Here is a 72089-nt window from a genome sequence, read left to right as displayed (position 1 = left end):
CATATATAAAGAGTCAATGGGTTTCATATAAATTTACTTTATGTTAAATTTAAAAAACGGAATTATAATAAAAGAGTGTTTTAGTTATAAAGAAAAGTAATGCATAAAACACTATGAGTTGATACTCATAAACATGACCAAATTAAATTTTTAATTTGGTTGTTATTAGAAGGTTTAAATACTACTTTGCTTTTTGTTTTTTTCAATTTTTTAATATGATTCTAATTTTTATTTTTATTTTTCAATTATGTTATAATTTTTATTAATTTTGTTCAATTAGATCCCTTTTGCTAATGACATTTAAATCGTTAATAAAAGTGAACAATTTATGTCATGTGTCAATTCGTTACTTTTTTATTTTTATTTTTTAAAATAATTTATAAGTAATTCACCTGTCAAGTTAATACCATATCACATGTTAATGTCGGTGTCATGTGTTCAGCGTTTTATATTCAATTTAGTATCAATTTTGGTTAATTTTATTTAATTTAGTCTCATTTTTCTAAAATAGAACAATTTTGTTTTTCTTTGAAATCAAATTTCATTTTTATATAAATTTTATACTTAAAGTTTTATTAAAAATCACATTTTTATTAAATGTTTTTTTCAATATTTTTAAACCAACTCTAATTATATTATTAGAATATAATTATTAGATTTATATTTGGTTTTTTTCTAAATGTAAAAAATAGATTATAAATAATTTAAAAATAATGAAGAATTTAGAAATATATCATTATATTATATTTGTAAGAAGTGAGATTTATCTTAATTTGGAAAGGGAAATAATTGTTTCATTTGAAAAAAAAAATGTAATGAAATTAAACAAAATTAATAAATATTGGACTAAATTGAATATAAAACATTGACATTTAATACAAACATTGACATGTAACATTGACACATTAATACGTGACATCGCTACTCTGATGTGTGATATGATGCTGATTTGACACATAGACTACATTTTTAAAATTAAAAATAAGTTAAAAAATAAAATGACACATGGTATAGTGATCATTTATGTTAACTACTTAAACATTTCATTTATGTTAACTACTTAAACATTTCACTTATGTTAACTACCTAAACATTTCACTTATGTTAACTATTTAAACATTATTAACAAAAATTGATCAAATTAAAAATATTAACGAAAATTAAAACTCAATTAAAAATAAATAAAATTTAGTATCACATTGAAAAAAATGAATCAAACATAAACTAAAATTATATTTAAACCTTATAAATAAACTAAATGGGTATTCAATCAGTTTATTTGGACCCTCTTTTTATAATACTTTTTAATAAAGTAAATATTTTTTTGACTTTTAATTTACATTTTCGTTTAAAATAGACAAATTCTAATTTTTAATAAATAAATCTTGTATATCCAAACTAACTGTAACATTCCAAAAATATAGTGTAAAGCCATATAGTAGGAACATCACATTCATAATATTACAGATCAGTTCTTACAAAAGATAGAACGTACAGTTATGGCCAAACGACCTTACAAAATAGCAAGGGGTTAAAACTGTACAAATATACAACCTAGATCGAACGGTTTACAAAATACTTATATCGAACGGTCCTCCAAAACAATAAAACAGCAGATGACCGAACGGTCCTACTCTTCGACCTTAACGTCTACCTCTACCAATTTTTCTTCTTCCAGCGCCTCTTCCAGCAAAGTTTTTCCTTCTGCTCACATCCACACGGATGATCATTGCAACAGAAGGACAACCACCGAACGTACAAAACGGACAAGACATGAAGTAGGGCAAGCTTATGTAACTCAATTCAAGCATCAACATAGATTTCACACAATTCAAATAAACGAGATAATTCATTCACTTTTACATGCAAAGCCTAATACTAGACTCTGACTGTCCGGACTGTATGAATTCTGTGTAGCTACGACGTTCGTGCATCCGGGTGATGTAGTAACTGGGATACCCTCAACAGTTGTCACCCGAGGTTAGTCCGTTCCGTCCAAATTAACCATAAGGACGAGGACCTCCTGCCATTCCCACACATGACTTACCCTTCTCTACGTGAGAAACGAGTAATCACGAATATCAGGATGAACCGCCAGCTTAGCATGCCCACATTCATACTTTACCAATTCCAATATACATTCATGAATTATTCCTCCCCAGAATACTCGTTCATAACCAAAATCATTTCATCTATATCATATTCCATCATCTTTCATTATTAAAACCTCAACTGAACCAATTTCAATAAAGATCCCTTAGGATACCAAATACCGAACATTAATCTTCAACCCCAAACGAGACCGAACACTTGGAGTGAGACCGAGAGGTCTCCAGTTCCAAAACAGATCAAAACCAAGAGAGTTACTATCGGGGTGGAGAAAGAGACCGATTACAATGATATTTCTTAAAGACTAATAGGATCGAACGTTATTTACAAGGTGAGCCAATTTAATGAACTGACTCATGAGAGTTTAGACCGAACGCCAATAAGCCTAGGCCGAGTACTAAGACTCTAGGCCGAACACCATAGAAACTGACACTGTAGGACATCAAATAATAATAAGTGATGGAATTATATGAAGAAATCGAACGCTATAAATACTTAGCTTATTTATGAATTTAACATCAAGGAGAATGAGTGTTGGTCGAAGACCGAGCACTGTAGAGACCGAACGCTATTGGTTTTGGCCGAATGCTCTTATTTAAAAATTAAATTACGAAAATGAGAACAAGCGCCTGGTGTAAGACCGAGCACCACTTAATACGAGTGCTTGGTGTAAGACCGAGCACTACTTAGTACGAGCGCTTGATGTAAGACCGAACACTACTAAACTTGTAGAAGAAAGACTTGCTAAATATAATAAGATACCATTTAACTAGTGTTCAAGAATGAACGAAATATACAAATACATATAGATATACTTAAGTTTATAACAGAATACCAAGGAACGGATATCCTTGGTTGAACGCTTATATACAAATATTACTAAACGAAGACGCTCGGTCCTCAACTGGAATTCCATCCAAATGAAAGAATCCAGTCCCAACCGAGTCCACAAGAAAACCGAACGGTCAAAGACCTTCAGTGACGAACACCAATTTTCATATGGAATTACATACTTAGAATTCTTTATATCGATTCATTTCTCAACATCTATCTTCATAATTTCATACATCCATATCATGATAAATATTCATACTTCATACAGTCAAAACATAGCAACAATCATTTTTCATACTCATTCAGCAAATCAACGAACATGCATCCATTCAAAACGAACATAAAATCAAATTATATTAGCTTCCCTTACCTCTAACGTGACCGAACGCTTCCAGATATGGTTATTGGTTCACCTCTATAAGTTCTTCTACCTCAACGCTCAACAATTTCCAAAACTAAACCAAGTAAAAACCAAAACACTATCAGAATCACTCATTTTAAAAGAGTGATCAACACATGAAACCAGAACTTGGTTTGCACGTCCAGGAAAACGCACGGCTGAGTGAAGAGAAGAACTTACCAGCTCAGCTTCACAAACTGATCGGTTCAATTGAAAGTCCTTGACACCGAAAGAGTAGAAATGGTGTCTGAGTGGTGATCGGATAAGAGACAATGAGTGTTTCTTAGAGAGAAGATGAAGAAATCTAGAGAGAAGGAGGAAAAAATGGAAACTCAAAATGTTGAAGAAGATGGTTGCATGCAGAGAGTGGCGTAGATTTTTGAAAACTAAGTTTTACTTCTACCGTCAAAACCGAACGTCCAATCTCTTGCAGCAACCTGTTTTCCACTTTCTGAAATTCTAAACTCTCTTCTTAACACTTGGCTTCCACTCAAATGGGGTTTCGGGTGTATTTTAATGAGTTTTGACACTAACTCATTGTATAATAATTTTCTCTTATGATGTTTGGATTATAGAATGAGGAAAAAAAGAAACAAATAACAGAAAAGATAAAAAATTAAAGTTATTTAATTATAAAAAAAGGAAGTAAGATAAAAAAAATATTTTTTATAGTATTATTTTATTTTTATTATATATATATTATTTTTTATTACATTAAACTAAAATTTGAAAATAAAAAAAATTGACATCATCGTAAATTATTTAGCTATAAACTTTAAATCTATAATTAATTATGGGATGCTAATTCAATGCCCTTTGAAAAAAAAATGAAACTCTTGTGAATTCATTTAGAGTGTGCCATTTATAATTATTTTACACTTTATTTTATTTATTTACTTTTTATTAATAAGGACCTAATGTTACTTTAAGATAGTCTTTCTTCTCCAGCAGAGTAATGCTCACCTTTTATATTTTCTTCTGTATGTTCATCTTTTCAATTTTTTTTCCTGCAAAACTGTCATCTTTTATTGTTGAATAATATTAACAATTAAAAACGATACATTGTACTATCTAATCATAAGTCATCGTGTATAATAAGATGAATGGGTTTTAAAGTTTAAAAAGGGAAAAACTTACTTTCACATATTCTACGCTTAGTACATCACTTTTCACTTTCGCGATACAAAAAATATGGCTGGTTGTCAACCTATCATTGTTCTTTAGAGAAGTATACTTAAAATCAATTCTAATTATCTTTATTAAATATATATTTACTGTATTAAAATTAAAATAAAATTATTCATGGAATTCTTAATAAAATTCAAAATTAGAAAGATTAAACACCTCGAAGGTTATGTTACTTTTTCGTATTCTCATATCGAAATATATACAATAACATATAGAAAAAGATATTTTAATATAAATTAATCATAATAAATACTTTATATAAATACGATGAGTAAAGTAAATTATTTTACAAAATGCAAGCAGTAAAAGTGCTTCAATGGAATAAATTGATGAAATGAGTAAAATCAATTTCTCTTCCAAAAGTACAAGTGGCAAAAGGTGATTGAATGCAATAAATTTATTAAGTAGTGAGAAGCAAATTGGTTTTCGTGTTTTTAATTGGATTAAAAGTTCATTTTTAGGAATAAAAGTATAAGCTAGAGAGTTAAGAAAAATAATATACAAAAAATATTCATAATTATATTATTTTAAATTTTAAAATAATATCATAATTATTTTTGTATGATTTGTTGATTGTTTATTAGTGTTAAATCTTAGTAAAAGTAAAAGTGATGGTGAGTAGTAACTGTGTGACAGTTGAATAAATGCATGATTACATATAATTGCAAAACAAGAAGGTGAAAGAAAAAGAATGAAGACACGAGATAGATAAGAGAATATGGTATTCTCAAACTCTATTCCCAAACTCTATTCCCAATAGTTACTAGTGGTAATAATCATATGCCAACGCCATCCACTGGAAGGACACTTCCTACCACCACGTAACATGTCCTGTGCGTATAATCTTACGATAATGAGAGATAAAGAAACATTTATCACATAAACTATTGATGGATATAATTCGTGATAGTAGCAAAAATTGGTTGATAAATTATGTTTATAGACTAACTAGGCGAGAAAAATTTGTTGGTAAACTTTATATATGAATGTAAAAATTTGTTGATAATTATCGATAATCATAAACCTTTTGATAATTGTTTGACGGTTATATCTGTTAGTAATTTTCGATAAATTTTAATCATTGTATTATTATTAAAACAAGTTTTGACGTCTGTTATTTAAATGTTTGATATCAGTCTAAATTTCGATGTCGTTCTAAGAGATGTTATTTTAACGTTGAAAGTAAGAAACAAACATCAATTGACATCAGTCTTCATCCCAACATACGTCAATTTTCACTGAGCGAGAGAGACCTAACGCTGAGTGAAGTTTTTGGAAATCGGACCACTAGGTGACAAATAATAAAAACACATGTGTTAGGATATTGTTTTCTCCCATATGTCTCCATTGCGATCACTTCAAACTGCATGGATGTCATTGGCTACGTCATTCACTTTGTCTTCAATTATTCTTGATGAGAAAGACATTGTCTCAAATATATCTAGAGAGTTTTCATCATTATTTGCGTGCATCCTTCCACCTTCTAATACAATTGACCATTTCGAATTCCTTGGATCAGTGACATAAAATATTTCACTTTTTTTACCAGCCATAATAAATGGTTCATTTATATAACTCATCTTGCTAAGGTTCAGCAAAGTGAGCCCGAGGTCATTTGTCACCCCACTTGAATTGCTATAACACATTTACACTTAAACATATTGTAAGAACTCGGAAACTCCTTTTTCATACTCTTCATGATCCGATGTTTATTCATCCAGCTGCGATCCATACTCTGTTCGTAACAAATAATATCAATATCAAAATTTAAACTCTCACAAGGTTAGGCCTCTATCTATTCAGAAAAATTATTTTTCATAATTGCTAACACGCATACAAAGAAATCTAACATGACGATAAATTTGATAAAATTTCAGCAGCATTTTGTATTAGTATCCGAAATACATGAAATGAAAGTGATCAGGGATGACCACAATCAAATATGCATTCGAAGAACCATACGAAATGAATTCAATCGAAATTTTATCAAATTTATCTATAAACTTCAACGTACACAATATAGCAAATTATCTCGAAATGTTCGTCGAAATTGTTCACACTCATGGAAGAAGGGTTTGTGCAGAGAAAGTGAAAGAAATGAAGTCCTAGACACTCATAATAATTTAATTAAATTAAATTTTATTCTCAAACATAAAGTTACAATTAATTTAATATAGATTTATTAGTTTTAAAAAAAGGTTTTTTCTTAAACATAATTTAATAAAAGTATATTAGTACTAAAACATAATTTTTGAAACCATTTTAAACATAATTTTATAATTAATTTAATAGAGAAATATTAATACTAAAAATATGTCTGTGAGATTTATTTTACAACCTAAAGCAAATGCTTTACATATTTCACCCTTGAAGTGATGGTCAAGATATCTATATAAATTTGATATATAGTTTACATATTTTTTCTAAGTGAATTTATAGCTGCATCTAAAATGATATATTTTAGTAGATTGATTTTATCAAGAGTTGTATGAAAAGATATATGTAAAAGCATTATGACCCTTAAGCTAACAAAATATAAGAGTATAATAAATGTAATAATAAAAATAATATTTATTTCGTAAATGATTATAATATTTTGCTAGGTTTTTACCTTAATAAACCTATATTAACATTTCTCATTATTTTGTTAGGATAATCTTATTTCTATATCATCTATGTTCATGCAATACACTCATATATATATATATATATATATATATATATATATATATATATATATATATATATATATATATATATATATATATATATTGTTTAATGTGTATTAAAACTTAAAATACATATTTAATGCATTTGTATATAAAAAATCATTCATAAATGAGTACTCGTATTCATAAAAGAGGTGTGAAAGTAATATTATATTAAACCTTATGTTACAAGATTGAATTTTAGTTAGGATTAAAGAATTTTGTTCAAAGTCTTTTTTATATTAATTTATCCTTTCAATTATTGTATGTTTTATTATTTATTTTTGAATCATAAAATGATAAATTTAATGGGTATTTATTAAAAAAATCTCTGATTTTTTAAGCAGTATAAGGAGAGGCTTTTAGAAATAAAAGGAAGTGATATAGCTTTGTCCTTTTGTGGTATGAGGTGCTTGAATAGATGCTTTCCCCAGTGAAGAAATGAATTGAAGAGAAGTGAGGGGCAGATGAAGAGTGGAAAAGTTGTTGATCTTTTACAAGTTTAGGCTCAAAATTATAGGGCAGTGTAGGCTGTGGGATGGTGAAAGAATGAGAGAGAGAAATAGGCATAAAGTTATCACTGTTAAAGTGCTCAAAAAGTGAAGCCTTGTTCAGTGCCAATGGGCCACCATGCATCATCATCATGTCAAATGAAATATGTCAAACATAGTGCCATCCATTTTCACATAACCCCTCTCATAACAAACAAATCTCCCTAAATCCCACACCTATAATCATTTCTACCTTACTTTCTATAACTATTTCAAAATCATCCTTCTAATTTTAAACCCAAAGGAGATAAAGATCATGAGAAAAAAGATTTTTAGCTTTTAGAGTGGACATTGCATGCAAAAGACAAACCACTTTCATACATTAAATAATAACCCTTCCACCTATGTCCTTTCCTCCTTTTTCTTATCACATTTTTATTTCCTATCTCAATAAATAATCAATTTCAATCCAACAATCTTCACAAATCAGGTAAATTCATTTTATGGGCTATTTAACTTAATCCAACCTTCATTTGTCATAATTCGATGTTTTCGATATTTGCTTTAGACTAACAAAGGCCACTAGAGAGTAGTTTAATGATTAAGTAGAATACAACCGCACAATTGGATATTCAACCTTACTTCATTAAGGCATCATCAATATGTTCTTTTATTTTGAGTCTTTTTCAAAGTGGACTTAACATGTTATTTTGTTTAACTTTATTAAGTGTTTTTAAATGTCATTTAGTTGTTGAAATGTTTAAATACGATCATAATTCTGCCTCTTCATACGTCATAAGCCTTTTTGGTTGCTTCATAGATTTAAGATTTAAATAAAATAATTAATATAGAGTACGATATTGTGATATAGAGAATTATAGTAATTAAATTATTGTTTTTTAAAAGAATAAAGAAATTACTGTTACTATGTTCAAATAAAATCAAATGGCATCAACCGTCCAACTTACTTAATGGCAATTCAATTACTTTTAATCCTAAATAATTTTTATCGATTCATTAATTGAAACATGTGATATTATTGTAAATACATATCACACGTGTGAGAACTTTCATGATTTAGACATTTGTAGGCATATAATCCATAGCTGTTATTTAATTGTATTATAGATAGTATTTCATAGGTTAAATAAAGTGAAACAACAGCTAAATAATTGTGGGAAATTTTTAAATTAAGCTACCATATAAAAGCTTTAGATTTCATAGTAGGACTGATAATTTTTATTTTGATCCTTTTAAAAACAAGTTCTTTTTAAAAAAAGTAAAAAATGATTTTTTTTTTCATAAACAAAAATAAAATTATATAAGTTAATTTATACAAATTCTCATATTTATCTAAATTTAACTTACAAACAAAATTCATTTCAATTTTTTAAATATTAGAATTTTTTAAATATTAGAATTTTTTTAACGTAACCTGTGACTCAAGATTAAAGAATGATGGTAATGTCACACATGGTGATTGGGGCACTTCTCTCATCTATCAAGTGTAACAACACTGTTCCTAAGTGATCATAATTCTTAACCCTTTCTCTCTTTTCCTTTTTCCCGCGTTTCCTTCACCAGCTACATGTAAAAGCAACAAATTTTGCTGTCTACGAGAAACACTGAGTTATTCTATCATATAGATTCAACAATAACAAATACACTGTTATATATATAAAAAAATCAGATCATTCGTACGGGCACAGGAGAACCATATATTAATCCATACACCAGGACATTTAGCCGCAATGTGTTCCTTCAGATTTACGTACCAGGTTTGCATTATTTTAATTTTTCAGAAAAATTCTTATACTATTGTTTATCAGTACGGAGTTGTTATTCACGCCAACAAAACTCACAGCAAAGTGCAATGAACCATAAAGACTTGCAAATAATTTAGGTATCGTTGTCGGACACTCCAAACCATTTCATCCAGTGGTTTTTCTTCTTCCATTAACACTTCTCAACCACATCACCGACTTTCAAGACCCCACCTTTCTAATATCCATCAAGACGACTCTCATTTAAGGGCTCCTTCATTTTTCTCATGGCAGGAACGATATCGTCGTGCCAAATTGAAATAAACAGTAGTGGGGAGATAATTCCATGATGCAAATTACACAGACGCTTTTTGCTTTTCCAATTTTTCAGTGTATAATGATTTTTATATATACACACGCCTGCCATTGTAATTGGCTCAACAGGTCACTATTGAAATCTTATTATTGCATATCATGGCTACATATTCGCCATTGTAAAACTATGTGAGCCAATTTTGGAGTGATGACGTAGGTACACACACACACATATATATATATATGCTATATCACTATGAGTGACTATTTCCTAAACTCTGAAGAAAAGAAAAATGGACAGAAGGAAAATGATTTAGCCGTTAAAATGCACAGGCGTGAATTGTTTGCGTCAATTATTGTATTCTGTTAACAACAAGTGGAAGACGGTATGGACCCATGGATACATGGCCATGTGTAACGTGTTTTATATCTCATTGTCATAATCTTGAAAAGTTGGAAACATATGAAAATGTCTTTGATTTCGATAAAACAAGGATGCGGCGGCTAAGAATTCCCCAAATGTCGCCACCAATTACTCCTAGAACCCACAACTTTATAATCGGCGTTAAATTAAAGACTGATAAAGAAAGAGAGAAAGATCTTTCTTTGCAGAACGTACATTAGATGCCAAATGAATTGAAGGCATACAAAACCAAGAGAGAGAGAAAGAGAGAGAGGCATTCATGCTTACACATTCTTTTTTTCTTTTAATCGTGTTCAATCAACACAGCAGATTATACATACAATTTCTCTCTTAAACTCAGCAAGTCAAAACCAGTATCATATATTATAATCTCACACCCATTGACATAGTAAAGACACAAAATACATAAAGGGAGTAACACTTTGAAACTAGCAGGATCCTTTTGTAACAACCAGGGTCCTTTGGTGTATATATATGATTAAAAGCACAACTCAAGATTTGAGGGGAAAACAATAATTGAGAGAGAAGTTAATTAGCTGCTACTTATTTACACATTATTTGAGGGGAAGCAAAGCACAATGAAAAGAAAAAGAAAAATATTGTTTAATTAATAATTAATTTGATGGTCATAGTTAAGATGAGGATACCAAGATTCTGTCTTCCATGCATTAGAATTATACTAGCATATAGTACCATTAGTTGCTTTAAACTTTATGAAATCACAAACATCAATCCTTTTTTCTTCTTCTTATTCTGTTTGGTGGCCCATGCTTTAATCAGAAGAACAATTAATCCAGGATTCCACCATACCTTGGCTTCTGGCAGTTACACTGAACTCTGGTCCTTTATCTCCATGAAAATCCGATGAAGAAGCTGAGTAGTGTACTTTACCATTGGTGACTCGCTCTGCAATGTCACTGTAGCTGACAGTGCCACTGAGACCTCCTCCTCCTCCTCTTCCTCCGTGATCGCAATCATTGTTGGTAATGGTGCCCGTTCTCTGGGCCCATTCCGTTGAAGGATTAGCATTACTCAAGTTATTGTTGTTGTTGTTTCCACTTGACAATGCTCCCACTCCAACCGATGTTGACGAAACCATGTTCTGATGAAGACACCCGAGGTCGGTGTTAACATGGCCTTCGTGTCTCAGTCCCAGCTCCTCAAACACCCCCATTTTGAGACTCGGCGGAATTTCCAAGGAGGGTTGTTGTTGTGGTCTTGAGACAAGGACAGAAGAGTTGCCAAGAGGGTACCTGGGATGGTGATATGCTTCGAGAGTAGGAGCGTTGTTATAGTTGAGAGGCTGTTTCATAAGTCCAAAATGTTCGGACAGGTTTTGCTGATGCTGTTGGTAGTTAATGGAAGTTGAATTAGTAGTAGAGTTAGTTGAAGGTGATAAGGTGTTGTTGGAAAGGGAAGGAGGAAATGGGTGAAGGCTTCGGAATTGCAGTTTTTGTGCAAAGGGGCGAAGAAGATAATGAGGTGGCGTCGGAGGGTCCAAAGGGTTAACATTAACGTTAAGGTTGGATCTCAAAGTTGGTGTTGCGGCTGAAGCAAAGAGATCCAGCCTGGTTCTCGGGAAAGGCGAGGATGTGAAGGGTGGTGCGGGGATGCCTGTGAATTCCTGAACCATGGCTCGGAAATTGGTGGTGTCTGTGGTTAGCACAGTGGTGGGTGCACGCCTCGAAGCTCTTGACCGTTTCTTTGGGTTTCGAACCACGTTGCTGTTGTTGTTGGTACTGTTGGTGGTGCTGTGGGTTTGAATTTGATCATTATTGGCGGCTGACACCGAAAGCATTAGTCCTCGGGAACCACCATCTGGAGGCAAGGTAGGAAAAGCACTACTATTGCTGCCCCTTGTTTGACTGGAGACAAAAGCTTGGTTATGCGGCGAGGGTGACGATGAGGAGCAAGGTATCAAGTTAGCAAGATTGGTTTGGTTTGGTTCGGATCTGCCCGGTTTGGACCACATAACGTCAAGGTTTAGAAGTGATGTTGAGGTTTGGGTAAGCGGATCCAGGTAAGTTGGTAAAGGGTCGAACATGTGGGTATTTTGGTGGTGGTGTGGTGGGATAAGTGGGAGGAGGTTATTGGCAGTGGCGGTGGCAGTGTTGAAGGAAGCAACTTGGGTGGGGGGTTGTTGGTTGTTTAAGAAGGCAGAGAGTGAGGATGATTGGGCGCGTGAATCGTACTCTTCATCGGCACCGCTTGAAGATTGCAAACTGCCGCTAGTGTTGGCCGAATCCATGAAAGCGGAAAATGGAAAGACGTGAGGGAGGGAAGTGGGGAGAGATTTTGATTAGTTGCAGAAACAAGAGTTCATTTAAGAGGTATGCTGCAGAATGAATGAGGTATGGGAGCGAGAGAAGAGGAAAACAAAAAGTGAGAGAGATATTTCTGGTTGTGGAAAGACAAGCTAGTTGTGTTGAGAAAGTGGTTCCTCCTACCAACGTCTTTAAGGCTCTGCAACACTGCAACTAGCACACAGTGCTCGGTTCGCTTTTACTTAATCTGTGTTTGTGCAAAAGGGTGTTACGTAAACAAAGGAATAAACAGCCCACGGATGATCATGCATTTAATACTTGGCGCAGAGAGGTTGGGAATACAAGTTTGCTCTGTTTTCCTATCTATGCTTCTTTCTTTGTACTGGGTTTTTGATCACTACTACCACTACAGATTGCAAAAAGGATCGATCAAGTATTAGGGTTTGAAGTGAAAGAGAAGAGGAAGAGAGAGAGAGAGGAAAAGGAAAAGGATAGTTCTCTAGCCTTTTTCTCCTATAAAAAGAGAGCCTCTTCTGGTAGATATGTGGTTTCACCAGCAAAATATCGGAGTGGGGTAGCTATAGGAATGAAGAAAGAGAAAGAGATGGCAGCCTCCCAATGGTCAAAGTACGAGAGATTTGTGGTTTTGATTTAGAGACTCAAATGGAGGAAGAAGAAGCAAAATGGTTTATTTATTGACAACCTTATTTACTTACTCTCACTGTTCATCTTATATGTTGCGGAATAATCAGCTGTGCAAGCAACCAGATCAGAGTCATGGTTGTTGAATTGCATAAAGCCAAGATATCAACCATATATAGCTTTCCAACTTGCGTCAATAAACCATAAAAAATACGTACATATATAATTATTCTATAATATTATTTTTCTCCATAATATTAACTAAACATTGCTTCCGCTGTAAACCCAATAAACAAAATGTATACCTTCCATGTATACGAAGAAATGTGACTTATTTGTTTCCAATAGCTTTGACCCAGTCAGAAACCTTATATTTTAAAATTATAAATAGGTGAAAAATCTCACATAAAATCTAAGAGAATCTTCCACAGTGTTTTTCTGATATCTTATATTTTATACCATTTTAATTTTTTTTTTCTTATGAGTGGTCATGTTAATTGTTAATTGCTGATACTAAGCACGGGTAAAAAAAATCCAATTTTATTACCAGGTGCCCAAAGTATATACAGATGGATAAATCAGTTCAACAACATTCATGTTCGCTCCAACCAACGACACTTGGAACCAAGAATCAACAGAAACATTCCCTCTTTAGTGTGTGTTCTTGGGAAGGGGAAGCTGTTCAACAATCAAATGATCATCAAATAATCCTAAAAAATAATTAATTTGGTTCCTATACATAGTCCATACAATATCTACGTGTAATATATTTATACCTTTTTTCCCCTTTGCATAACTACGATATAACAAGAATATATTTGATTAAAGTTAGAAGAGCAAGAACAAAAGTAACAATTTTCCCACTTTCATTTTAGCAAAACTATATTTCAATTGTTAGTGCAAATATAATATATCGTGCAATCAATTTGTCAACTTTTCAATGTCTATACATATAATATATTTCTGATTGCTTCCTTGCCTACAACGACTTTAATTTTTTGCTAATTGTTTACATATCATCTAAAACTTAGGTTGAAATTTCGTGTTATCGAGCTATTTTGTCCATGTTTTTACAGTGAAAACTTGTAGTAGTTTTGATCTACGTACGCAGTAATGTAAATAAGGTGGAATATGTGGGACAGGTGTGTATGTGTATGTGTTAGTATATAGTATATGGTTAGTTTTCCTTAACAGGGACAAGATGGGCCCACTAGTAGTCCTTTTATATCTAAATTTCAAATTTCGTGCTTTTAAAAAAGTTTTGTAAATAAATGCAATGTTATGGAATTTAATGTGATGAATGGGATGATGTTATATTGTAGGAGTATGATTAGTGGAATATTAGAGAAGTAAGAAGCGTAAGTATATAAAGGAGATGCCATACGGTCATACTACGCTATGTTGTTCTTTATTCTTGTGTTTGGTTATATTTATTAAGATACCGTGGGAGTGAAGGTTTGTTTGAAGAACAAAAATGATAGAGTAGAGATGGGTTTTAAGAATAAAAAAAGCAAACGTGGGTTTCCGCTAATCTGGCGAAACTGTTGAACTAATCGTGTCTGTCTGGAGTATGTTGCTTGAAGATGTAAAAGTAGTTTAATTTGTATTACTGGATATGGTGAGCGTCCCCTGCATCTACAAGGATAAGCGATTAATGAAAGAAAGGTTGAGAAATAATATTGATGGGACCTCTAATCTAATCTACATTATTGTCAAATGGCAGTAATTGGAGTTGCGGACATACCCATTCTTGTCTCATCATGATGTTCGCCTCTCCATTCGTTTTTTCATCTAATCCATCCACATTTTTTTTACGTATGAAATTCTATGTTCAGAAAATTTAAATTCATATCACTTTTAAAATTTTAAGACAATAAATTTATATAATTTTTTATTTTTTTATTTTTTTCAATTGAAATTTAAATTCATATTTAAATTCATAATCAAAATTAAATCTTATATTTGATAGAAATGATTTTTTTTTATCATCATACAAAAATACTTATAAACCTATTATCTTAAAATTTTAAATCGTAGAAAATATCAATTTCTCATACAAAACTTATGTTCAACGGATATTATTTTTAGGAGCGGACCTTAGAAAGAAGGGAGGTGCCATGACCTTTCCAAAATATTTAAATTACATGTGATATATTAGAAAAAAAATTAAATTATATATAATATAGTGGTAATTGATAGAAATTAAACTGAGTACTTGTTTATTTTTTTGATAGAAATAATATTAAATATTAATAAATAATAAAAGAGTCTGCTAACTTATATAACCGCTTAAAGTTTACCAAATTTTAGTTGATAAAAAACACAAAAATATTTTAATAATTTTTATTTTAATTTAAAATCAAAAATTAAAAAAAATAAAAAATTATTCAAATACTTTTAACTTTAAAACTTAGAATTCATAATATATAAAAATATTTTTGTCAACTAAAATTTGGTACAGAAATTACGTAAATTAACAAACCCCAATAATAAAATATAAAATTAAATATAATAAGTAAAAAAAGTTATTAAGATATATTTATTTTTTCTTTTATTGTTTTTAAAGTTTCTGAAATATTGTCCTTATCTTCTCTCATTTATTTTCTTTTGTTTCTAAAGAGAAAGATATTTATTAATTTTGTTTTTATTTTTCATATGTTCTATTTTATTTTTAAAGAAGAAAAATACATTTCTTTCTTATCTCACTTAATATTTGATAATAAAATATCAGTTTAATAATTTATCATAATTTTTTATATTATAAATCTTTCGTATATTCACTTTTTATGAATATAGAAGATAACACATTATGGCAATTTTTGAAAAAAATAGAAAAGTTAATTATATTTTACTGGAATGATAGTTTAATTCATCTTATTTTAATTCTTCTTGTTTATATCATTATGAAAAAAAATATTTTATGTAATAAAAGATGAATTTCTTATTGATAATATGATTATTTACATTAAAAAAATAAATAACTAAACATTTTAGTTTTGATTCAAGTATTGATGGTTCAAGAATTTGAATCCACAAAAGACAATTATTTATATACGTGTGATTTTTTTTATAGTTATAATTATATTAAATGATATATTCAATTTTAATATATTAAATATACAAATTTTAAGTTAATTATAATGGTTCCTAAAAAATATTGGTCAAAATCCTGATTGTTTCTCTCCTATAAATCATATTCCTAAAAAATAAGTTAGATGAACAAAGAATAAATATTCAAATAAAAGATTTTGAATTTGAGTTGCATCATATCAGTGAAAAAATTGTAATAGTGAATAGAAGAGTTGGAGATGTCATAATGAATCTGCTGTGCTGAAACTCTAAACATTCTTGAGCCTTTCTTTTCTCAAAGTGTTCCCTTTCTTCAGAATACATTAACGGACAAAAGTTACAATTTTCTTTTTTGCAAAAAAACACTTTCTAGAACCCAAGCAAAAGCGTGGGCATGGTTAGATCAATTTCTCCATAAATAATTCTCAAAGATAAAAGTAAGAAAACAAGAATGAACTTTTTTAAATCAAACCTAATCTGCGTATAAGTTGAAATAGAATTTGAATAAACTAATACAGAAAAGTTTCTGCAAATTAATTAATAGATAAGGTAATTTTAATTTGTGAAAATTTTGTTTCCCTGGTTTACTTTCCCTAAATTTCCTTATACGTAAAAGTTCTCCTAAATATAGATATTTTTTGTTGTAAATAAATAAAATTGATTATATATTAATAATCAAGAGTATTAAATATGAAAGAAGATAATTTAATTTCTTTATATAATGTATTGAAATCAATGTCAAATAGTTCGAGCATGGCTTGAGTTTGTCTTTTTGATGAAAACTATTATTGATTAAAATTTATTTATTTCTCAATTAAATCAGACTAGATTAAGATAAAGTCTTAGAATATTGATATACAATATTTCAAAAAAAAATGTCATTTATATAAAGTTTAACACTCAAAATTAACTCATAAATTATCTGATTTTTCCTTTGATCATGCTCTTTATATCTTTTACGTTTGAAGTGATTTTTTAGGTTATCTGAAGTTTGAGCTACACAACTGATGAATTATTCTATTTTTGTTGATCCTGTGATTGAAGGAATGGTTAAATATCTGCAAAATGAACTTGAGCACATTAAAGTAGTAATATAGCATAAATGACAACGTGTGATAAATGCAAACAAAAATTGTTGGCTTTGGTCAATATCTAACAAGTAGGTTAATCCTTAATTTATTTTAACATGTCTTTAACCAGATTAGAATAATACAATTGTTGTAAAAGAAGGAAAAGAGAGATATTAATTAATAGAGATTAATTACTTTCATAGTTAAAACTTATTGGTAATTAATGTTATTATTATTATCACATCCATTATTCATATCGTTTGAGAGTTGAGACCAAAGATAGTTTAAATATTATTTCCTTTTTCTACTCTTCAAGGTATCTTTTAAGAAAAAAAAATGACAGAGTTTCACGTTTCAAAATGGACAATACCTCGAAAATACGATGGTTAACCATAATAATGTCACTCGGCGGACTTGGAATCGAAACATTGATGCCATCGTGGGACTAATAATAAGGTTTCATCGGTCACTTAAACCCTCCAGATAAATAATCTTCAAGTAGTACGAATTTGAGGATAAATTCTCTTCAAAAAGGAGGATATGATAGAAGATTATCTCCTTAAACATATGTGAGAAAAACTTAAGAAAGAACATTTGCAATTCAAAGGATCTATGACTAGGTCTAAGATCAAAACGCGTCTCCTTAAATCTTATAATGTTCTATGAATGAGGGAACTTAATAGAATATGAAGATAGTGAGCACAATTGAAGAATAATTCAAAAAATTTAAATACATTTTATTTTAATTTTACATAACGTTAGTAGGCGAGCCAATTTGTGTTCCTTGGACGAGCAGACCTCGCTACAGAAAAATTTAAATCTATAATTTTTATTTTCTTTTAGTTTTATGTGTTTTGGGATTTAGACTTTATTTTAGGGTTTCTAAGTATTCTTAAATTTATGTGCCTATATATAGAGGTGATAACTTTTTGGCAAGTATACCAAATCGTTACAAGTAATACAGTGATAAGTGATAAGTAAAAATGTATCGTTCTCCCAAGGGAATTTGAGTTACGTATTTCAATGAAAATTATTTATCAAGATCAATTACTGATGATATTTGTGATTTCAACTTGGATTTAAACATGAAATTTACAACGTAAACAATTAAGATTTAAAGAATGCAATAAAAGATCACTGGAATTGGTCTTTGACTAACATTACAGTAAGATCCTGAACAACATATATTCTCTGTTCAAGCATTCACATGAGAGTATCTTGATTTAATTCCTTAAAACAAGTTCTAAAATTATCCATTGAATTATTAATTCCTTAAATAATTCATCAGATAATTTTGCATTAAGTTCAGATGTTAAGAATGACCAGAAGCACATAACTATTCCTAGCGTAGTTACTTGTAGTTTCTTTTCTTACGTTTCTAGTTCTAAAAATACTTCCCAGTACAAAAGAACTTTTAAAGAGATCAATACTTCCGTATAATCAAAAGCAAGTCAAGAAAAGAACAAGAACAGAAACATATATTGCACAGGAAATTTACATTAACGTTTCGTCATACAACCAATTCCAATGAACAGAAAATTTAGCCTATCCTAGACATCTCAAACGTACTCTTTACAGCAATTCCTTGCAGAAAGTGAAGTCTTGATGTCTTGAAAGGTCTCCTGATCGTCTCCTGAATTCTCCAGTATTTTTCTGGCTATTTTCGTGTGTCAGAAGATAGTTTCTGCCTTTCTGTCACGTCTTTTAAAGCCACTTAACTTCCTTAATTCGCTTAGCGCACAGGTGTGTGTGCGCTGTGCGAATTTCCTTTAACTGCTGACTTTAACTGAACTTATTCGCTCAGCGCACAGGTACTGGTGCGCTATGCGAATTTTCTTTTTCTGGCAGTGCGAATTTTGGCTTTCGCTTTGCGAAAATTGGTTGACAAACTCCAAATTATACACCCTTTCCTGTACAATAATTTACATAACAATCTACTTCCTATTACAACTTTTCACTGAGTAATAACATGAATAATTATAAGATTGCGATCATTTATAAGTGTAAAAACAACTCTTTTTCACACTTATCAAGAGGTACCAAAAGTTAATGTAAACACTTTTGAACATATTAAATCAAGTTGCATTCTTTGAGAGAGGATTCTCTTGACTATTGGATTATAACTCTGATACTATCAAAGATTAATGTCTTTGTGACGGATCTTCACTTGACTTATCAATCTGCTAGATTGTGCCATTCCCATCTTTGTCTTGTTTCACATTCTTCTCTGATGTTTTTTGTTGTCTCTTAAGGATTCAAATTTAGAAAAGTTCATACTCTTTTCTATACAAGATCGTATCACCTCCACTGGGGATGAATTCTAATTTCCAATAAATCTCGATTGGGGGGTTTATGTTCCTACCACACTCAATAGTCTCACATCGCTTAGAAGTCGAGACCTAATTAAGGCAGTTTAAATACTCATTCCTCCTTCCACCCTCTGAGACACCCTTTAAGGATAAACCCGTGCCCAATTCTACTTTCCAAAGTGGACAATACTCCAAAAACAAGGGTGATTGACCCTAATGATGTCACTCGGTGGACTTGAGATCAAAATAGTTACTAACCAATTCACAAATCAATTATAATTTTTTATTCATAATATAGATTATCTTAGTCATTAATAATTTTTAGTTTATAAATTGGCATCTAAGTTGGTCATTATGACTAATTATTTAAAGACATTCTTATAGTGATTTGAGTAACTCATTAAAGAAAATTGTTGGACTTCAACTTTGATTTTCTATTATTTTTAGTCCTTCACATCAATTGTCATCTTTAGGTATTTTTGCTTCTGTTAAATTTAAAAGTTATATAACTAAATGTTTTACATTTACGATTTTTTTTGCAATATGAGAAAGTGGAAATTTCTTAATGATGCCAAAGTTATTCACATTAGAAAAACAAAAAAAAATACAATATAGGACTTCTCATTAAGCAACCTAAACAAAAACAAAACTAAAACAATTATCATAACCAGTGTATCTAAGAACTAGAAACAATGAACATTTATATATATCATTGATTATGCATTGAAGGATAATTACAATTGTTAAGAACGTGTATGTAATTAACAAACAAAAATTTACAAAGTCATCCAACCTAATGTGTTAAACTACTATACAGAATAAGATATCCAAGTATTCCCAATGTAGTTCATTGATTCAAAATTCAATAGTTGAGCATAGTTGAAATACTAAAAGAAAAAAAACAATAACTTCAATTACTACTTAAGATACACAAAAGTTTTTTTGAACACATTAAAATAGTTAAAGAGATAAATGAAAACCGGGAAACATTCCTGAATGAGAATGTGAGTGACAACAATGTGGGTATGTAGAAGGGTATGAATAATGTGGGTGGTCACATACGAACAAAGAGAGATGAGAAAAATAAATGGAGAGGGAAGAAGATAAATCGGGACGAAGGGCAATGGGGTGTTACCAAGCCAAAGCAAAAAGAAGAAGAAAGGAAGTGTTTCTCTTTCGTGGATAAGGAGGAAAAATTTGTGTTCAACAACAACGCAAACAATAATGGCTTTCGCAAGCAAAGTAATAATGAAGAAATTTAAACTAATCATGGCAATATGAACTACGGTTCAGTTAAAATCGTAATTTATCTCATTATAGACTACATTTCAGTAAAAATTGTTGTCTATCTCATTATAGATTATGATTCCTTCAAGAAATCATAGTCTATCATGAAATAGACTACATTTTTAATTGAACCATAGTCCATTCTTTATTTGTATATTTCAAAAAGGTCACTGCTTAAATATAGACTACATTTTTTACATTAGTGCAAAAAAAAAAAATTATAGTGACTTTTTTATACCGGTTATAATCTACCCAGTATAATAAGTGATGAGGTGACAATATAGTAAAAAAGTATAACACTTTCTATACCGGTTGGACACAAAACTGATATAGAAAGTGAAGTAATGTCAATCTAGTAATTAAATATAAGACTTTCTATACTGGTAAGACCAAGAACCTATATAGAAAGTTGACACTATGACATTCTGGTAATGAATGATAATTTAGTTGAAGACTTTTTATACCAATTAAAATCGATATAGAATGTGGAATTGAGTAAGGGAGTAAACCCTAACCCCTTTTTCCACAAATCATTACATTTTTTTTTTCTTAATCACCAATTATCCATCTTCACTTAACTCCCCATTACAAAATTGGAAGGGAAGAAAAGAACGAAATTAGTGTCAATGATGTCCCTGATTATGGTGGCAGCTACGATTGACAACTGTGATAACAAGACTAAGCAACATTGCTCTCAACATAGCAGTGAAGAGGACTATGATTTTGGTAAGGAAGAAGGAGTCCACTCATATGAAGAGAAAGGAGTAGAAAGGTTGAACCAACGCGAAAAACGACTCTAATGGTGGTGGTGAAGCAACATAGTGCAACAAATTAAATTTCACAAATATGAATATATTATTTAGAATTAAATTAATAATTATATTTAATTACAAATTCACTCAAATAATTAATTTAAATTCTTAATTTTTATTATCAAAACCCTAAAATTAAAATACAGATTTTGAATTCCGACCCATTTTTCTACGTTAGTGGATCATCCGTAATTAGAATTAGGTTCTTAATAATGAAATTCTAAACCTACATAGTAAAAAAGTTGAATTGAATAAATAGACAGAGAAGGGGTATGTTTTTGTAATTTTTTTAGAAAAGAATTATTTTTGAAAAAAAATTAGAGCACGTACGCGAATATTTTGAAGCCTCTCGTTCCGATTTAGGTGGTTTTCCTCTCTCGTACTATTTTCCACCATCTGTCGATAATCAATCAAAACGAGTAAATAGATGGATACCAGAATAGCTGAAAAAGATATCTCCATCACCACATAATCAACGGTTAAGAAATTTTCAAAAATAACTCCATATTTGGTCAATATATTATGTTGTTTTCTGAAGTGCGATCAAGCTGTACGTAAACTACTACAGCCAAATTGGACGAATTTAGAAAGGTACGTAGAACAACCACACACGAAGGCGATGATTATGCAAATAAAAATAAATAAATAATAAATTATCATATCATCATGCGTGGTGTAGTTATTCAATTTCTTCTCTTTTATTTCTTCCTTTATTTATGTTCAATTTTGTTTTCGCTTTGTTCCCGAGAAGGAAACTTTGTAACACTACAGATGTTTAGAGGTAGAATCAACCCTAATTTCCTTATTAATGATGCTTTTACCTAACCTAACCACGCCAACAATTTCAAATTTAAGATACTTCAAACACGTGATTAGACAGCACTAACTGTAGCTTCTTCTTTTTTGTATTTAATTAATACCACTCATTAATCACATTTAAAATTAACACCAATAATCAACATACCTGTTATAAGTCATCGGAACATGGAAAAACAAAATTACGGTGCCCATGCAAAAGTGTCAACTTATTAGGTTTTTAATTATGTCTTAAAAAAACCGTACGAGAGGAAATTATATATATAATTAGGATGTGAAATATATATATGTGTTGCATGCATTGAGTAATCATGAAGAGATATATTTGTTGGAAATTCCGAGACAAATTTATAATTTTCAAAATTGATTTTGTAACTTTAAATTATACTTTATTTTTTTAAAATTAATGTGAGATTAACCTCAAGATTTTAATAAAAAACATATAAATTTATTATCTTAAAGTGTTTTAAATTTTTTAATAATTTTATTTATTGATTTTCTTGATAAATCTTTTGAAAAGATAAAAAAACAATGGAACAAATTAAAATTGTCGACGATTAAAAATAAGATTAATTTAAAGTATATATATCTTACAAACCTTATTAATTTAAAGTATATATATCTTACAAACCTATTTTATAAGGTTAAATTTAAGTTTAAAGTATACCTCTTGATGAAAGTTTGTAATATTCGTTTTAGGTCGTTTTATCCCTAAGCAAATTCGTTTAAAAGTGTTGGAATATTCGTTTTGGTAAGGTCGTAAAATTTGAAAGCAGAATAAGAGAAAGAAGAGGTATAAGAGAGAGGCTCTCCATGTAGCTTATTGTGCTGGGGATGATGAAAAAGATACCTTAATGATGATGCAGGAGAGGTAACAGCTATTTTCTTGATTTGGTCTTCGTCTATGGAATTGATATGAAGACAGTGATATGAATAGATAAACATGATTTTCTATTCGAGAATGCGACTCAAATTTTAAGCACTTCATACCAGTCGCCATTTTGATAAGTCCAATGCCACCTAACGTTTTTTCTTACTTTCCCCCTTCCCTTTAACTATATTATCCTTTTCTTTTGCGTTACGTTAATTAAACTATTCTGATTTATATTTTTTAAATACTTGCTATATTAAGGAGGTTAATTATGTTGCTTTTTCTTTTCTTTAGAGATACATTGAAAAAGAATCACATACCAATAGATCATAACGAAAAAATCATAACACCATTTTCAACTCATTCTTCTTAAATTATATATTATTTGTTTTCCTATTTATGTATTATTATATAAATCCTAAATTGTAGTTAAATTCCTAACAAATTGTAATGTTGAAACAATGAAGAAAAGTGAAGTGGTGGAAAGTGAGAGAGCAAAAGGGTTGGAGGTAGGACTGCGTCAAAGGCACATTACAAGTCTACGTAGTGGGTGTGGTGGGGGATGTTTCGGTCCAAGCGTTTGGGTATGGTCGTGGTAGTGTTTTTTTTTTCAAAAATGAATATAACAAAAGTAGACTAGTTTGGGTCTGGTACAAAATAAACATATTATTAATCGGTTGGAGAGGAATCAATGTAATATAAAATACGGCTGATAATTATATTAGATTGGTTGTAACGAGAAATAACCATTTAATAAACCTTTTTTCTTTTCTAGGTCTCTTTTTTATTTTTTTATCAAGTTTCTTCTCTTCTTACCACTCACAACACAACCATCACTTTTTCTTTACTTTGCAACTCTTTTTCTCTCTCATTTTAGAAGCTCCATTTTTGAAGCTCCAAAACTTTCTCTTTCAATGTCACTATTTATCATTCGTCACCAATGTTGGTTCACCAATTTTCTACCATTGTAATGTCGGAACACCACGCTTCATCATCAACAACATCGAAAAACGTAACTTGCTAACTAGATGCAATGAACTACTACAATACCATTCGAACATCATCTCGTCAATAACGAACCTGGAGCCAAAATGCAACAAACAAGTGTCGCGTCACCGTCAGCTTTGGCCGAAATAGACGCAAACATCATTGTCAGTCACTACAAACCATTGCAGCAAATTCATCAACGATGAAACAAGTAGAGAGAAACCATTTTCAAAAATATTTTTTTTTCAGTCAAAGATATTAGATCGGTTGTTTCATAATTGATCTAATATGTCTTCGACATATATGAGATCAGTTGTAAAGTCAATCTAATATGTACTTCATAACTGATCTAATATACCTATTTTGTATCAGTGGATACTCAATTTCTTAAGAAAAATGTTTAAATTAACAGACTATACTTTTTATTGATAAAATATTATACAAACTTGTAACAATACAAAGTAAACCAATATAAAAGCTTATTTAGGGACAATACTATGAAAACATAACCTAAATTATTTTATTCTTCATACATTATACTGATAATAAGATTGCTTGAGTAAGTTTTCAAATATATACAAGATTGCTTGAGTAAGTTTTCAAATATATACATGTTGGTGAAAATTATATTAACGAATATGGCTAATAATTAATTTAGAATTCGTTCAGATGATTTTTTTCTGTTGAATACATTTAGGATGCATGCAAAAAAAAATTAATTTACGCACAATTTAAAAATATTTTAAGAAAAAAATTGATGTGAAATTTTCGCATATAAAAGATGTTGATTTTGATTTTGAGAGAAGTGTTTGTGATTTTTTTTCAAGACATTGACTTTTTTTTTATTCTTCTGTGAATAAGAGGTTTTTAGCTGTATGGGAACCTGGTGAAGAAGCACTAGCTATGAAACGAGTCAGAATTTGGCATTTGACTTGTCTTCATTAGTAACTGAAAGTTTTGTTCAGTGGATTCAACAGTCTACGTTATTGTTCATTAATTAGGGTTCAACAATCTACACTTCATTCCAAACTTTGACGAGTAATAATTTGTGATTGTGAGAAAACCGACCAAACAAACTGTCAATGTGGTCCTTTTGCTTCTTTTGAATACAATGGGAAATGAGACGAAATAAAAAATACAAGAAGATCTATTTCTTATTATTTCAAAGGGAAAAGAAAACTGACGAAAACTAATTTTATAATTATGATTTTGTAAATTAATTTTAATAAATTATTAAATATATCAAATATGGACTTTTACTTTAATAATAACACTTAATTGATTGATGAAATGGTAGTTATATTTATCAAAGTTTTTCTCGTAATTTTTTAAGAAAAATCATTTACTTATCAGTTAAATAATTTAATTTTTATTCATAAATAATCATATAAATGGTTTAATATTTTATATCTGTGTATTATTTTTTTTAAAATAGAAATATTATTTTTTTTAAAATAGAAATATTATTTTTTTATCATGCATTTGATGTAAATCCTTCATATTTTTTGTATTTTTTTAATTTTAAATTTTTTATATGATAATAAATGATAAATAAATTTTGAGTAGTAATACCTGCATATGAATTTCTCTATTCTAATAAGATCTTATCTTAGTATGAAATCATTTATATAAAAAATTCACGAAATAAATAAAAAAACAATCAATTTTTCATAATTAAAATTAATTTATAAAGCCTATTTCATATTAGTTTTTTTTTAATATACTTTTTCAACTTACGCAGAAACCGAATTTAATTTATAAAGAATATTTTTCTATCTAAAATTACTTTTGAAATTTCCTTGAACACCTATAACATATCTTCTTGTTGCATTGAGATAACTCTTTTTTAATAAATACTGTGTTTAACATTTATATTAGCTAAATCAGTTAAGATATCACTAGTGGAAAATAGGTGTATTAAATTGGTTTTAGAGCACAATTTATATCGATTTCACAATTTATCTAAATGTATTGATGTAATATGTAAAAAATATATGAGATTGGTTATCCAATTGATTTAATATATATTCATATTAGATTAAATTTGGAACAATCGATCTAATATATTTAACTGAAAATGAAAAAAAAAATAGTACTCCAGCGATTTATTACAAATTTGGTTTATGAGTTGTGTTTTTACATGTTGTTGGTGATGACGTGTGAAGCTTTGAAAACGTTTGCGATGGTGAGGCACATTGGCGGACAATGGCAATAGCGTTGAGGACAAAGCTAATGTTGTCGCGGTCGTGGAGATATAGCGGTCCAACATTGTTGACGTACAAGAAAGAGTTGCATTGAAAGAAAAGGTTTTGGGTCATGAAAAATGTTGGAAGTTTCACATCGACTAGAGATAAGGTCAAATTATAATATATATAAGTAAGGTGCAAACCTCATCTTACAAGCCGGTTTTGTGGGGTTGAGTTAGGCTTAAAGTCCACTTCTAACATGGTATCATTGTCATGGTTAGAGCCTATCCTAACGACATTTGTTGGTTGGTAGGCATATTGTTCCACCCGCTATCGGACTACCCGTTAAAAATGTCTAATCTCACGCTCGAGATGTATATACCTCGGCGTGAGGGGTGTGTTGAAAGTCCCACATTGACTAGAGATAAGGCCAATTCTTAGTTTATAAGTGGGTGCAAACTTCACCCTACAAGCCGGTTTTGTGGGGTTGAGTTAGGCTCAAAACTCACTTACTAACATGGTATTGCTGCATTACATTGATACCTTAACAACTGACTTAATAGTTTGTTTTAATATATCTATTTTGCACTAATGTATATAAACCAATATCAAATAAAATATAGTTCAAAATCAAATACACATACCAATTGTTCTTCAAAAATATAACATCTTAAAAGGAAAAATGAGGATTTTAAATAAATTATATATACATATATCATATTATATCTTCAATTGCTCTCGCTCTCTAACAGATTAAATATTGTCCATATTATTCTTGCTCACACATAATATACAATCATAACAAATGGGAAAATAATAGACCAATAACCAAAAACTAGATAAGCTAATCTAATTAAAACAATTCATATTGCTCAAACTAAAACAAACTATAGTAACATTATTATTATTCAACTCAATTATAAACTATCGTACAATCAACTATATGTCAAGGTCGAACAATCTTCCTTTCATAGAGCATGACAAGGTAAATTCAATGTTTGTAATTTTGATCAACCACCAAAATATCAAATATAGAACCTCATTCAACTCTCACAACTGGACATCTTCGTTACATGAGAATTATATGGAGTTAGGATAATTGCTTTACAAAATTAAAATCTAAATACATTAACACAAGAACAAAATAGTATTTCCTCCTTGTAAATTTATACAATATCGACATCCATACAATCAATCATAACAAAATTCTCGACATTTCAATTACATAGAGTTCATACAAGATGTTTATCTTTTCAATCATCACTTAAATTCAATTTAAAACATTTCATACTCAAATCCTTTTCAAAACTAAAATAAACATTCTACTTGAAAATCTTTTTTCTCAGCCACGCCATGACTCACTTAGCAAGCAGATACTGAAAGAAATTCCTCTAAATATTTCCTCAACGAGCATATCTCTCTCAACGAATAAGACCATTAGACGAAATTTGGAAATTTCACCCAATGTGTCTTATCTTACCTGTTGAGATGACACACCCCTACTTCTTGACTTTCATAAAATACCTCTCGCTTAACGAGGACATCACTCGCCCAAGAGACTTTTCCTACCTCTCTTAGTGCACTCGCTCAGTGAGGGAAACACTTGCCCATTAAAGTGAAACACCTGTGAGTTTGCATAATTTAGATATTTGATATGGTCCATCTAGACCTCTAGCCACAATTTTTACCCTAGAAAAACATCAACAAAGTTGTAAAATGTCACATAAGAGACTAAATCAATTAAATTATATCTCTATAAGATCTCTCAAATAACCACATATAACCAACACAAAATAGTTTTAACCATCTCTAATATACATACTTCAGGAAATTAACCAAACAAAATTAATCAAAGGCAAATATCACGAAATTAACTCATAATCATCAAGTCACCTTATATATTCATCTCATGTTTCAATTGATACTAGAATTTCATAAAACAAAAGCGTCCATTACCTTAGATGAAGAGTCTTTACTCATAGAGACTCCACACAAGCTTAAACTCTCGGGTTGCTCGAACTATACAAAAATAGTTTAGATTAATGATCTGAACACATTTTCAAGATCACAAAAGAATAAAGATCAAATAAAATTTTCTAAAACCACGTGTAATGCCTTAACAAGATAATGCAACAAAAAATGAACTAAAAAAAATAAAAATAAGATAATGCAACAAAAATTATAATGAACTAAAAAAATAAAAAGATAACTTATTTTATGTATAAATTTAATCGAGGAATTTATTGTTCTTGATCTTAGAAGTGTTAAGATGTGTTGAATCTTTAAATAGATGAAAGAAAGGATCATAATCTTTAAAAAAATGTAGAAGAGTTTTAAAAAGAATGTTTTAGAGGGATAATTATTTTTGTAAAATAAAGCTTGTTTAAATAAAATTTTATTTAAAATTTTAACTTTTTAATAATTAAAAAATACGAATATCATTTGTAATTTTTTTATATTCTTAACCTATTTTCTAAAACTTCACACTATGTTTTTTAACACTAGCCAAATTACTTATCAAGATGCAATATATTATGCAATATATCATCTTACTTTTATTATTTTTGTATGAATCAACGCGTTACAATGTATTGCCTGGTTAAATTAATCATCCAGTCATTTTTTTAATTAGTTGTTTATCATAATTTTGTCCGATTGAAGGGTAATTACTGTTTTTTTTAAAAGAGATATATAGTCTCAAAAAAATTGACAAAACACATGGAATACAGTTAAGTTTTATATGCTTTCTAATTGAATTTTTCCAATTTTTATTAACCATAAATATGAAATTGAAACTTAATTGTTCGTTTGAATACATATAATTCACTCAGAACGTTCACAAAACACACACAAACAAATAACTTCTTTTGATTAAAGTTTTTAGGGTTAAATATGTTTTTAGACCCTGAACTATCAAGCGATTTTGGTTTTAGTCCCTACTCAGAACTTTGATGGTTTTTAGTCCTTATTGTTTTGAAACTCTGAGTAATAGTCCTTAAAATTGGACGGTGTTAAGTTTCAGTGGATGTGGCAAACAGCGTTGCCACGTGATCACTGATCTGCTCTATTCTCTGTTTGCCACGTTGGATGTTTAAGTGTTTGAACTGAGATTAAGTTAGTTAACCACTTCGTGATTTTTTATAAATCAGATTTGAAGAAGTTGGGTTCTTCTTCGTGGCTGCAGCTGGTTGCTGTTACAATAAACTCGACCAGACATAAATCAGTTTGAACATTTTTCAAACGCAAACTCAAGCACAAATACAGAGGCACTCAGTCTCACCAAAATCTAAAAGAGAGGAATGAGAAAGACAAAAATTAGATCTTACATCAAACTTACTATTACAGTAAACTCGACCAGGCATAAATCAGTTTTCACAGTAAATTTTTCAAACGCAAACTCAAGCACAAATACAGAGGCACTCGGTCTCACCAAAATCTAAAAGACGGGAATGAGTAACACATCAGATACAACCTACCAATCCATTATCTCGTTACTGTTGTTGGTTTGGAGGGTTTGGGGGAGGAGGCATGCCAGGTCGAGGAGGACCAAACACCGGAACACCGCTGCCAGGTGGTGGGGGCATGCCGGGGCGAGGTGGAGGAGGCGCAGGCATACCAGGGCGCGGAGGAGCCGGAGGTCCTCTCACCATCTGTCTCGGAGGAGGAGGTCCCATGGGGCGCTGTCCAAACTGCGGGGGAGGAACGGAGAACTGAGGTGGACCGCCACCAGGTCTTGGAGGAACAAATTGTCCGGGTGGCATCGGAGGAGGCGGACCCCTGGCCATGGGGGAGGAGCGAATTGCCCTGGCATCTGCCCCGGTGGACACATAACCGGCGGACCGCCAGGATACGGCGGCGCATTGAGCTGCGGTGGACGCGAGATCTGCGGCTGCATCATGCCCGGGGCAGGGCCGCCAACACCGCGAACTGGGCCGGCGAGACCAGGCTGGGCCTGGACAACGGGAGCGGGAGGAATGCCTCTTCCGGCGGCACGACCGATGTCGGGGCCAGCGAGTGCGGCGGCACTGACGACCTTTGAGCGGGACTCTTCCGGCGGAGGTGGTCCCTCGACGGTCATGGAGATGACCTCCTCGCCGCGGAGGAGTACAAGACCGAGCGTGCGGCGGTCCTCACGGTCACGGAGAAGAACCCAACTTCTTCAAATCTGATTTATAAAAGATCACGAAGTGGTTAACTAACTTAATCTCAGTTCAAACACTTAAACATCCAACGTGGCAGACAGAGAATAGAGCAGATCAGTGATCACGTGGCAACGCCGTTTGCCACATTCACTGAAACTTAACACCGTCCAATTTTAAGGACTATTACTCAGAGTTTCAAAACAATAAAAACTAAAAACCATCAAAGTTCTGAATAGGGACTAAAACCAAAATCGCTTGATAGTTCAGGAACTAAAAACATATTTAACTCAAGTTTTTATTCCCCTTTAAATTCCTTTATATTTGTTGAAATTCCACTATGTTAGGAACATAGAAGAAATGCATGTTTATTTGAAAACAGATGTTAGGAGTACAATCATACAAATTTTATAGACAACATAAAAGGTTTTATATGATACATACAGGACCCTACAACGGTAATTTAAACTTTTCTCAAGTCTGAGGATGCACGAAGAAAATACGAAGGTAATAAAAAAAATACCTTGTATTTTTCTTTTGGGCCTCATCAACCCCATAAGCCCACATAATAATGATATATCCCAAAGGGACTTTCTTCCTGTATCTCCAATTTTTCTTTTTACACATCTAAATTTTACTATGTCAAATATGTCCCATCCAAATATATCTATAATATATTAAATTAATTAGGTAAATACTAATTGCTCCTTATCAAACATATTTATTCAAATCCTCACACCCCTAAATTATTTTCACATTTAGAAAAAAACACGTTTTCTCTCTCCTTCAACTTCAACTTGTGCTTTATTATTATTTTTTAACAGCTCAGTTTTTTCCTTCATTTTCGTTCATTTTTATTTTAAACTTTTTCTATTTTTATTCATCTTCGTTTGAAATAAGTACACATGTTCGTTTTATTCTTCTTCATTTCTATATTTTGTTATATGAATGGAATTTGATATTTATTTTTATTATATTTTACATGTACTGGAATTTGAAATCCAGTTTGTAAAAATATTCATCAAATTTTGAAAATTGTGAAATGAATAGTTTCAGTAATTCCAAATTTAGAAATCCGATTCAGAGAAACACCTAATTTTGAAATGAACCATTTAGTAAAGCACCAAATTTTCAAATTCAATTAAATAACTTACATAATTTCAAAATCTAGTTAAAGATACTATGGATTTCAAAATCATGAAAGAATTCTTTCCAAATTTTGAAAATTTAACTTTATTATGTGACAAAGTAATTATAAATCATAAAAGGATAAATTTAAAAACGAGAAAAATAGTGTAAAAGAAAACTAATACTTTAAAAATAAGTTAATTATTAATATCTTATTAAATCACCAAATAATTTGAAATTATGAAAAAGAAAAATTAAGAATGACAAAAAAATATTGAAAAAAGAATTAACACCTTAAATATAAGTTATTCTATAATAATAAATATATTAAAACTACATTAGACAAAAAATTTAATTATGACTAAAATGTATCTAATGACATATACTAAAAGAAATAATTAATTTTTTATTTAAAAATAAGCTAATTTTAAAATAATTTTTAGCGATGACCATCGTGGCTTAAATTGGTTAAAAAATCATATGGGAGAGAATTTTTAATAGAACATTATAAAAAATTTATATTGTTAATAAATATATATATTATTTTTAAATAATATTAATCTAAAAATAAAAGTAAAATATATTTTTCGAATTTAATTTTATTATATGACAAAGTAATTACAAATTATAAAAATGATAAAATTAAAAATGAAAAAATAGTAAAAAATAATACTTTACATATAAGTATTATTAATGACTTATTAAATCATCAAATAATTAATATTTTAAATAAAAATTATTCTTTAATAATAAATATTCTAAAAATGTATTAGACAAAAACTATAATTATGATCAAAATTTATCTAAAAACATATATTAAAATAAGTAATTATGTTTTTATTTTAAAAATAAATTAATTTTTAAAATAATTTTTTTATGTATGATGGTTTAAGTTGATAAAAAAAAATCATACGGAGAAAATTGTGTTAGAGGACCGTAAAACAATTTGTATATATTATTTTAAAAAATTAAAGTAAAATACATTTTTCTAAATTTAATTTTATTAAATAACCCAGTAAATAAAAAATATAAAAAGATAAAATTAAAAGTGAAAAGTGTAGAAAATAATTAATACTTTCATATAAAAGTTATTCTTTAATACTTTATTAAATACCAAGTAATTAAAATTATAAAAAGATAAAATTAAGATGGAAAAAAATAGTATAGTGCAAAGAAATTAATATTTTAAATATAATTTATTTTTTAATAATAAATATAATTAAAATACGTTTGGAATTATTTTTAATGATGATTAAAATGTGTCTAATGACACACATTAAAGAAATAATTATTTATTTATTTTAAAAATGAAAAAAAAATATTAAAATAATTTTTAAAAATGCATATTATGGATTAAATTGATTAACAAAATTATTCCAACTTTATAGATAATTGTCATTTTAGAGATTAATATAAAAATTTTAAATTTGAGAAACTAATAATTTTATTTAAGAGCAAAAATAATAATTTATTATTATTTAATCTTAGAGTTGAAATATATTGGTATTTTTACGGTAAACCATATTAAAAATAAATTAAATGGATAAAAGAGGAAAATAACTTTTTAGGAAAAAAATTTAAATAATAGTATAAATCATAAAAAGATAAAATTAAAAATGAAAAAATATTATAAAAAATTTATAATTTAAATATAAGGTATTATTTAATTTTTTATTAAAATAACAATTAATTAGAAGTTATAAAAGGGTAAAATTAATAATAAGATAGGAAAATTAATTTAAAAATAAAAAGGATAAAAAAGTAAAATAAATTTTATGCATAGAAAAAAATATAAATAAAAATATAACAATTTCCATACACATATGTCAACAAAATAAAAATAAAATTAAAAATATCAAATGACTAAAACTATTAAATTTTAGAACCAACAAAAAAAATATTTAATAAAGTAAATTTCTTAATATATTCTTTTCTTATATATAGTATCTTATTTTCTTATATTATAATATATTTCATGTTACTCTCACTTTTTTAATTGGGATTATATCTCATAATATACTTACATTTGTTTATAATATTTTAATTTTAATTTCGTTTTTTTCTCATTCCATATAATATCTCTATCGTTTAAACAGTTTATATTAGTTTTATTTACAAATTTTAATATCAACTTCAACTTCATGTTCTTTTTAGAGTCTACTAAATAGAAAGATAGTAAGTCTAAAATTATTATAATACCAATTACATTTATTATATTTAAAACTAAAATCATTGTTATATCATTAACATTTATTTCTTCATTAATTTAATAGTAATATTTATAACAATATAGTGTAATTCAAACCTTAGCCATGAAATAAAATGTGAATAAACAGTCACTTACTTCATCATTTACTATAAAAAAATTACCATTATCTTTTTATCATATCTCGTTACTATTTTATTATATATTTTAGGCTTAAACCCTCCCTTTGTCCTAATTTTTGTATGGAAATTTCAGTTCAATTCTAATTTTTTTCAACTGTCTCAATTGAGTCTATATATTTATAAAATACCTCAATTGAGTTCAAATATTTACAAAATTGAACCAATTTTGCCCTAACCATTAAGTTGTCACAAACGGTATTAAAATGTGCTAAGGTGGATATGCTGAGATGGATATTTTATTAAAAATAAAATGTTGTGAGTGACATGGAATTTAATAAATTAAAAAAAATTAGAAAAATTATACCATTTGAAAGCTCTTTGTTTCTTGTGGGTGGATGAAGGCAAACCTTGCTCTCTTTCTCGAGAAACAACTTGTTGTCTCCATCACCACTAACCTCCACACTGCATTTCCTCTTATTTTTATCACTTCTTCTCTTTCTTTTTCATCACTGTTTCATAGAACTCAAGTAGGAAGCCATAGCCATATTGAAAGCATATTTTCATTTAATTTTTTTTTTCTGTTTTATCCTGTTTTATCCTTCGACGCTAACCACTCCTTTACTCTGAAGAAATATTGAAAGCATATTTTCATTTAATTTATTTTTTTTCTCGTAATTATTATTTTCTTGAAGAAAAGTGTACAATCTGTTTCCATGGAGCCTGCCACAGGGAAGCGAGCCTTACTCAGAAATGTTTTGACACCGTTACTCATCATCGGCCTTCTCATCGTCACCGTAAGGTTTGCTTACGCCATCACCCTCGCTGGAGAGTCCTGCACCCTCGACGACTTCTGCTTCTTCTCCTCGGAGGTTTGCTCCGCCTCCGTCGTCACGACGACACCCGAGCGCTACGCCAGCAAGGATTGGATCAACATCATTCGGTTTTACTCGTCTATGTTCCAGGAAATCCGCCAGTCCATCCCAAGCCTGAGAACTCCACGGTCATCCATCACCGCAACCTCTATGGCTGCTCCGTTTGCAGCAACCACCCACAGCCACTCCGAACCAGGACCTTAAAACGCATAAAAGCCCAAAATTTTCTCAAAATATAACCCTCAATTCTAGAGACGAATCTCATATCGCACCCATCAACCTTAATCGAACCACAAGAACGTGGAAAATCCAATTTCAAATGAATGAAACCCTACATCTAAAGTTGTAGAAGAAATCAGATGATCGAACAGAAAAACCTCCAAATCTTTAGAACAACTGAAACCCTAATCGCAATCTTAGAAGAGGAAGAGGATTATGCCCTGAATCAAAACCTGCAGAACAGGAAATCAAAATCATTCACCCAAAACGTCTCGCCGCACCACGAGAAAGGAGGAACTCTACCAGGCCCAGCGAAAGAAAGGACGCCTCCCTGAGTCGCGTCATCGCCTCCCTGAGTAGCACCATCTCCTCCCTGCAACTTTTAAACAGAACCAGCAAAAAAAGAGAGAAAGAAGAAGAACGTTCAACACGTAATAAAATAGTTTGACGTATTAATTTTTTTTTAATTTATTAAATTTCATGTCATCACTGCCAGTATATTTTTTTAATAAAATATTCATCTCAACATATCCACCTCAGCACATTTTAACGCCGTTTGTGACAACTTAACGGTTAAGGTAAAATTGACTCAATTTTACAAATATTTGGACTCAATTGAGATATTTTACAAATATATAAATTCAATTGAGACAGTTGAAAAAACGAATAAATTAGGACCAATAAAAATTAGGACCATAAGCCTATATTTTATAAGTCAAATATATTATTAACCAATAAATAAATATAAAAAATAAAAAATAACGAGTGCATACATACGGTCGGAAAACTAGTATTTTATAATAAAAAAATATCAATTTAAAACAAACATCAATAATAATTTTTCTTAAATTATTATTATTGGGTTGTTTTCTTCCATTAACTTTTCAGATACGAAAATAAGGTCATAGATTTGTTTACATATATGTTACAGCTGGCATGCAAACGTGCGATGCATGTTTGTCTTAGTTGTTGAGATGTAAGAAATGAAGGAGGGCATAATAGGAAATCTACCATTTTCCAAAATTGTCGAAATCCTTGATCCACACATAATCAAACAAGCAACTGAAACGAAACAAGAAACAAAAAAACTGAAAACTAACTATTGCATTTTGCTTTTAAAAAATTTACACATTTCTGCATATCCTCCCCTCCTTTCTTCTTCATGCAATTGCGTATAATCTTTCCAACTGTAAGGAACAGAAAAGGAAGCAGTTTTGTCTCCTAGGAACCCCTGCCGGATGGTTTGTATCTATGTTTGTACGTTCACCTGTTCACATTTTAAGATTGAAGCTTTTGTTGTTTCAATTCGATTTTACATGGTTTCTACCAATCTTTCATCATGATCAATCTTTTGTTCGTTTGTACCAATCTTTCATCATGATCAACAACAACACCGCCTTAATGAAGCATCCTTAAACACAGATAACCAAACCATTTGAACATGGGAAACAACTCCCTTAGTAAATGTGGCTGTGGTGGTTTAATATTCTGGCGTTCTACTCCCAAAGACAATCCCGACAATTTTGAAGAGGCTTCAAACACCTCAGACACAAAAAAACAACAGGGGAGTCGTGAAGGTGTAACTTCCATTGAAACATCTTCATCCGATAAACACGCAGATTCTTCACCTGGTTCAAACGCCAAACCAGTCCCTGTTGTTAACCAAACCCTCCAAAGGAACCATCCTAAAGTGTTACAAACCGAGGGCTACGTGAACAATGGAAGAAGGGTCCCTAAAGATGCAGTTGGCATTTCTGGTGAACTTGAAAGCATGTTTTCCGATCGCCAAAAGGGAAGCAACACCCTTGTTCGTGCTTCTTCTAGCAACGTGATGATGCACAGTAATTTAGGTAACCTCAGGAAAGGAGGGAATACCAACACCTATTCTCATAACGTCGGGGATTATCGGTCCAAGAAAAGCGACGAAACCCCTGTTTCTAATGGAAGATACACAAACCAAAGGGTGGAGAATGCAAGTAAAGGAAGCACGGAAAAAGTGGGTTCTCTATGCAGGGTCGTTTCTACTAGAATGGACCCCGAACAATTGAAGATAATGGGCAATGAGGATTACAAGAATGGAAGATTTCAAGAAGCATTGGCTCTTTATGATGCTGCAATTTCAATTGACCCCAACAGAGCTTCCTACAGGAGCAACAAAAGTGCAGCTTTAACGGGTCTTGGGAGGCTTCTGGAGGCTGTGTTCGAGTGCAGAGAAGCCATTCGAATAGAGCCTCATTATCAAAGAGCTCATCAGCGATTGGGGAACCTGAGCAAGAGGTATTCTCGCACAAGAAATAAACTGTGATTGTGAAATATAGTATACTTCCATTTTATTTCTTTCTTTCTTTCTTATTGGTGTTGTCTGAGTGTTACTTTATGGTTGGCGACAGATTAGGAGAAACAGACAAGGCTCTTTATCATTACAAACTAGCAGGATCGGAGGCTGACCCGGAGGAGATGGCTAAAATAAAAAGAATTCAGTTCCATTTAAACAAATGCACTGAGGCACGTAGGATAGGAGATTGGAACAACTTGATTAAGGAGGCCAGCAACGCTATTTCATCTGGTGCAGATTCTGCTCCACAGGTTTGCTTATGTCCTGTCCTCTATTACACTACACATTTCTAGGATAATAATCTCCACACGACTTGTCCGTCACATAGGAACTAATTGTGATCATGAGCATGTAATACTTTGTATTAACTCTTTCTTGCATGCATACACACATGCACTCCAATCATGCTAATATGACTCTGATTGTGGCTTTACCTGAAGATATTTGCGTTGCAAGCCGAGGCATTTTTGAAGCTCCGTAGGCATCAACATGCAGAGGAAGCACTTATGAAGGGACCTAATTTTGATGTTGATCAGTGCACCAGGTTCTTTGGACAAATTTGTAATGCAAACCTGTTGGTGATTCGGGCTCGGGTTTATTTGGCAGTTGGCAGGTTAGCGTGTCATTTATAAAGGAAGAAAAGAATGTGCTTCTTAATCTTCTATAACACTCATTGTTGTACCAGATTTGAAGATGCTCTTGTTGCAATTAATCAAGCATGTAAGCTAGATTCAAACAACAAGGATGCGATGAAGGTGATGATGAAGGCTAAAGCTGTGGCCAGGGCTAGATCAAATGGAAACGAGCTTTTCAAGGCATCAAATTTCTCAGAAGCTTGTGTTGCCTATGACGAGGGGTTAGAGAATGATCCATATAACTCAGTTTTGCTATGCAACCGAGCTGCGTGTAGATCAAAATTAGGCCAATTTGAGAAGGCCGTGGAAGATTGCAATGCTGCTCTTAACTTGCGACCATCTTACATGAGGGCCAGGCTAAGAAGGGCAGATTGCAATGCAAAGGTAAAAAGATGCACTCAAGTTTCCTTTGTTTATGAACATAATGAGGTGTGTTTTTAACATTTTTTATGTGCTTTGTGTTATGTTTACGATGCAATTGTAGTTGAAAAGATGGGAAGCTTCAGTTCAAGACTATGAAATATTGGTAAAAGAGTCACCGGAGGATGAGGGAATAAGAACGTCTTTGATGGAGGTCAAAGAGCATCTTATGCAACAGCGAAGGGAATGAAGGTATTCAAGTATGGTGGAGTTGTAGAGAGAATGGTTAGTACTTTAGACCCTGATTTTGGTGAAGAAATATGAGAAGTGATGCGTGACAAAGGAAAATGACCCTACTGTGCTTGTAATGTGAAGGATGATAGATAAGCAAACTTATGGTGAATGATCAATTATCAATTCCTTTGTATAAAAAGGATAAAGGAAGTTGTGGAGGAACACTAGGGACCCATTGCCAGGGGGAAAGGTGCACAATAAAGTCTCACTTTAATTATTTCTAATGTTGAATCAATCGAGTGAAGGAGCATTTTTTTCCATTTTTATATTGAGATTGAACTTTGAATTCAATGGTTGGAGATAGCTTGGTATCCTCTCATGTTTTGCCATGGACAGATTGATTTTAAAGAAACTATTTTGTTTTTTAAATCAAGATATATCTACACATGTAAATTTGTTTCATCTCGATAAGCAAATTAATAAATTATACCCCAACTGATTTACACGTGAAACATTAATTTCTCGTCAGAAAATATTAAATAAACAAACGTGTAATGAAGAAAAAACGATTTCTGTAGTTAAAAAACACAATGCAAGTATTAGCAAAAAATAAAAACATATGATTAATCACGTGGCAAAAAGTCACATACAAGAAGTTATATCAACTGTTGTTATAATGTTTCTGTAAACTCCTTTACTCTTCGTCCTTGAACAACCAACCTCATGTTAATAAACAACATGACAAAGAGCAGTTGATGATCATAACAAACAACACAGTTGAGTACTAAATAATGTACCATCCATCCATTTTAGTAATTTTATTTTTTATAGGCTTAATCTCTGTTTTATCCTTTGATTAAAAAGTTTTAATTTGTATTTACTTAATGTTTTTTTTATTTGCATTCCAATTTTTAAAAAAGTGCCTTAACTATTATTTTTTTATTTATTATGTTAACATCATGTCTGTATCAATATAAGATTTTTTAAAATATTTTTAAATTTAAAAAAAGTTACAAACTTTTTTATTGTTCATATGTTACATTTTTTATGTGATACATCACGTGAAAGAGTAGTCTCTATATATTTGTCAATGTCAATACAAAGTATTATTGTCTTGAATTTAGTTTATATACATTTTTTTATTAAATTTAGTCCTAATTTTTATTCAAAATGAAACAATGTTGTTATTCTTCAAATTAAAACCAAATTTATTATTTATATAAATGTTATATTGATATTTTTTTTTATTAAATATGACTTTTTTAACCTATTACATTATATTGTATATTATTAATTCATATTTTTTTATAAAATTAAAATTAATTAAGTAAAAAGCTTTTACAAACAAAAAAAAATAAGCATTTAAAACTAATATATTATCAATATATTTTTTATAATTTTTTATAAGAATAAATTAATTTTAATAACCTTTATACAAAATAATAAATTTCTTCTTCTTTTAATTCGAATCAAATTTATTATTTATATAAATTTTATAATAATATTTATTTCAAAAATTTGTTACAAAAACATGATTAACAAAACAGGGTTAATAATATATAATAATGTAACATGTAAAAAAAATATTTTTGATAAAACAATATATATGACATTTATAAAAATAATAAATTTAATCTCAGTTTGGATATCGACAACATTATTTTAGTTTGGAAAAAATTGAAACTAAATTAAATTAAAAAGACATATATACAAATTAAATTAAAATCTAAACTATTGACATTAACATTATTCTCTCATGTGATAATGACAACGGCTTGTAATACAAAAAAATATGATACATGGATAATAAAAAGTGTTAAAATAATAAAAAGATAATATATTAATATGTCATTAAAATGTTAATAATTTTTTTTAAAAGAATGTAATTAAGATACTTTTCAAAAGTTTAGACCCAAATGAAAAAAAAAAAAAGATTAAGCAAGTACTAATTTACTTGTTTTTCAGTCCAAGTAACAAAAAAATTGCTATGACCTTTTATAATAGTCCAACTAAAGCTTTTGTTTTTTTCCAATATATATTGACCAAAGCTAATTTGTATTGGTTAATCCGTTCAGATGATCCGGCAGGTATGATGGTGTTAATGATTCTATACGTATTCCGTGTGTACATTAACTATGCTATCTTCGTGAATTAACTTGAATTATAGATGTAATTTTCTCTGTATAAATTCCATGTAACTGGTTATTTCTTATCTTGCAATCAAATTGGTTTATTCTGGAGTAACAGGCGTATCTGAAGCCTGTAAAAAGTTCGTCTTGTAATATTTTGAAAAGCGAATTCAAAACTTTCAATACACAGGACTACAATACCATAGCGATTGATACAGATAGTTTCCATTATTATTGAAAACCACAAAGAAAACAACGGGTTTTGAACCCTCAAACCCGCTTTTCCAATTCAAGTACTAAGGCGATACTTATTTTTTCGCGACCGTTGCCATAAACCTTCCTCATGGACGTGCATTTTAGATTGCAGATCTGGGTCCAGATCCGGATCTGGATTCGGATTCGGATTCAGCGCGCTCCGAAGCTGGCCGGGCCTGTTCCAAGCTATAGCGGCAGTGGTTCCTGACTTGCCAAAGCTGGTAGGGGGAGGTATCGAGAGCGAGCCACTCTTCCACCTCGAACTGTTCCTGAGAACAGGGTATGTGGGGCCCAGTGGAGGTGACTTCGACGTAGTTAAGGTACCAGCCGTGGTGCGGACCGGATCCGTCAGAAGTAACGTTGACGGCACAAACGGGTCCGTCAAGACAAGGTGCCTTCCCACTGAAGATGTCGAGGTTGCCGCGCTCGAAGTAGTTGTAACCCTTCCCCATCAAACCGCCCCACGCTTCGAGGTTTTTAATGTAGATGTAGTAGCCGTACTTGTCGTACAACTTGATCCCGATCTTGGAGTCGGTTCCACCCTTAACCACCGATCCGGTTCTAACGTACGCCGTGAACACGCAATCGTCATCCTGCATTCAATTAAACTTCCGAGCTGAGTAACAGTATGGCAGAGATTAACGAGATCGTGAAAATTATGAATAATTGCAGAGTTTTGTCTTACCGATCTAACTGTTCCCGCGATGCAGAGTGAAAGGAGGAAGAGGAGAGATAGAGAGAGTGTTGAAGGTGCCATTTTTGCGTCCCTTGGAGTGCTGAAGAAGAAGGTGTCGCCATCGGTAGTGATTTATAGAGGGGGACGCGAGGAACATGCTTCCACTTTCTCTCCATCAGGATATTATTAAACTACTATCACATCATTACATTACCTATAAAATACAATTGATAACCTTTTCCCTCTATTTTCTTACTTTGTAAAATTCAATCTTTCTATTAATGAAAAGCGTTCAATAAAGTTTTTTTCTATTGATAAAAGGGTTGGATAAAGTTTTAATTATGTTTCTTAATGTGAAAAATGTTAGACCATCACTATTTCATTAATTTTATAAGTTATATCATTAATAGATTTAAGACGCTTAAATTAAAATTATCAATATTTATAATTGCAAACCATTTTATAAGTATTTGAATTAAAACTTATCACATTGTTATGTTTTACGGAATTAAAGTATTTAAATCAACTTTTTTAATAATGAAAAGTAAATAAATTATTGTTTCGTTTTTAAATCTGATAGCAATCTTAAATTCTTTTTGTTTTTAAATTTGATAGTATTCTTAAATTTTTAAGACAATCATTTCATTCAAGATGTTTATTTTCAAGTCTAGAGTTTCATCATGTTTTATATCTAAATAAGGACTAAGAATATTAAAGAAGAAAAATATATATAAACTCTATTTAACTTCAATTTCTAACAAAAGCGGAGATTATTGGATAAATCTAATAAAAAAATGAGTTCACCGAAAAGAGAAGAAAAATCACTTTTGTTTCATATATATATATATATATATATATATATATATATATATATATATATATATATATATATATATATATATATATATGTTTCATTTTTAAGAAGATAACATTCTGAGGTCAATCACTAGGAAGAAAGGTGTATTTAAACTCTATTTTTATCAAAATTCAAAAAGTAGATGTTTGGATAAGTGACAAGATCGAAACAATGATTTTGAGTTAATAAAAATGTTTAAGATCTTTTTAAATATATAAGTGAGTATAAAAATGTGTTGTATATAATGAGAAATTACTATGTATTTATAAGATTTATGGATTCTATGAAAAATTTATATAATAAAAATAATAAAAAATTATTACATATATAATAAATTAGCATGATAATAAGTATAATATATTATATTATTTAATTAGATTAATCATATATTTTGTTCATAGTATAAAAAATTATTCATAATATCAATATGTAGATACAAGTTTTATAAGTTTTAATAAATTAAACCGCTGAAATGGAGTAGAAATATAAATAAGTCGAGTAAATTTGATCTATTGAAATTTGAATTAATTTGTAAGAAATAAAAATTAACATTTAATTTATTTAGATGAGTTCAATTTAAAAATTGAACTTATTAAAAAATTAAATTTTTATCTGATTTGTTTATAATAATTATTCGCATTGCTTTAAATATTTTTAATTTTTTTTAATCTTTATCAGTGTAGCATTTAATAATAATTTTAATTAGAGAAGTTATTTACTTATTAGAAAATGAATGAAGTTCAAACCATATAATTTTAGTATCAAATAATAAATGATTGTATAAGTCATTAAATTAATTACCAAAATCATTTATTAACTTAATGAATAAATTATAAATTGAATATTTTTAATAGTTGATAATGTTTGAACCAGTTATTAAAATTAGTGATCAAAATTATAAAATCAATAACCGATTTTGTGATTTAAATTAGTGACTGACTTAGTTACCATCACTGCATTAGTGTAGAGATGAGATTTGACATCGATTATTTTAGATATTGTGTTTCAGTTTAAGAACCGAAACATATCAAAATAAAAAATGATTTTTAGCTTTGGTTATGAACCAAAGTCCAAACTTTCATATTATGCTTGGGTTCTAATCTTTCTTTTTTCACTATTTAGAACCTCATCTTTCCTTTTCTATTCATCATCTTCATCTCTTCATTGAGAACTCAGTTCAATCGCAAAAATCAATATTTGAAAAAATCTCAATCCAACAAAAAATTCCAGTTTGCAAAAAATTCCAGTTTGCAAAGGTCAAGGCAACCAAAATTCAAATACGCAAAGATTATCGCAACTAGAAATTTCAACCAAGACCCACGTGGGTCACTTTTGCCACTATGGAGACTCACTCTCGTTGTGTAGTCTTGTAATAGAAACAAAATTGAATAAAAAAAATGAATTTGTGTCGCCAGTTTGGATAAGTTTTGGATGTTTTGTGAAATTGACTTAAAAGTAATTGTTTAAGAAGATTATGTATTTTGAAACAATCTTCAATTAAAAGTATTTTATACCTAATATAAAGTAAAATATAAATAAGTATAAAATTTGTTTTATATTTGAAAATATTAAACATTTATCTTTTCTAACAATTGTAACATTATGTTGTTATCTAACAATTGCAACATTGTGTTGTTATGCTTAAAATCTTTGTCATTATTTAATATCCTATATCAATTTTCATTCCTTTTAATTTCAATCACTTGAAAACGATTTTTTAATTCTTCAATTTCTCTTTCATAGGACATAATTTTTTTAAAAAAAAAGTTGATTTAAGATAATAGTGTCTTAATTGTTTCGGTTGTCTTAGATATATATTCATATACTTTATTTTTTTTTATGGAATCAATTTTACTCTAAATTCACAATTAATGAAGTAAAAACACTTATGACATGTACTAAATTTGTTGACACTTTGGATGTTAATTTTTTTTGTCTAATATGATAGAGTTTTATATATTAAGGGGAGATGAGTGAGAAGAAGAATGGAAGGAGAAGAAAGGTGGTTAGGGGTAATGTAAAAGCTCGATGGTGACACATAACAATGAGGTAGTGGCTGAGGATTGACGGTGGTGGAATAAGGGTAATGTGAAGGCTTGCAGATTATCGATGATGAGACGGAGGCTTCGAAGGTGATGGTGGTGGTCGAATTTAGATTAGGAGGTGGAGGAAGAAAAGAAAGAAAGACAAATGACATAAGGATGAGACCCTAGAGGATAAAGATGACCTGAAGTATTAGTGGCACGAAAATCAACTAGTGGTGAGGAGGAAAAAGATGATGAAATAAAGAAAAAAAAAAGAAAAAAAAGAAGATCCAATCATACATTTTATCAATGAATATTATTGATGAATATTTATCGATGAATGTTTGTTTCTGTCGATATATGTTTCTTCTTAATATGTAAATATTGAAAATAATAGTAAACAATAATAATGAAACTTAATATAGTAACTTATATCTATATGTGTTGATCTTTAATCTATCCATATATTTTTTATATTTTGTTCAGGTGATGATAATATGTGCAAGAAAAGAAATCAAATTTCTTTAACTTTTAATAATGCTTTAAGTTATAAAGAATCAATCATAATCACAAAAGCAAGTGGTAATAGAGACTAGAGAAAATAAAAAAATCCACCAATTTACTTGCACAATTTGTTTTAGTTGTTAGACCTTTTACCGATTGTATCAATATCCAATGTTGATACTAAATAACCCATACACATAAATAACGCATAAGTTACCCGTACATCATCTCTAAACTAATTTGCCACTTCTTCCTTACAACACAAGTATTATGAATATCACTTTTCAATATTTTGCACCTTATATTTTGAATTTTTTTTCTTATTAACCTACAATCAAGCGCACAGATAATATATCATTACTAAATGATCTTATTATACACATGTTATACTTTATTATTGATTCCAAAATTTTAGAGAATAAATCAAATGTACAAAAAAATTTAAATAGTTTTATGGCTAGTTTTGAGATAACTATTTTATTATCTTTAATTAAATATTAACACTAAAGATTGAAAACGAATCAACAATAATTTAAGAAGATAAAGTGAAAACTTATTCTTAAGAAAGTATATATATTAAAAGAGATTTGAATACATGCATAAAAAATGTAATTTTCTATAGAGATTAATCAGATTTAAAGATATACGTGTATTTTTTCTAAATTTAACTAATTTAAATCTGGAAAGCATGTGATATATTATTTTAGTCTTGAAACAAGTATTTGATATTTATTTATGAATTAAAAAAACATCAAAATATTTTTTGTATTTATGTACATTTCATTAAGGATGATAATAAAGGATGATTCAGGTGAACCGGTTCGTAAACTCATAATAAAAAGCGTGAGATGGATTAAGATTCTAAGTACACTAAGTCATATAACCCACTATCCACACTGGTTTAGGACACTGTGAGGTGGGCCACAACAAAGAGAGTTGCAGAGTTTCAAGTTTTGTCAATAAAAATAAACTCTTCAAATAAAAAATGAGATTGTTAAAAATAAATGACCTCATTTCGACATAAATATTAATTATTATTAAACTCAACAAACATTTTACATATTGTTACTATGGGCGTACATAAGACCGATTGGGAGTGGTCGAAACGCAGGAAAGAGAAGAGCCTCACAATCGTTCGGTTTTGAGAACAATTGAACAGAGTTAATGTGTAATTAATGTTCTAACGGCTACTGTTAAACAGTTAAAGTTTGTATTAATAACTATTAAGAGGTAAATTAATTAGTCAGATTCTTATAAACTCTATAAATAAGGGTCTAATGTCGAGGTAAACTACCTTGGACTCACTACTGAATTACAAAGGGGAAAAATTTTAACTTGAGCGTTAGAGTGTTTTCTACAAGTCACCTTCATACACGCGAAGTAGGAAGTCAAGAGAATGTTCAACATATTAGAACATCACTCGAGCAACTTTCTCATCCTATTTCAGCATAAACATACGTTATTATCACAATAAAATAAATTGCCCAAAACTCAAGTGTCACGTCTATTAAAAAAAATCTATAGTTTAGAAAAATTGATCATTCTATTCTCTAAATTTATAATCCCTTTAATGTCTTTTTACTGAATCATACAGTCTTGATAAAGTACATAATATTTGAAATAACAAATATATTCATAACAACAAAATTCAAATTTAAAAATATTGTCATAATTAGGTATAACAAGTTTATATAAAAAATTAAACAAAATAGTTCAAGTGGACACTCAAAGCACAAATATATGCATGATTCTTAATACACAGCAAAAATAGAAGAGTTGAGAAAACTAATTATGTGGAAAGCACTTGTTAATAGAAAATTAATTTTCTTGAAATAGTGTGAACACCCCCAACAAAGTTAAAGATGCCCTCATGCGTTGTGTGCTCGCGTTTTCCAAGCTGTCAGAACCCTCCTAATATCTCCTCCAACACCCTAAACTAATGCCCTAGACCTCCCACCAAATTGCATGCATGCAAGAGATCGTTGAACCACCAAGTCGCGTAACCTACACGGCGCGCGCACGGTAGCAACTTCCTCCTGCCACTGCTTGCATCACAATGGAGGGGCAAGCCAACGCCAAGGCTCTGCCGCCGCCTCCGGGCCGCTACGTCCACGAAACGTACATCGTGCAATTCCCGAAGGACCAAGTGTACCGCGTGCCGCCGCGCGAGAATGCGTTGTTCGTAGAGCAGTTCCGGAAGCCAGTCACCCCGAAGAAAACGCGCAGTGGCGGCTGCTGCTGCTGCGGCAGTCGAGTCCTTCTCACCGTCGCTCTCATCGTGGTATCTATCGTCGCCGTCGTTGGCATAACGCTGGCCACGCTGTACTTTATCTTCAACCCCACGGGACCCGCATTTAGCGTCGGAAATTTGGTTGTGAACAGCGGCGGCGGCGGCGGCGACAAGAACTCGCGGTCGCAGTATAGGGTTTCTTTGAGAGTGAATAACCCAAACGATAAGCTGGGGATCCATTATGCGGCAGGTGACGTGTGGCTGTTCTTCGAAGGGACGAAGGTTGCGGCGGGGAGGTTTCCATGGTTGGATCAGGGTCAAGAAGAATCAAGCTCGGTGATAGTTAACATGAGTGGACCCAGTGCACTGTTTCGCAGGGTAAGCAACAGTAGGGAGGAACCTGTGCCGTTGAAATTGGAGATGAAACTTGCGATGAGGATCAGAATCGCCGGAATCGAAACGTGGCTTATGAGGTCCAATGTCTTCTGCAACTTTGAGGTCTCCGATTTCGGGAGCAAAACCCATCTCTTCTCACAAGACTGCTACACCGAATTCAAACAATATTAAATATCTCAATCATACTCTTGGGCTAACCTCTTACAATGGATGTTTTGTTTCTTGCATGATGACGTCATTAATTTCTTTTTTTTCTTTTTTCTTTTTTGGTTAATTATTGCATTATGCAATTAAGCGATGTTGAGTTGAATAGTGAAGAAATCAAGATCTCAGAATTTGAATCCAATATATACTAATGTAGATAAATAAAAAATATTTTTAGTTATGAGTGTGTCCGGCGTACGTGCGTAGCTGCTAAAAAAAGGGTTAGACGTGGATTAGTCGTATGATTGTTTAATTTATATTAATCTGGATTAAACTATTAATACAAAGAAAAAGAATATTTGACACTAGTAACCTATTTGACCATTTTTTATAAATTCGATTTTTTTATTAAATTTGATTTTTTATGTTTTAGTTTGATTTTGATGAAAAGAAAATATTCTTTCAACTCTTCTTTTACACCACCCCTATAAAATATAATGCGACTCAAACTCTTTGATTTTACCATTTTATAAGACTTGACCATTTTTAAGCTTGATCATTTCGAAACTTTGATTGATTATCTGACACAGTTAACTCTTGATTCCACAACTATTATGGGTGTTTTAAATATTTTTTCCAACTTCTTAATGTCCTCTGTTACAGACAAACAACTACCTTTTATAACTCCATTAACTTTTTCAGAAGCCTTGCCTTGGTCAAGTGTTCCAGCTTCAAGTTTGGTCTGGTCAACGAACCTTGCAATGCAAGGCTCTAGTTTCAGCTTTGAGTATTACTAATAAAGGTTGTGAACGTATTTCATTAAATCCCCTAGCACGTTCTCTTCTACCTCTTCCTCCATCAATAATTTAGTCAAATCTAAGAAGCAACCACACGATCCTTGTCACAACTTGAGGATACATCATGCTTTGGCCTAGTATTTTATTGTATGGTTTGGCCTATTATTTCATTCTGTGTTTAGACCATTCTCTCAATGAATAAATGTATAGTGACTCTATATACTATCGCAAAATGATCTTAATTTTGAGATGTTTACATGCTAAAGTATGCAACATAAATTTCATGTGAAAACTCGTTAAAATAGTGTGATAATCACACTAAACCAGGTTTAAGAAAAAATTGCAGGGTGTACCACCATTTACTTAAGAAATATATACCCCACAACTTTTTTGACTATATAAAAACATAGACTTCTCCAACTTGTTCTTGTTTAAAGATATATAGATATAACCCAAAAAAACTATTCAGTATAGATAGGGCACATGGCTCAGAAGACTTTTGGCAGAAGAAGACAAAAGCGAGGGAATTTAATAACATTTTTCAAATTAGAACATCTCGTATACCTTAAACTATGTATATCCTAAACGCTAACCCTTCGTTAAAACACATGGTCACGGGAAAAAGTGTTAAAGAACCAAACTTTAAATCGATGTGATAAAACTGTATTAGCTAAACCAAAGTCAAGTAGAGAATAACCTAAACCTTATTCAAAATACTAATTAATAAGAGGTTAGGTTATTAATTTCTTCAAAGTTTTATAGAATGACGTGCAAGGCAAACCTTGTCTTCAGAAGGCAACAGTTCCGATCTGTGTTGCTCGCAGCGCAGTATCCATGTGTCCCCCAGAAGACACAGCAACGAGTTCCTGTGGCGTTGGGTTGTGAAAAGTGAAGGCAGAGGGTGAGAAGAGAAGAGTGATTAAGATGAAATCAGAGACAGTGACACTGGTGCTCGTGAATCTAGCAAGTATTATGCAGAGAGCAGATGAGTCGTTGCTTCCAGGAGTGTACAAAGAGGTTGGTGAAGATCTGAACGCTGACCCCACTGCGTTGGGTTCCCTCACACTGTTTAGATCTCTTGTTCAGTCTCTGTGTTACCCTTTGGCAGCATACCTCGCCACGCGTCACAATCGTGCGCATGTCATAGCTCTTGGTGCTTTTCTTTGGGCTGCTGCTACCTTCCTCGTTGCCATCTCCTCCACCTTCTTACAGGTTCTTCCTAACCTATTTTCACCTTCTACCCGTCAATTTTTTTCTTATATAGCAATAGTTTAGAGCTATAGATATCAGTCTTATAAATCAGAATAACTGTTTATAATAAATGAGATTGAGATACTCCTGTATCAGACACTTCAAAATGTAAAAATGAAATATTTACAAGTAATTAGGTAAAAGCTCAAGTTTTCCAATAATCATGTGCATGTTTAACAATTTGGTGCTGCAAGATATGGATTATCAGGTGGCAATTTCAAGAGGTTTAAATGGGATAGGACTTGCCATTGTTATTCCAGCAATTCAGTCCCTGGTTGCTGACTCAACCGTTGATAACAACCGTGGTATGGCTTTTGGGTGGCTGCAACTTACAGGAAACCTAGGAAGCATCATCGGTGGTCTCTTCTCTGTACTTATAGCCTCAACCACAGTTGCAGGTATACCTGGGTGGAGAATAGCTTTTCATCTGGTTGCATTGATCAGTGTTATTGTGGGAATATTGGTACGTCTCTTCGCTAATGATCCACACTATTCAAAGAGCAATCACGCAGCAACAAATGAAGCTCCAAACAAGTCCTTTTGTTCTGAAATGAAAGACCTAATGAAGGAAGCAAAGTCAGTGATTGGAATTCCAACTTTTCAGATAATTGTGGCTCAGGGAGTGTTTGGATCATTCCCCTGGTCAGGTTTGTCATTTGCCACGCTTTGGTTAGAACTAATAGGCTTCTCCCATGTGACAACAGCGACCCTTTGGACCTTATTTATAGTTGCTGCTTCATTTGGATCGTTATTTGGAGGGTGGATGGGAGATTTTTTATCCAAAAAATTACCCAACTCTGGTAGAATAGTATTGTCTCAAATAAGCGCTGGGTCATCCATTCCTTTAGCAGCAATTTTGCTGTTGGGATTGCCAGATGATTCATCTACTGCCTTCACGCATGGTCTTGTTCTAATCATCATGGGATTCACCACATCCTGGAATGCTCCAGCCACTAACAAGTACGTTTCCATAACTGTAATAGCTTATGTTTTTTATATTCAGAATTAGTGAGTTTTAAGCTGTGTGGAATTCTTATAGTAGATAGCTTCAAAATCCCTTGATAAATTACAGAGAGATTGGTGAAAGTGTTTTCTAGCATCCATACATTATAACAGAGCTAATACCAAGACATGCATTGTTCAAGGCTATTGTAAGGTGGGAGAAAGAGTTCCTAAGGTGTATAAGCTCTAATCAAGCATTTTGTCTAATTAATATGGGATTCTAGTTTTCTTAATACATTTTAGTTGTTGTTTAGCTGCTAAGAAATGCAGCTTGTTTAGTTTTATTTGAAATGTAACAGTGTGGACAGTCCAATATTTGCAGAAATAGTTCCTGAGAAGTCTCGAACAGCTATATATGCTTTGGATTGTTCATTCGAGTCTATTTTGGCATCTTTTGCTCCTCCTATTGTTGGAGTGTTGGCTCAGCGTGTTTATGGTTACAGACCAATCCCAAGGGGATCCTCAGATTCTGTGGGGATTCAAACTGACAGGGAAAATGCTGCGTCTCTCGCCAAGGCACTTTACACTGCAATTTTAATTCCGATGATAATCTGTGTCTCCGTCTATTCATTGCTTTACTACACCTATCCAAGGGACAGGGAACGAGCAAGAATGGTATCGTTAGTGGACTCAGAAATGCTCCGTCTACAACTGGAAGATGCCACCAACGAAGAACATTACCAAGTTTCTGATTTAGAATCAAATTGGGTGATTGGTAAGGAAAGTAGCAAGTTCCACATCGATTATCCAATGGAAGAGAGTGTGGAGGTAGATGATGATGATGATAAGAAAGTTTTTTTGTCCTAGTGTTAGTTCAGTTCTGCAACCAAACAGTGGTTCGTTGATCAAATGTTATAGATATATATTGGAGACCTCTGCAAAATGTCGGTACGATGTTTATTCCTTAATTTTTGATGAATGAATCATATGTCTCAAAATCCCCTGGCATGGTCATTTCACTTTATGTCAGGGGGGTTAGATCTGTATCCTTTATTCTTGAATATTTTGTCTTAGTGTGAATTTTACACGGATCAAGTTCAACAACACACATGATTCTTTTTTGGTTCCATTACATAGAGAAAAAAAGAATAATAAAAAAAATTATGATATAATTGATTATATTTATGAATATTTAAATACTATTTAAGTTTATATAATTATTTTAATAGTTATATTTTTAATCTTTTTTGTGTACACTTTAATATTATAATAAATAATAATTAATAAAAATATTAAAATAATAAACAAAAGGAAACAAAGTAAATTAATTTAATATTTTATCAGTATTATCATCCAGTCGTTCAAAATTCGATCCAATAATTAAAGATGGACATTAAACATTCAAAAAATGACCTAAAATTTTCGATACAAGAATCGGGCTTAAATCCAATCTATTTTTAGTTTAAATTTTATTCATAGATATCATTGTATAAGAGAATTGTACAAGAGAATTGATAAATGATTATTACCTTTGTAATCTTTATTTTGATTTATTCTCTTATTTTTTTTAAATAAAAATAATTTGTAACTATTTTATTTATAAATAAAATGCTAACTCCCACGGCAAGAAATGAAACTGATTTTAGCGTAAAAGTAGTCGTAAACTAAGTCAAAAGAGGATTTTATTGTTATTTGATTTTAGTTTAAGGCCTACAAATTTTTACGTGAACAAATTGGTGCTCAGTGTGGGGTCTTGGTAAAACTTCAACTCGACTATGTTGAATCAAGAATCAATGACCACTAGAAATACCAAGAGCGGTACCATGTAGCAAATTATGCAAATTAGGTAAGAGCGAAAGTCAAACGTAAACAACTCCAAGCTTTAGATTTTAATCAATCAACTTCAAGCTCAACTTGGACGGCAGGGACGCTTGCTTAAAGCGACATTCTAGTCAACATCCTACATAACCAAAAACTACTTTAAGCAAGCTAACATCTTGCTTAACCAAAAATGCTTTAATTAAGCCAACATCCTGCTTAACCAAAAATGCTTTAAGTAAGTAAGCATCTTGTGATATGATCATAAATGGGGCAACAATGAAGAGCTTTCAAAGTGACAACAAGCATAAAAAAGAGTAGAATAAGTTTCCTTTGGGCGTGTATTTGCCTTTTGATTTCTTTCTCTTAGTTCTTGTGAATAATTGCTTATAAACTCTTCTTTCTCTTTAAGAGCAAGCAATGTGGGACTATCCATGGCTTGATCTTAAAAAGAAGAGAACAGAAAGTGGGCATTCTAGGCGTGTAGGAGTTAGTGGCATAACTAGTTGTCATATTTTGAACTATAGGAGAACTAGTTGCCTTATAAACCCTTTGGAGTGGAGAGAATTGAGCAATGTGGGACTCAAAAGTCCCTAGAAGACCTGCAGCAGCTGCTGGACGGACTACACCCTCAAAAGTCCCACATCTCCTAGATCTTGCATCTTAGCTCACTCCAAAGGTTATATAAGAAGGCTTAGGGGTCTCCTTTTTGAACACCTTACCTTGATTCAATGAATTTGAGTTGATTTGCACTTTTGCAATCTTCTTTGAGATAGAATTTTGTCTCTAAAGTCCCAAATTTGGGCAGACCTTATCTTGTTCAAGCAAGTGGCGGTCCTCCTCTTGATGCTTATCTTGGAAGCTTGTTCAAGTGGTGCATCTTCAATTCCTAAGTTTCCTTTTCTCTAATCTCTTCCATTTTAATTTCTTTCCCATTCTCTTAAATGTCATTTAGTATATTCTCTCTAGGTATGCACTTCCCCATCATCTTGTGTAACCAAAAACTATTTTAAGCATGATGTATCCTACAATACAAAGTTTAATTCAAGCATGTGGTATTTAGTGCTACAAAAGATCCATATCAAAGGTATATTATAGAAACTCATTCAAAATAATAATATTCATAAAGGTTTAATGTGACTATGTATTTAAATACAATATGAACTTTGTTTAAGTTTATCTTGAATGATTGATAATCATGAGTTAAGGGCTCGGTGTTTATGCTCATTGGATTCAACCCGAGGTATGTTTAGTAAAGCTTAAAGTTTTACTAAATGTTTGATATTCGTGAGTTAAGGACTCAAGGTTTGTTTGTATTGGGATTCAACTACATGACCATGTTTTGCAAATTCTTAATGTTTGATAATTCATGTACTAATAATTCGTTATATGTCCTCCTTGGGTTTAATACGAGGTATATGATATATTAACTCGTTATTGAGTATATAAATGTTAAGGGATTGTATCCGAGCATTGATGGCTCATTATTTATTCGTATAAAACCGAGTTTCTTATGCTAAAGCATTGTATATTATATTTTTAGTGTTTGTATGTGTTTAGTATTCATATGTTGAAGGATTTGTTGTTTATTTAAGCTCCTCATATCAGAACCAAGGTAAGTCATACTTGAGATTATACATTATTATTTTAGAAATGTTTATGATATTTGAGTGTTCAGAGCTCCTTGGTTTATTTGAGCTCCTCGGATTCAAGCTCAGGCAAGTCATACATTAGATTAATGCATTGTTATTCTAAGGATGTTCATAATATTTGTATGTTGAGGGCTCATCAACTCTTTACTCTCATCAAATTTAAGCCGAGGTAAACCATACATAAGATTTAAGCATTATTTTTCTAAGGATGTTTATTATATTTGTATTATGAGGGCTTAAACAAGGTACAATTACTTTAATCTTTTTATCTTTGAAAAATTGTAATAATTAGATCATAATTAAGCCCTGAACTTCAATGGAAATCTTACCACTAAGAGGTCACAAATTTTTCATCTAGACATTTTAACATATTCAATTACTTTCCTTATTATTGAAAGGCCTTGGTGAAAGGTGATAACAAATTAAAACACAAGTGGTTACCAAGCACTATTCTCGACTTATCAAGGTTGCTTTGTATTTGATTTCACCATTTTTCTATTGAAACATCACATGCATATGATAAGTAAGTTTTCACACCTAGTTATTCACTGGGAGCTCATGAAGGTTGTTGAGCCTGAGTTATAAACTTGTCATTTATATATATATTTATCATTTGTATTACTTTTATTGTCGCTGAAAGCTCGTGAATTACCAATTTGACAACACAAGACAAAATAAATTTCAAGCTCAACTTAGGGTGAGAACGCTAGTTTAAAATAAGTAACTCAACTTGAATGGAGACTGACATAAAAAAGTAAAGTAAATCAACCATAAATTATTATGCATACTAGAAGATGGTGGACGACTTATGACAACCTTTTCTCTTAGAAATTGAAGATGCAAAGTTAGAGGATTGTATATCATCCCAACTGTTTGGGATTCAACCCAATAGAACTCAGAAATTTGATCTAAATCCGACCTGTTTTTAGTTTAAATTTTATTGATAGATACCATTGTATAGGATATTTGATAGTAATTATTATCTTTGTAATTTTTATTTTGATTTTAATTTTAGTTATTATCTTTATAATTTTTATTTTAGTTATTTTCGTAATTTTGGTGAATGAAATCGATTTATAACTATTTCACCTATAAATAAAACGCTAACTCTCGTAGTCAAGATACATAATTGATTTTACCAATGGTCATAAACTTTAAATCAAAGGAGGTTCTGATATTCTAGGGTTAAATATGTTTTTGGTCCCTTAACTTTCTCGAAAATTGGAATTAGTCCCTCTTCAAAACTTTAGACTAATTTAGTCCCCAAGATGTTTCAAACACATTTATCAGTGAACATTGAAGCAAAAATGTGTCAAACGGGATAAACAACTCAAATGCTATCATGAAATGCACTTAAAACATCAAATAAACCTGACAAAATTTAGTTAAAAGAACTAAATTCACACATTTTTAAAGTTTGGGGACTAAATTAGGTCAAAGTTTTGAAGATAGACTAATTCCAATTTTCGCTGAAAGTTAAGGGACCAAAAACATATTTAACCTGATATTCTTTTGTTTTCGGTTTAACACCTACAACTTTTTAACAGAATTGCTTCTATATTATAAATTAAAAAAAAATAAAGAAAATTTAATTTTATACTGATTAATTTGATTTTTTTAATAATATATGTATGTATATATGTCTATTATAATAAAAATAAAAAAGTAAAAAGAAATTAATTTAAATTTCAAAATGTTATAAAGTAATTTATTTTAATGTATTACTATTTTGAAATATAACTTTTATATTTATTAAAGTATGATAATAATTTTTATTTTTTAGTTTATATTTTAAAAGTTACTTTATATCAAATATTTAAAAAATATATATTTTACAAATTATTTTATAAATATATATAAAAAAATTATTCTACTACACCAATCAAATCAACTATAAGTTTCCTTCTATATGTTTTTTACTCTTTCCCTTCATCCAAGCTACTTACCTTTTCATTTTACCCTTCACTTTTCTTTTCTTTCCTTTTACATTTCTCTTGAATCTTTACTGTTCCACATTTGTCTCTCTTCTTCAAGATTTATCTTGAAGTAAACAACATTTTAATCCTAAAACTTACAATAATATAAAATTGGAGTCTAAAAATATTCTCAAAATTATCAGCTGATTTGTACTTAAAATACGATAGTTCATCAAATTTATTCTTAAAATAGTACAGGTAAAAAACTCATCAAATTTTCGAATATAAAATCAATTTAATTCATTGAACTGTTATAAATATCAATTTTTTATTCGTTAAAAAAGGCGTAATAGCTCTGTTTTACCTTAACTTTTAAATTTTCTTAAATTATGTCTAATTTTTTTCCCTTACACATCTTATATTGGGCTAATCCTAAACTTATATATTTTTATGGATTTTACCTGTGTAATTACGTAAAAGTATTGGAATGCATTTGTTTTTTACAGCAAGCATGGAAAAATATGTTCTTTTCAAATGTCACAAAAGTCATTAGTAAAGATTTATATGATAAAATGAATTCATAGAAAAATTGTCATCGACTCTTTAGAACTTCATTGGCATAGATTGAAATTTTCAAACAGAAACTTTAGGATGATATAACAAACTAGTTTTGAAAATTATATATATGAAGAAACAAAGTTGATATTTTAATAAAAAAAACTATTTAGTCCAATTTAGTTAATAAGTTAAACATTAAAACTATAAAATATTAACCAAATCGCAAGATATTAATTAGGTCACTAGAAAACAAAATATTTATATTTTTCTAGAGATAAATATACTTTTATCAAAAAGTTTATTATTAAAATGCTTGATTCGTTTTCTTCTTAATAAATTAAATTTTTTTAATAAATTGTATTTAATGTTGCTTAAGCCTTGCCCTCGAGACGCTTAAGATTATAGGTTAGAAGGAGTTTTCTCATAATTGTTATGAGAAAAACTCTTATAAATAATACGCTAAATTAGCCCAAAAAATGAACACAATCCCTTTAATTTCCAAAATTGCAAAATTGACATATCTGACAGTATGAAAGCAACGATCGGTTTACCGACCGATGATTATTTTATTCATAAAAATAGAAAACAGTTAACTAAATTGTTCGTGTTTTAATAATTTTAAAAACTAAAATAAGTTTTCTTTTATATTTCAAGAGTTAAAGCATTAATTGAATGTATTGTGACCTTTTGACTTAATGGTTTATGGATCGTCTGAACTCTATCAAGTGGATGATTTTTCACTTAATTTATCCAAAATATAAAAATGGGACGCGTATAACAAAAAGTAAATAATTGAACCCTTTTGATCCTCTTATCGAGGCTTTTGGTGCAGACATGGTTCACATGAATCTGAGCCGTTGACTGGGCCATCACAAAAATCAGGATGAGAAAGAATATTATAGACGGTGGAGATTAAACGAGCATAGATAGGCAGTGAAATTGTAACATCTGAAACGCGCAATGTGATGGGTCTCTGTCTCCTATACCACTTTGGCAGCACAGAATTCCACTCTAACACTTATACTAAGACTAACTTCATTTTTTCCACTTCACTCACTCACTCACTCACTCACCCATAGTGCAAACTTCAAACTATAAAATCCTACCCATCCTTATCACACTACCCTTCCCCTCCTTTCGTTCTTTCTATCACTTCCCAAATCTGATGCTATTAAATTCGCATGTGACCCTTCTATGTATTAATTACTATATAGCTAGATCTTAGGGAGCCTCTGTTCGTAGATCTTGAAGCAAAAACCAGGAATACCAATGGCTCAACTCAATCTCAGCAAGGTACTACTGTTCTCTGCTGTGTTATTACTTTCTATCTCCATTTGCATCAGTTCTTCTTTGGAACCTCAATGTGAGTCTACACACTTGTCTGCTACAAGAAAAATGTTGGGTGCAGAAAAAGAAGAGCTAGACAAGCCTTTCAAAAAGAAAACCACCACTCAATCCACCAAAAATCAGACCAAACTCATCAAACCCACTGCTCTATCTTCAAAGAATCAAACCAAGACCATCAAATCCGACAACATTTCCTCAAAAAATCAAACCAAAACCCTCAAATCCAATATCCTTTCCTCCAAAAACCAAACCAAAACCACAAAATTACCCATCAACACCTCCACCAAAAACCAAACCAGGCCACTCAAGCTTAATTCCACTTCCAAAACCAAACCTACCACCGATACTGCCCTCAAGAAACTCAACAACTCCACCGCCGCCACAAAGATCAAGAAGCTCAACGTCACCTCAAAATCCCCTACATCAAAACCCAACACAGTTTCTTCCACTTCAAAATCATTGGATCTCGCCAAAGCAAGTAACAAAACAGCGAAAGCCACCGCCACTAAAGACGAAGCAAACAAGAACAACAAGCAAGCTAAAACAACAAAAGCAGATCAAAGTCACGAGGCAACAGACAAGAAACAAAAGACTCCGCAGCAACAAACCAAGAAGAAACCTACGAAACAGACACCGCCGAGTTGGATTCTGGACGAGGATGATGATTTGGTTTCAGAGTTCACAGATCTACCGAATAGATTCCACCAAACACTCCTCCCCGACCTCGAACGAATCTCGACCACTTCCAAAGCCTACATCACCAAAGCCAATAACGAAATGACAAAAGGTTTCAAACCCTACGTCGGAAAAAAATACGCACCCACCGTCGCTGCCGTTATCTCGTGCTTCTTCGTATTGATACCTTTGCTCTTAGTTTCTCTCCTCTGCTCAAGAATCAAAGCCTATTTCTCCCTCCAGAAAATCTTGATCTTCATCCAAGTCTACCTCTCAATCTACTTCACCGTTCTCTGCGTCACATCGTTGTTCACGGGTCTCGAACCACTCAAGTTTCTATACTCTACTTCGCAGTCCACGTATCTGTGCCTGCAGGTGCTGCAGACTCTCGCTTACGTGCTCTATTTGCTCCTCCTCCTCATGTATCTCGTCCTCGTCTTCTCCACCGACTGTGGGCTGGGCTCCAAGTTCTTGGGCCTGGCCCAGGTCTTGGTGGGCTTCGCTGTTGGGCTGCATTACTACGTGACGGTGTTTCACAGGGTGGTCTTGCAGCAACCGCCGAAGACGAATTGGAAGATCCACGGGATTTATGCCACGTGTTTTCTCCTCATTTGCGTTCTTGCCAGAGCTGATAGAAGGAAAAAGACTTACGTGGAAGACGGTGGAGGAGAAGGCAAGAAAAATTAATGTATTTTTTTTTACTGTTATTTTTTTTTCATTTCAATTCGATTCAATTTAATAATTAAAACAATATCCAAAAGCAACCAAGCAAGCTTATTCTATAAATAAGACGACAAAAACACTTTAATGCTTCCTAATTTTCATCAAAAACGGAACGTCAATTCTCACTCCCTGAAGTACAATTTGCAAACTTTACGTATTTTATTTAAATAAATAAATTTACCATACGTTCACTAATTATAGATATGCCATCTAATTAAGAATAACTAAAACTTCTAATTGTAAAAATCGGCCAACCAAATTTGAAAAATTGGAGACTATAATTTTTTCTTCATTATAAAGGAAGATCGTGTTGCGATACACATGTTTGACTTATTTGCATAAAGTTCTTCAACTTCGACAAAAGAATAATATAAAAGCCGAATTGGATTCCCTGTAATTTGAACTGATTGTCATGTGTGTTTTCAGGAACTTTTTTCTGCTTCAATTTAACACAAAACTAATTTTTTTATAGACAGATTTAACAAAATTGACTAAGTATGCCATTTTCTTTCAAAATAAAAAAAAATGCGAGTTTTGAAAACCGAACCGCTTATATATATATATATATATATATATATATATATATATATGGAATAATTGAATTATTTAGCCATACTGGTTTTTGGTTTAATGTGCAGTTTTTATAGTTGACCACCGACAGTTTGTGATGTCACATTGGCATGTGCCACGTGGGAGCTAGTAAAGCAACCAACTGAGTTTGGAAGAGTGTATTGGGCCGTTTAGGGCCCAACCAGCCTCATTAAAGCCATCATTTTCTTACACTTCTTCCATAGAAACCCTTCTCCAAGAATGTGTCTGGTGATTAAATACAATTATGATATTTCACCAAATACTTAATTTTGGTTGTTTAAAGCTTTACGTATCATTAATCATTGTATTAATTTCTTCAAAATTTAAGGCAAGTGTTACAAATAGATCTTTCGAATCCATCTTTTATTATTGACTAAATTTATTGTAAAATATTATCAGTTTAATTTTTACTACATTTTTCATTAATACCAAGGATAAAAAATTATTCCATTTTACAAAGTCCAGGATTAAAATTTTAAAAATTAAAATATAATCGATGCTTAGAATTCAAAGAATGAAAATGGGAGTTCATGTTTCTCTTAAAACCCTTTTAATTAGAACTTAGATCCCAGCAGGAGTTTCTATCGTGGTTTTGTTTCCTTCTATCTATTTATCTACTGCCAGATCAAGACCATTTTGGTTTGAGAATTCTACCATGACCATAGTCACGTATAGTATCAGTTTTAATAGTTGACTTTCGTTAATCAAGCATAACCTATATTCCCGTATGTTATAAGTTTTAAGATTTTGTCTCATTATTTAAGCAAAGTCCATTATAAATTATACATTATGAATTATTTACTTCTCAAATTTTTTATATTTAAGATTATCACAATGGAAAGTTTAAGAAAACTGATGGAACTTTTTTACATTCAACTCGTAGACTACTCATAAATTCGTAAGAATTTTTGTCATATAAAAATATATATAATATTATACTAATTTACTATTTTAACATTATAATTAATTAAAACAATAAACAATAATTCTACAATTCTAAAATAACTAGTTTTAATAGTATATGATTATTATGTAACTTTAAACTACAAAAGATAGATAACTTCATACAATTATAAAATATCAATTTTTAAATGATATAGATTACATAACTAAAAATAATAAGGCTCAATTTTTTTTTTGTTGAAAAATTTTAAGTTAGTCATTTACTTAGCTTTTTGTTTCAATTATGTTTCAATTTTTAAAAAATTGACTTAATTAGGTATTTTTTAAAAAATAATACAAACGTCATTAACGGCATGTCATTATCAATTTGTTTTTTTTTTTCACGTGTCAAGTCGTTGGGTAACATGTGGCACTGTCAATGTCATGTGACAGGATAATGTTAGTATCAAATATCATTATCTAGTACTCAATTTAGTCTTTATACATGTCTCTTTGATTCAATTCAGTTCCAATTTGTTTTAATATGGAATAATCTTGTTCCTCTCTAAATTGAGACCAAACTTATTATTTGTATAAATGTTATACTTATGTTTTTATTAAAAATAATATTTTAACATATTACATTATTATATATTATTAATCCATCTTTTATAAGATTAAAACTAATTAATAACATTTATACAAATAATTAATTTTAATAAAAATATCAATATAAAATTTATATAAATAATAAAATTGGTCTCATTTTGGAAGGGACAATATTACTCCATTTTGAAAAAAAATTAAAACTAAATTGAATCAAAGAGACATATACCCTGACTAAATTGAATACAAAAGAATGACATGTAATACTGTCCTATGTGACACTAATAGTATCATGTGTCACATTATAGAACCTGACACATGGACAAAAAAAAAATTAAAAAATTAAAAAAATCATGAATTGACGTATTGCATATCATTGACTGTTATTTGTAATTTTTTAAAAAAGGAATTAATTGAGTTAGCACAATTGAAACAATAATTTTTTAAAAAAGGAATTAATTGAGTTAGCACAATTGAAACAAAAAGTTAACGGATGACCACCTTGAAACTTTCCAACCAATGAGGACCAAACGAGTAATTAAGTAAAATAATTATTTGTTTTTAAGACTTTGTCACAAAGTCTATAATGACACTATTTTCAAAATTAGCATCATGAAGTTCATTAACTCTGACATACAAATTTATTAGATATCAAAGATTTACCATTAGACTAAAGGATATAGTTACATAATCATAATAATCTAAGTGTCATGAAACAATTGATGTTACATGCAACAAAAAATTATATTATCAAATATCAAATGGATCCAAAATTGGATTAGTTGAACTCACTTTATCTACTAAGTTAACATTTTCACCGTTACTTTGTCTTGAACTTGTTCGATCTTAATATTATCTCTCTCTTTAGTTATTCATTCATCATCATACTCAATATCATAGATTAGGTAAGGAACAAAATTTCTAATTTGTTTATTTCCTACTTCTAGTTATACATCACAAAAATTAAATCATTTATCTTTTTCTCATACAAAAAATTTCTTATTTTTACATATGAAATTTTACTAACAATATAAATCCAATATAGAAAACTAAAAACCACAAATAATTTGATAAACTTAAATTATCATTTCAAATGAGTTTCACTTACATCGGACGCAAAGGAAATACAAGCTCAAAACTTGAATAACATACCTCATGAACTTTAGCGCTCGATCTCCAAACATATTCATCATTCTCTAATTGTTACAGCCGTATACATTTTCCATAGAAAGCAATTTTGTAACATAATCAAAGTCAATAAGTTACAAAATATTTTCCCTTCTATTCAACTTTCATTAACAATCTTCTCATGTATACATAAAACCATCTTTCACTTCAAGGCCATCATTTTTAAAAATAAACTCATAATGCAAGTAAACAATATGTAATTAGATGCATGTAAAATTAACCATTTCATCTCTCATAAATTATTTGCTCAACAAGTTCATGATTATAAAAATACTAATTATGTTGTAATGGAAATAATTACATTTACAAGTAATTAAATTTTAAATGAGATAATGTTTAGAAAATATACATTTTAACAATATTATCAAAAGTTACATTTAATATTTTGTCTTCCACAATATACCTCTCATATATGAAACTCATTATGATCTTACAATTGAATCCATTAATCAACAAACTACATTGAAAAGGACAACAACTTTGAGAAATATGGTTATATTATTCCAAAACCAATTATCTAATATCATGCTGTAAACTTTCCTTTTTGTTTTGAAATTCCAAATTTTCTTGCACTCACAAAACATGTTTTTTCAGTTATGTTTTCAATTCATGCAAACAACCTAAAATCAAGTTGTGGAAAATCTAGTCATGCTAGGTCTAATCAAGTCTTTTCCTTTTATGAAGTTCTTCAACATGTTAATTAACATTGTTCTACCACAAATGAATCTTATAATATTTTTTCCTTTCTTGATATTAATTTTATAGACCTTTAAATCCTTCTTGAAATCTACAAATATTAAATTAATGAAATTAGCAACACGCATAGCTCAATACAAAGTGTTGTCATTATTTTCATCAATATTCATCTGCCTTGAAATTTACACCTTTATAAGAAACCATTTACAGTTATACAACCTATTATTTTTCACTCATTCTTATATTGTTGACAAATTGAATCATATTTTTATTTCCTTTTTCAAAAGTTTCTTTCCAACATCATGATAAGAAGAAGGTTTATACTCAATGTCAAATCTCCAAATTATCTTACAATTTTTCAAAAGTTATATTTCTAATCACATATGACACTTATGTAAAAGTTTGAATAATATCACTTCATTTTTTTTCTTATCTTTATTTATGTCACTAATTTGAATGATATTTATATTGATTATTTTACTTTATTCACCATCAAACTCTTCAATATTATTCAACCTTCTTTTATTTATTGATATATTCTCAATTAATCTTTGCCTCAACTTTTATTATTAAAATTTTAGTTTTTTTTTATATATTAAGATACAAGGTTCATAATCATATAATAATATTTGAAGGTTCATAATCATATAATAATGTTTAAGTTTGAAAATTTTTCATTGAATAAATAATTATGTTAATTGTCCAAAATATGTATTGCAAGACTCTTCTAATCAGTAAATAGACAAATTCGTCTAATGAATAATAATAAACTTGTCTAATTTATGTATGAAAAGACTTAAGTAATTTGTTTTGTTGAACTCATCTTATTAATGTAAGGACAAACTAGTTTAGTGTTTCTTGGTAGACTCATTTAATCAATGTATGGACCAATTTGTCTGAGTACTCATAGACTTACCTAATCAATATATGGAATGAATGATCTAATGATTTTTGCTAAATTTGTTTAATTAGGGTATGAACAAAATTGTACAAGTATTTGTTTAGATTTGTCTAAAGTATATTACAAGACTTTTCCAATTAGTAAATGGAGAAACTTGTATTGTATTAATATTGTCTATTTTGTGTATAAATAGTGATACAATCTTGTCTAGTTAATATATAATAGACTTGTCTAATGTATATTGCTACATTTGTCTAATTTTTTTTCTGTACTCATCTAATAAATGTATGGATAAAATTATCCAATTGTATTGTTAAACTGAATTTATTTTTTTTATACACTTATGTAGTGTAGTGTGTGTTTATAAATTCATATAATCGATATAGGTTTAATATATGTTTTTATACTCCTTTAATGACAAATAAATAAATACATGATATATTTTAAGACAATTATTTTATTTGTTTTTTATCATTTGTTTCAATCTTACTAAAATTGTAGTTCTTACATTTTGAAGTTAAAAATAGGAAAAAATGAATTAATAAAATGTAGGTTTAAACCCTCGAATGGTCCTCGTATTTATATGGGAATCTCAAATGGGTCATCATTTTTTTTTCGATCTAAATTGGGTCATATTTTTTTTGTAAAAATGAGTCAATTTTACCCTAACTGTTAAGTGCTCTCAGACGGCGTTAAGTTTAGCTGAGCTGTATTTTATATTTTGATGGCGTGGCATTGTTCATTAAAATTGAATGGCTGATGTGTTTTAAAATTGTTCACATCACACCTCAAATCAACTTCTTCTTCTTCTTCTGTCTCACCACTTTCTCTCTCTCTCATCTCTTCCAACGCTCAAAAGCTGCAATCTTTCAATTGGGTCATATGTTTTTACCTCCAAATCCATTCAAACAAACAACAAAAAATTTACCTTCAAATCTCCTCAAATTCATTCAATCACTCTTCCCAAATCATCTCCCACAAATCATCTCAAGTGAATAGAGCCTAAGAGAGGAAAAGAATATGTCAATGTCATGTAGTAACCTAAGATTGGAAAGGTTTTTAAGTGAAATAAGAGATCGATGTAAAAAGAAATAAGAGGTGCAAGAAGATAAAAACGAGTGTGGTTAAAAATGGGCTTACTAACTCCAATAAAAATAATCAGTTTAATATTTTTTTAATAAATTTATTTTTATATTTCTCATTTATTATTTTTATTCTTTTCTTCTCAGCTTTTTATTTTTTTATTTTTTTTAATTTGAATTTGAATTTTTTATTTTCTAATTTTGTAAATTTTCTGATTTTCTAAATATTTTATTTTCAAATTCCTTATTATTTTTCAAATTTTCTTATATATTATTATTATTTGTAAAATGATATTTAAATACCTATATATATTAAAAAATATTTATCCGGAAAAAATCTAGTGTTGACAAAGGTCAATGACTGTTTTAAGTTGCATGTGATTTGTAGTTCCATGCATGTGACTCAAAATAACTCAAAATAAATATTTGTTTGTCTATGACAATAGGGATATGCTTAGATTTCTAATTGTAGTTGTATTTGTATAGTTAGATTATCTTGTGAAAAGTAGAGCTCCAAGGAGTATTTGAGTCAAAAAAGTGGTCTCCAAAAGGCAAGGAAATCTTATAATTTTTAATTTCTCTAAGTACAAATGTGTGTGTGTTTGATGTATGTGAATGAATTAAATGATTTCTTAATTGGATTGTGACTTAATCTTATTAGTGAATTGATTTAGTTGCACTTGTTCAAATTATGAAATTTGATTGATTGCTTTGTGATGGGTTGTATGATTTGAATATGAAATTATGAAGTTTGATATCACCAAATTGGTTGAATGGTACTATATGAAATGTTTTCAATCAAAGGACACTTGCTTTTAAGGAATCTAAAACAAGTAAAGTGCTTGAATAGATCATTAACCTCATTTGATGTATAAAGGAGAAAATGTTGATATTTATCAAAGTGTTGTGCATAACTTGAACACCCTTCTGGTAGTGAACCCCAAGGCTCTTAACATCGAACACCACCTAAGTTTTATCAAGCGTACTCTAGTGAGCATCAAAAAAAATTTCACCAAGGGTTGCCCAGATACAATTGGGCACTCACTGCACAGTGAGCTCCAATGCATTGGGGCGTCAAGTGTTGCAGGGACTGTTGGTTGCTCATTTAACAGAGAGCTCAAGTGGACTTAACGTTGGGCCTTGATTTTTGTGTTGTGTTGTGAACGAAAGTAATTATAAGGATAATTACTTCATTTAGGCATGGTTAGCATATGTATTGAGCTAGAGTCCCAATCTTGAGTTATCCTAACTCTACAAAACTCATAGACTCATGTAGAGAATGAAGCTTAGGTAGTCAGAGTTGAAGAAGATTCATATATCAGGATTTGAGTTTGAAATATAATCACTATGACAATGTTATAGAGAATTTTTCCTATCATAATAGTTATGAGTCAAGTCACCATGGTTATTTTACTTAAATTCACTACAAAGTGTTCTATGTTATATGCATGACTTAATGCATATTTAGCTTAATACATGTTATTTCCATATATAATGTAAATCGCTTATTCTAATTAAATGACTACATGTATAGAATATTGTGGTTGTATTATTAAAGCTTTGTTTAAATTAAATTTTTATATGTTAAAACTTTATAAAAATAAATAAACTTATCCTTGTGATTTATTTGTAGTTGGTTGTTCATTTATTATGTTCAAGTGATACACAAGTGATAATGCAGGAAATTATAAAGTCCAAGAAATTAGAATTGAAAGAGATGCAAGATATATTCTATATTTTAGAATTTATAATCTTTTCCTATTATAATGTTTTGATCCTTCTTCTTTTGAAAAATATAAAAATTATATGAGAAAGTTGTATATTTCTAATGTTTACATGTTGCTTAAATGTTTAATTTATCTTTTATGTAATTATATGGTTAAGAAAATTATATTTAATTAACCAAATCCTAAAGTGATTAAGTGAGAGACAGAGAAAAAAAATTACAAATTCAACTTTTCCACTAACATTTAACATATATAAGATGAGTTTTATGAGTTTAGAAAGAAAGTTGAGAAAAATTGTGAATTTAACTCTTTTACTATCCAAATACTAATAATTAACATTTATTAATAAAAAAAATTTAATGACATTTTCAAATTTTCAAAATTACCATAGAACTGAAAAAAAAGTTTAAAAATATAATGTTTTCATATAAATTAAAAAAAAAAAAAAAAACACAACCAACCACGGATTAGTTCCGTATGGCCGCAGACAGAGATGTCTCCTAAGCATAGGATATATAGGGGTATAGGTCTGCAGTTACCTCCGAACCAAAAAAATAAACAAAACAAAGCGCACGACATGACTTATGCTTCCCTCAGCATAACAGTTTGTTCCTCAATAATTAGAGGAAGAAGATAAATGTAAAATTGTAAAAATGTGGTTTAATGAAAAGTTATTATAATATATATATATATATATATATATATATATATATATATATATATATATATATATATATATATATATAAATCACGGTAACACGTATATATAAATAAAAAAAGTAGTTATATTAGGGATATTATTTAAAAGGTTAAATAATTTTGAATGTCTTTATTTTTGTTTCCTTATTTTTTTTATTTTTAAATTGGCTAAATAACGTTAAAAATATATTGATGTAGCGTGTTGATATAACATGTGACGTGATGTGATGACGTGACATATTAACGTGATTTTTTAAATGATATAGTAGAATGACATGAAATTTCACATTTAAAAAAAATGTTTAAACCTTCTTTTGGTCTTTATTTTTGTATGAAAATCTCAGTTCGGTCTTCATTTTTTCATTTGTTTCAATTGAGTCATATTTTTTGTAAAAATGAATACATTTTACCCTAACCATTAACTGATCTCAGACGACGTTAAATTAAGGTCACGTGATGCAAAGAGAATGTACTGATGTGTGTTCCTCTTTTACCTGGAATGTTTTGATTAAAGGAAATGAAAGGTGATGTGACATTATTCACTTCTCTTTATTTAATAGAACTTAATCTTAAATCATACAGGTTGGGATAAAAAAACTTAATAGAAGTAAAAGTAATTTTGTTAAAAAGTTTATATGATTAAATATTTATAAAGTTTAAAATCCTATCTATTACACTTAATTTATGATTTTTTTATATGTTGATTATTTTATTTTAATAATATTAAAAAAATATATTAAGATAATATATTAATTTAATTAATAATCCAATTTAATCATATTCTTTGAACTAAATTATTATAAATTTAGTTTTTTAATTTTAAAATTTTTATAAAATTATGTGTATTTTAATTAAATATTAATATACAAAATTGTTTATATTATATCAAATTATTATATAAAAATAATAACTTATTTAATATTTTTTTAGATGACTATTTGAGAGCAAACATTTTTTTAAAACTAAAATATGTTTATTATATTTTTTTCTAAAATTATTTTATTTTTAAATTTAAATAAATTCAACATATATATTATATTTTTAACTTTTCAAAGTAATAAAATTATATATCTAATGATTACAATAAAAAATTATTTTAAAAAGTTTTTTATAAAAATTAATATTTATGTATTTATATTTAAAGGAAAAAAAATAATATTAAAATATTATGTAAAACTTGAAAATTAAAATATTAAATAAAAATTATCAAATAAATAATTAAAAATAAACTAATTTAATTCTGAAGAATAACTTTGTTCTAACACACGTTATATCCTGTAGGTGATGAAACTTAAAAAAAAAGTCTTCTATAAAGTAAATAAAAAATAAATAAAACTTTGTTTTAAAAATATTAAATAAAGAGAAGTAAATAATGTCACATCACCTTCCATTTCCTTTAATCAAAACACTCCACGTAAATGAGGAACACACATCAGCACATTCTCTCTGCACCATGTGGCCTTAATTTAACGTCGTCTGAGACCAGTTAACGGTTAGGGTAAAATGTGTTCATTTTTACAACAAAATATGACTCAATTGAGACAGATGAAAAAATGATGACCGAACTGAGATTTCCATACAAAAAGGAGGACCAAGGAAGGGTTTAAACCTAAAAAAAATTAAGAAAACTTCTATTGAAATTATAATTTGTTGCTTCTTCTTCTATATTTGTTTATGCATACATAAATTTCGTAAAACTTAGTTTTTTCAATTTTTCTTTCTATGCTTCTGAAAGACACATATTCGTTGGTCCGTTGAGTCTTCCCATGTGTATTGTGGGTTTCAAACATAACTAAACAATTAGAAAATCTCAATTTTTGTGTAAAACCCTAAAATCCAAAATCCCCATTTGATACCTCATTGCGTGTGATGTTATGTGATTTAAGATTAATAATGTTTAGTTGCATCCTCTTCTTTTCATTTTTCGAACTCGTCTCTCTACTTCATTAGAATATGTTGGTGAATGTTTTTGTGTTGTTGCATTAAGCATGGGTCATGACATTGTAATGCTGAATTCTTGTGTCGTCTTATTTGTTTTAAGGAAAATGAAGAGAAAAATATTTGACTTCCCTGGTTTAGGTATACAAAGTGAGACCTTGTATACATGGTGATGCCCATTGTTTTCTTGTTTGCAAACATAAGGGAACCTGGAGGGTCAGGTCTAAATTTTACTGGTGTGCTATAAGGAGAAGAATTTGAATTTTGGATAACAATTAGAGACATATTTCATTTCTTGTAGGGGTAATATAGAACAAAATTACCCTTAATGTCCATCACATCCAGGGTGGTGGTTGAAGGAAGGTAGCGAAAGAGGGGAAGTCGAAGAAAGTTGTGGAGATTAAAAGGAAGGTCTAGATATGAAAAGACCTTGATCTCCATTGGAGACTGAAGAGAGAATTGAGATTGCATAATCGTAGAAAAAGATGAACCACAATAACTTTGTTTTGAAACATTTTTTCTCAATTTTCTCAACTTATAACACAATTAAACCAATTTAACCACAAAAGTCTAATTGTACCGAGGAACCAAAAATTTGAATCTCGAAAATGATTTAGTTAACCTATTTAAAATAATATAATGTTAAAAGTATATATATATATATATATATATATATATATATATATATATATATATATATATATGTGTGTGTGTGTGTGTTAAGAAGTGTACTTTAAGCCTAACTCAACCCCACAAAACCGGTTTGTAAGATGAAGTTTGCATCCATTTATATACTTTAAATTGACCTTATATCTAGTCGATGTGAGATTGTAACGGGTGGAAAAAATGGACTTTAAGCCTAACTGAACCCCAATAATCGGTTTGTAAAGTAAGATTTGCTCCCTATACTATGAATTAGCCTTATCTCTAATTGATATAGGACTTCCAACAATGTTTTTATAACTTTCTTATTTGTTGAGTAAGTAATTAAAATATATTAAAATAATACACTTATACATATGGATATATTTTGCAGAAATAATATTAAAAAATACTTTACTGAATTATTTAAAAATGAAAAACTACTCAATCACATATTTTATCAAGTAAACAATTTCTTCATTTATTAAAAAAGAAAATTGTCTAATTAAACAATTAGATTAAAGAAATTTATTAAAGGATAGTGTATAGATGAATAAAACTGAAGACAACTGAAGCTCAAAAAATTATAAGAAAATTATTATTACGTCAGGGTATAATTTTAAAGTTTTGGATAATTTTAAAACATAATCATTAAATAATCTCAAGGTAAGTATACTTACTAGTTCTATTACTCCAATTTCTTGTGGTACTGCGATTCTATAATCAGAAAAAATATGTTACACCGTAGAAATTTGCATATCACGCAAATAAAATTTTGAAAAAAATGTGATTATCATATATATATGTGATTATTATATATATATATATATGAAGTTTGATTGCTCAATTAATCATTTTTGTCTTCAAAAGATAATTTAAAATAAAAGAGGGAACAGTCTAATAATTGCACCTACTAGGAAAAGGAAATGTAATTCACTCACTACTAAATTAATAATATTATTTTTTTTAAAAGAATTGTGTATTAGGTCATTCCACTTTTTGATTTATCTCTCACTGTTCCTATGCATGGGTTTGTATCTGATTGGCCCATGCACTTCAACATTACACGCTAGTGCGCACTAGGCCCCATTAATGGGGTCATGCCCAAACACAGCCCATTCAAATATAAAGAATAAATAAATAATTTTCAATAAAAATACCAATCCAAAATTCATACAAATTTAAGTTAAGAAATTAAAATTAATACCGAAAGAAGAAAATAATTAAAATCGAGAATTTGCGACGGAAATTATGCAACGGTAACTGCGCACTTTTTTTTTTATCATCTAGCATTAAAGGTTAAGAGATTATAAAAATATATATTTCTATTCAAGCAATATTTTCTTGGCATGACGACAGCGACGTAAGTGAGCACTATATTGTTGTCGTAATACGTACAAACAATTTTGAAAGAAAACATTATGTAATTACCCTAATTATATTAATTTC

General features: G+C 30.1%; 6 protein-coding genes and 1 pseudogene across 8 annotated transcripts; 4 read left to right on the top strand and 3 right to left on the bottom strand.

Moving 5' to 3' along the window:
- Nucleotides 1–10647: 10647 nt before the first annotated feature.
- On the bottom strand, nt 10648–13230 carry LOC108337064 (uncharacterized). The gene has a single exon (XM_017573507.2). The coding sequence runs from the start codon at nt 12478–12480 to the stop codon at nt 11005–11007; it is 1476 nt and encodes a 491-aa protein (XP_017428996.1). The 5' UTR covers nt 12481–13230; the 3' UTR covers nt 10648–11004.
- A 16622-nt stretch (nt 13231–29852) lies between these two features.
- On the bottom strand, nt 29853–31251 carry LOC108325657 (uncharacterized; annotated as a pseudogene).
- Nucleotides 31252–36443: 5192 nt separating this feature from the next.
- On the top strand, nt 36444–39039 carry LOC108325667 (inactive TPR repeat-containing thioredoxin TTL3). Its single transcript, XM_017558766.2, has 5 exons — nt 36444–37508; nt 37622–37817; nt 38007–38179; nt 38252–38585; nt 38686–39039. Exons 1-5 carry the CDS (start codon nt 36673–36675, stop codon nt 38809–38811), a joined length of 1665 nt encoding a protein of 554 aa, XP_017414255.1. The 5' UTR covers nt 36444–36672; the 3' UTR covers nt 38812–39039.
- A 2010-nt stretch (nt 39040–41049) lies between these two features.
- LOC108336987 (PLAT domain-containing protein 3) lies at nt 41050–42015 on the bottom strand. The gene is made up of 2 exons (XM_017573427.2): nt 41865–42015; nt 41050–41772 (listed from the first exon to the last, which is right to left on the bottom strand). Exons 1-2 carry the CDS (start codon nt 41934–41936, stop codon nt 41281–41283), a joined length of 564 nt encoding a protein of 187 aa, XP_017428916.1. The 5' UTR covers nt 41937–42015; the 3' UTR covers nt 41050–41280.
- Nucleotides 42016–47155: 5140 nt separating this feature from the next.
- Nucleotides 47156–48036, top strand: LOC108325678 (NDR1/HIN1-like protein 13). Its single transcript, XM_017558777.2, has one exon. It carries the CDS (start codon nt 47296–47298, stop codon nt 48034–48036), a length of 741 nt encoding a protein of 246 aa, XP_017414266.1. The 5' UTR covers nt 47156–47295.
- A 1471-nt stretch (nt 48037–49507) lies between these two features.
- Nucleotides 49508–52045, top strand: LOC108334867 (uncharacterized). 3 transcript variants are annotated; one of them, XM_052872112.1, is made up of 3 exons: nt 49508–50018; nt 50266–51017; nt 51382–51526. In XM_052872112.1, the coding sequence occupies exons 1-3, from the start codon at nt 49731–49733 to the stop codon at nt 51392–51394; spliced, it is 1053 nt and encodes a 350-aa protein (XP_052728072.1). In that variant the 5' UTR covers nt 49508–49730; the 3' UTR covers nt 51395–51526. The 3 variants fall into 3 exon arrangements, with proteins under 3 accessions (XP_052728072.1, XP_017426289.1, XP_052728071.1); XM_017570800.2 differs by having other exon boundaries at nt 49514–50018; nt 51368–52045; XM_052872111.1 differs by having other exon boundaries at nt 49517–49823; nt 49915–51017; nt 51368–52045.
- Nucleotides 52046–57728: 5683 nt separating this feature from the next.
- On the top strand, nt 57729–59729 carry LOC108330982 (uncharacterized). Its single transcript, XM_017565588.2, has one exon. It carries the CDS (start codon nt 58213–58215, stop codon nt 59650–59652), a length of 1440 nt encoding a protein of 479 aa, XP_017421077.1. The 5' UTR covers nt 57729–58212; the 3' UTR covers nt 59653–59729.
- The last annotated feature ends 12360 nt before the right edge of the window (nt 59730–72089 follow it).

Source organism: Vigna angularis, chromosome 1 (assembly GCF_016808095.1).
Source record: "Vigna angularis cultivar LongXiaoDou No.4 chromosome 1, ASM1680809v1, whole genome shotgun sequence".
Lineage (NCBI taxonomy): Eukaryota > Viridiplantae > Streptophyta > Magnoliopsida > Fabales > Fabaceae > Vigna > Vigna angularis.
This window is presented reverse-complemented; position numbering and strand designations above follow the sequence as displayed.

What these genes read in the sequence shown, in the direction of transcription:
- LOC108337064 (XM_017573507.2), bottom strand. Translation starts at nt 12,480, where the DNA reads ATGGATTCGGCCAACACTAGCGGCAGTTTGCAATCTTCAAGCGGTGCC.
- LOC108325667 (XM_017558766.2), top strand. Translation starts at nt 36,673, where the DNA reads ATGGGAAACAACTCCCTTAGTAAATGTGGCTGTGGTGGTTTAATATTC. An exon ending in GTGCAGATTCTGCTCCACAG is followed by an intron (nt 37,818 to 38,006) that starts GTTTGCTTATGT and finishes CTTTACCTGAAG; the next exon opens with ATATTTGCGTTGCAAGCCGA. An exon ending in GGGCAGATTGCAATGCAAAG is followed by an intron (nt 38,586 to 38,685) that starts GTAAAAAGATGC and finishes ATGCAATTGTAG; the next exon opens with TTGAAAAGATGGGAAGCTTC.
- LOC108336987 (XM_017573427.2), bottom strand. Translation starts at nt 41,936, where the DNA reads ATGGCACCTTCAACACTCTCTCTATCTCTCCTCTTCCTCCTTTCACTC. An exon ending in TCGCGGGAACAGTTAGATCG is followed by an intron (nt 41,773 to 41,864) that starts GTAAGACAAAAC and finishes AATTGAATGCAG; the next exon opens with GATGACGATTGCGTGTTCAC.
- LOC108325678 (XM_017558777.2), top strand. Translation starts at nt 47,296, where the DNA reads ATGGAGGGGCAAGCCAACGCCAAGGCTCTGCCGCCGCCTCCGGGCCGC.
- LOC108334867 (XM_017570800.2), top strand. Translation starts at nt 49,731, where the DNA reads ATGAAATCAGAGACAGTGACACTGGTGCTCGTGAATCTAGCAAGTATT. An exon ending in TCTCCTCCACCTTCTTACAG is followed by an intron (nt 50,019 to 50,265) that starts GTTCTTCCTAAC and finishes ATGGATTATCAG; the next exon opens with GTGGCAATTTCAAGAGGTTT. An exon ending in AATGCTCCAGCCACTAACAA is followed by an intron (nt 51,018 to 51,367) that starts GTACGTTTCCAT and finishes CAGTGTGGACAG; the next exon opens with TCCAATATTTGCAGAAATAG.
- LOC108330982 (XM_017565588.2), top strand. Translation starts at nt 58,213, where the DNA reads ATGGCTCAACTCAATCTCAGCAAGGTACTACTGTTCTCTGCTGTGTTA.